General features: G+C 35.7%; 1 pseudogene across 1 annotated transcript; it reads left to right on the top strand.

The window, feature by feature from the left end:
* Positions 1-31,658: 31,658 nt before the first annotated feature.
* Positions 31,659-39,049, top strand: LOC149533353 (pentatricopeptide repeat-containing protein At1g15510, chloroplastic pseudogene; annotated as a pseudogene). Its single transcript, XR_016357221.1, has 3 exons — positions 31,659-34,626; positions 34,971-35,635; positions 38,023-39,049. The product of XR_016357221.1 is annotated as a pentatricopeptide repeat-containing protein At1g15510, chloroplastic pseudogene (transcript).
* The last annotated feature ends 33,040 nt before the right edge of the window (positions 39,050-72,089 follow it).

Below are 72,089 nucleotides of genomic sequence, written 5' to 3'. Positions count from 1 at the left end.
TTTGTCTTTCGAGTTTTGGGAGTATACTCTTAACTAGAGAGAAGAAGAGGCAAAAACCAAGTTGATCAACACTTTAAACAACCTAAGCAAAGAAGGGGGAGTGACTCACAAAATGCAATCTATTATAGACTAGATGCAAGAAATGGAAACATGCATAACTAACTAAAACAATAGGAAGAAAGGAAGAGATGGTGAAAGTAGTAATTCCTATATTATATAGTTTAGCTAATATTTTGACAATAAATGGATTTTCTATCCCTCAGCTACTCCAAACACTAGTTTCCAACTTCCTTATGCAATTAACTAAACTAAACACACATACCACTACAACAATAGGGAAGACGAAAGATATGCTTATGTTGAAGATAGTAAGATATACAATCTATTGAATGAAGGAAATAAAGCCAAGTTCATTCACATTCATTCAACTCACAACATTAACACATTCATTCCATATACTCAACTTTAAACGAAATGAACAGAAAAACTTAAAATGAACTCAAAGTCACACACAGCAATCCCAGCTATAGGGGTTTTCCCAAAGTAAATTTTGTTGATCTTATTAACTTCAATAAAGATTGCATTTGTAGGGCTTCTCAAAAAGGTCGATTATGTCGAATGATTGCTTCATAGAGCATCTCTAAAAAGAAAGACTAAAAATAGGGCAAGCTTGAATCATTGTCTATTACAAAGATTAGCAAAATGTCAAGAATGGCTAAAATTACAAAAGAAAAGAAGAAGAATGGTAGATGTCTGGAAAAGCATTAGAACATCATATCTTCTTAGAAGTAACTTATTTAGATCTATATGATTTCATGGATTTGGTTACTTTATCTAGTTCTTTGACACACCTAGAATGAGGATATTGTTGGCTTGGATCATCCAGTAGTCATGCATTTTTATCAGTTCATCAATTCTGGCTACTCTTGATTGGAACTTCTCCATTTCTCTCCTTATGACTACATCTATTGCTAAGAGTTCCTAGATCCTGGAACTTGGAAGTTGAAGGGGTCAACGGCTTCATCAAAAAATGCCAAGAACTTGGACGTCACTCTCTCAATGTTCATGAGCTTGCCATTGGTAGACATGAAGGACTTTGTGTGCAAGATCTTCAAATATTGAAACAACTTTTCAATGATCTTTGCACCAGGTCATGCACATCCTTGAGTTCATTTGTAGATCTCATAGAGCTTTCTATGACAAACTCCAAGGATTGCTTCTAGTGGAATATTGACTCTTTCCCAGTCTTCATAATCCCATGAGAAATGGCCACATTAGTCTTCATGTCTATCACTTCCTATAGAATGGTCAATTTCTCTATCAACTTTTCTTCTTCCTTCTGTATGGTTTTTTAATGATCTAAAGTTGCCTCTTTGAGCTTGTGAGCATCCAACACTAGGCTTCCTGAGTTTTCAACCAATAAGGGACCTTGAGCCTTGATTTGATCTACCCATGCTTGGCCTACCTGCCCACATTGTCTTTCTTGTTGCAGCTTGAGGAGTAAGTTCTTGTTCTCCTCTACATTTGGGTCAAATTGACTAGAAGAAGTACTTTTGAGTGTAGACTTAATGTAATCCACTAGCTCTCTATTTGAGGCCTTTAATATCTCATTCTCTACTCTAACATCTTCCAACTTATCCTCAATTTTCTCATTAGTTAACTTGCGCATGTTCACCATGGAGTCATGAATTGGAATTCCAAGATCCAATGTCTTGATTTGGAAGTTGTCCTTTCAGAGCTCATGAAATCTTCCTTCTTTTTGAGGCTTATCAATCTCAACTAGCATGTGGCTAGTCATTGAGTCTGTAGCCAATGCAACAATTGTCTTCTACTTCTTGGTTTTCTTTGATGGCTAGGAGGAGCTAACTTGTGTGATCAATTCATTTGATGGGGCTACATCCTCATATCTCTTCTTCTTCCTATCAATGGTCTCTTCAAGCCAAGACTCTATAGAGAGTGCATTGATAGCACATTGCAATGTAGAGGGGTTGAACAACTTCCTCAAAATAAATGGAGTTGGCTTGCTTTTGGAAGCAAAAGGGAAGACAACTACTTTGGTTATCAAAAGAGCTAGATTATACCCTTGCTATGATGCTTCTAATTCTTGGCCACCCATGGGGTTAGTATTGTCATCCAAATTGATGACTTGAATAGGGGAAGATGGCTTAGCCACTATTTTTTCCTATTCCTTCCCCTTATCCTTGTTATCTTCCTTCTCTCTACTCTTCCCAATGTTTGGGAGAGGGCTAGTTCTGCATGTGGTAGTGAGTGGCACATTATTTTCTAGAGGCTGGCATCCTCATTGGCCAATGGAATGTGGTGACCCTTCAAATGTTAATGTAGTGGTTATTTTTTGTTTTCTTGATTATACCCTACATCAAAACCTCCATGGTGTCAATGATTGGGTTTGCAGGTGGGATAGAAAAGATTGGTGTGCCCTTGATCTTTTCATAAGATGTGAGGTGTATGTAGGCTCCATCATTTGTAAGGTTAGAGACATCAACATAATCATTATATAATTTTATTTCATCAATGGTTAACTGCGACCAAAATCTCTCCCAATTTTGGTACTCATTAAGACACTTGGACCGAAAATCTTCAATATCTGAGACATGCCTGTGGGCATATCCCAACTTCAAATAATCCCTTACAAAATTAATTGAATCCTATTGAGGTCTAAGCACCTCATAATCTAATAATTTAATCTTTCTCTCAAATCTCTTTACCAAATTTTGAGCATCTAAGCTAGAGGCACATGAATATTGGCCTACCACTATAGGGAATGGAATCTTGACAATATTCTTCACATTTGAATGCATTGTTTTCACTTCTAGAATTAGTCAACATAGCTCGACTAGAACTACCTTGTCCTTTGGATATTTGGGCAATCTCTTGGGAAATCCATCATAGGCTCCTATTCACAAATAGGAGAAACTCAAAAACTAGATGAATGAGAATTTGAACTGGCTTATAGCCATAATTCCCTCTGGTGAGAATCTACTCTCAAGGAACCCTTGCAATTCTCTGCACAACCTCATTGACAGCTATGTACTCCTCATAGCTTCTTTGTAGCTACATATGCAGGTAGAATTCATAAACCTTGGTGCACTCATCATAATTTGGGAAGCTTAGGAGACCAGGGCACAAGTGGTGTGTTACCAAAGCATAAATCAAATAAGAGGACATGTAGAATTGCTTGAATCATCTAGCAGAATTCAACCATGAAGTGAGCTCATCATAGATAATCTATGCCTACTCAATCTGCATATCCTTAGTACATATCACTTATACTAGGAAAAATTGGTGCTCAATGAATTTCAAAATCTCCTCTTTTCCTTTGAGTCTGAGGAGGAGTGCAAGGATATCCACGATCTCTCACTTTAGGTTGTGCCAAATAGAGTTTTCAGCATTTTTCTCTTCTTTGAGTGAGTAGTTAGGAACTAGGTCCTTTGCATATCTTCCCATCTAAGGGTCTTTTCCTCATTGAACATGGATGTCGAGAACCCAAACTTGACATCAAAATATTGCTCTTTTATAGGAATGGAAAATGTTGACGGCATCAAGGCCTTGTTAATTTATATGAGAATAGATTGATCTAGAAACAAAATCTATGTAGTTTTAAGATTGTATCTCTCTATACATTCCTTTACTAATTTTTGCGCATGAATTTCCATGGGAAACCCAACTGCTTCTACTAGCCTGCTCTCCTTAAGCTTCTAAATGATTGGGTGTATGGGTTGAGTGTTAAGTCTCTTGTGAAGATCACCTACATCGTAGAGTTTGAAGGATGTATTTGTAAGATCTTTTAAATCGTTCTCCAAGCCAATCAACTTATTGTAACTAGTGGCTCTAATTTCTATTCACTATTATTGCACATGATGTAGTTCTCGATAAATAGTCATTTAAATATACTTGAGGAACCCAAGGACAAACAATTCGAATGAAATAGATTTGGGAATTTGAACATTAGCGCCACATGAACAAAATTAAGTCCGGCCAATGATTATAATGGAAGGATTTGTATTTAATTCCATGAGTAATGGCTATTTAAACTTTTTTTTTTATTTTCCCATAAAATACTAAGTTCCTGAAAGCACTCTTACTTTACTTAAAGTAAAGTGATATGACTAAGATTCATTAAACAATAAAAATGCTTAGCTTTGTGGGAAGTGCTTCACTTTGCTTCAAAATCCAAAATATAGATATCCTTAATAATATTAACATGTACAAGAGAGGGAGAAACACTTAGCATTTTTACAAACCAATTTTTCTTTTATTCAAAATCACAGCACAGGGAGTAATCCTTTAGGTATCTTGCACACTCTATTCTTCGACTTTCCACCTAAGGCTTTTAACATTATTTTTCCCTCATAACGGTTCACATCTCCAACACGTACTTCTTTGGAAGTATCCTCTAAGCATCTTTGAAGGATATTCATATCTTAGGATAACTTGGCTTTATATTCTCAAAGCCCCCAAGTAATTAGCCCTGTTCATTGCCTTGGGGCAGAAAATTCCTTTCTCAACAACATTTTTTGCACTGAGGCACAACAAACAACATTCAACCTTTAACTTCAATCTAATGGCCTCAAAACTAGATCTCAAGCATGTCTTACTAGTTATGAGCCTTTAAATAGTTCTTTCAACTTTATGCTCATGTTATTGATCATTTGAACTGAGATTTGGCTCAAGTTCATACAACCTAAGAAATAGAACAAATGACTTCATTTCCATGAATATGTAGTAGCAAAATCATAAACCTATATTCCCTAGTAGTACTTGATCTTATCTCCAAAAATATGAATGAGACTCACCTTGGCATCTATCCATAGCTTTGTAGGCCTTTGGGTATTGACACAATCATATTCATAGCCTTTTAAACATTGTCATGGCTTCATCCACTAGATTTGCACTTGACATAGTTCACACAAGAGGAAAGTCATCTAGAAAGCTTGAAATCTGTTGGATATGAAATGTTAGGGCAAGATAACAAAAAATAAAATACAAAACACTTACTTTTTATCGGGAGGACACTAGATCACACCATAATCATGCTTAGTTCACCTAAATCCCGTGTGCACCAAAAAAATAGGAAACTCGCAGTGAAAGATTAGGTAAAGGTAATGCAAAGGGAAACTTGGAAAAGTAAAGAAAGTATAGCACTCAGGAAAGATGAGAAGTAAGTGACCTAAATAGACCTAGACACAACTCTCTCTAAACACACTCACCTCTATCAATGACTTCAAGCTTTAAAAGGGGTAAGACTAAAAATTGGCAACAACTAGCTCTAAATGGGGACTTAGACATTGCAAATGTCTAAGAAGGGACCCAACATCTCTAGTTTCACATAGCCAAAACAAAAAACTATGATAGGTAACTAAACTAAGCACGCAACAAAAAGTAAACTAAACTAGGAAAGTAGGAAAATAAAGCACAAAAAGAAAAGAAACCTACCTATGCTAACATTAACTATAGGGATTACTTGCATTGCAATTGTGAACTTAATATAACTTCAGATCCTAGCCATTATAAGAAAATAGCACAAACTCTCAAGAAGGATATGCTAGAATGAAGGAATTTTTCTAGTTTACTTGCATAATCTTGAAAGGGCCCTTCTAGATTGAGTCAAACTTGTGATGCATACCTTTGGGCTCATGCCTTCTATCCCATAATAGGACCAAGTTTCCTTCCATGAACTTCCTTGCTCTAACCTTCTTATCAAAGAATGTCTTCACACACTTTTGATGTTCTATAATATGTTCAACCATCCTTTTGTGTTCTTCTTCTAGCTTGGTTAAATACATAATGTGCTTCTCCAATCCAATTTGGAATTCTTGATCCTTGATTACTTGATGTAGTCTATAAATGGATAGTTCTAGTGAGAGAGGAAGACTAGCTTCAACTCTATAAGCCAGCTCAAATGGGGAAATCCTGATTGCCTTCTTAGGTGTTTTTTTGTTTACCCATAGCACATCATACAATTTCTTGTGCCAGTTCTTTTGGTTCTCAAAGACCAATTTCTTCATGATATCAATCAAGTTTTTATTACTTGATTCTACTTGACCATTTCCCTAAGGGAAGTAGTTTTATGAATGACTTAAATGTATACGATTGTCATATCAAAATTTTGTAATTTTTACAAAATAAAAATAGGAAGTATTATCCGTGACAAGCTTTGTTGGCACTCCAAACCTTATTAAAACATTCTCCTTGATGAACTCACAGACTAGCTCAGAAGTAGTCTTCTTAGTTGGCTTGGCCTCCACCCACTTGGTGAAGTAATATGTAATAGTGATGACATATAAATGACCAATAGATGAGGGCAGATTTATTGGTCCAATGAAATCAATTCCCCACTGTTGAAAGTGGCCTTCAATCACAACTAGATTTAGAGGCAAAGCAGCTAATTGAGGCTTGCTAGAGAACATTCTACACTTATCACACTTGGTCACCCACTTATGAGCATCCTTGAACATGACAAGATATTAATAGCATTGCCTTAAAAATTTGTATGATGTTATCGTTGACAAAAAATGACCACCACAATCCTCATTGTGGAAACTACGAAGCAACCTCTCTTGTTGAGTTTTATCCACACATCTCAAGAAGGTTATATCTATTGCTCTTTTATATAGTTGGTTATCATATATGACATACTTAGCTGATTTGATTATGAGGTCTCATTTATACTTGTATGTCATTGCATCAAGGAAATCTTCGTAAGTTGGAAAGTAGGCAATGTTTGAGAACTAAGGATTTTGGAGACTGACCATTAGTGCCCTTGAAGATTCATTGTCTTGGCTCAAGTCTTGATTTTCTACAATTACCTTGCACAAGCCATTTCCTCTAATCAATTTGGTTAGCTTCAAGTCTATATCATACTCTTGAACCTTAGCTATCCATGCACCTCTAGTGTTGCAACCTATCTCTTGTTAAGTCAATATACTTTTGATAGTTGAAGCTAGTACAAACACAACAGAATGAGAGTGCAATACATAGAATCTAAAATTTTTGAGAGTTGTTACCACTGCATACACATGCTTTTCCATTTGAGAATATCTCATCTCATGCTCCTTAAGGGGGGTACTCATGAAAGAAATTGGTGCTTGGATTCCTTCCTTCTTCTGTTGCATGATTATTGTAGAGAGCATATGGGTTGAGGCATAGAAATACAATATGAACTCCTTGGTGTAATCTAGATGTACTAGCACAAGTTCTTTGGCTATTACATCCTTAATTTGATTGAAAGCCACTCTTCTAGAGTTGTTCCATTTGAAACCTTGACTTCCTATCATCATATCAATAATGCACTTGGTGATTTCAAAAAAATCATGGACGAGGTGTCTCAGAAAGTTTACCTATCTAAAGAGCAATTTGATTCTAGATTTTCTTCCCAAAAATTCAACTGTTGGATGGCTCTAACATGCTCTTGGTCAATCTGGATACCTTCCTGGAAGACTATGTGACCCAGAAGTTTACCTTCTATAACACAGAAGACTAATTTCTTAGGATTGAGTGAAATCTCGTGCTCCCTATATGTTTTCAGTACCTTCTCCAAGTCCCTTAGATGATTCTCTCTTTTCTAGGAGAAGACTATTAGATCATCCAAGTAGATAATGATGATCTTATCCTTCATATTAGTAAAGGAGGAATTCATAGCCTATTGAAAGGTGATACCAACATTTATGAGCCCAAAGGGCATTCTATTATATGTAAACATTCCCCAAGGAGTGGTGAACGCAGTCTTGAATTGATCTTTTGGATTTACCTCAATTTGGTTGAAACCCAAGAATCCATCTAGCATGGACATCATTTCAGAGCCTGCAACTATTTGCAGTAGATGGTCCATGTTAAGTAAGGTGTAATTTTCCTTTCCTTTAGAGATGCATGATTCAAATTCTTGAAATCCACACAAATTCTAATCTCCCTACTCTTTTTTTGGAGTGGGACAATGTTGTTTATCCACATTGAACAATGCATGGGGTAGATAATTCTAGCTTTGAGCATCTTGTGAACTTCCCTAAATATGGCATCTAAGACCATAGGGTTGTAGTTATGTTGATTTTTCCTAAAAGGAGTAGCTTTAGGCTTGAGGGGAATTTTGTGCTTGAACTCATCATTCCTAGAGGTCTTTAAGTCCTCATATCCCCAAGAAAACACATCTTGGTATTTTGTCAACAGTCCTTTTTCTTTTTCCCTTTCCTCTTTTGAGAAACTTCTACCAATATTAACCATTTTAGCATTATATTCAGTACCAATACTCATCCCTTCATGTTCTCCAAAAGTTCCACCTTTTCTCCCTTTTTCCCTTCAAATAAATGCATCATGACTATCAAAAAGTTTCTAAAGGGAAATAAGGTGACGAGGGATCTTGTTAACTTTGAGTTATTTAGCTCCAAGCTCCAACTCCTTCTTGGTGTCAAGGTAGAAATCCTTGAAAAAGTTTTCACTCCCTTCAAAGTACTATTCACTAAAGGGCTAGACCCTTCTAAGAAAGACTAGATTTTCTTGTCATCTTTGAACACTTTCCAAGTTTCAACATTGTCAGGAATGTTAGGCCTAAACAAGACTTCAACCTTGTATTGATTGTCTATGAAATCTAGATGCAGGAGTAGCAATAAAGAGGATGTAGCTAATAAGTCTACCCTAACATTATTTTCCTTTGGAAAAACTTGTATTGAAAGGCATCTAGATGTTCAATCTCATCCCAGACCTTGTTTTTGTAGTCCTTGAGCCTTGCATTCTTTACAGTGTACTAAGCTTGAACTTGTTTTACTATAAGCTCAATGTCTCCTTGAGCTCTTAGAACTTTGATTCCTCTTTGCTTTGTGATAGTGATACTTAAAAGAAAGGCTTCATATTTTGTTGTGTTGTTGGTGTTCTTGAATTGCAAGTTGTATGCAAGCTGAGTTACCCGATAGTTACGAAATTTCCATTGAACTCCAGGGTCCAAATCCCTATATTACAAGGAGTATTTGGTTTTTCTTCTAAATAATTAGAGTTATAGAACATCATGTAATCCCTAAACTCCCTTTCTTGATATAGAATTTGCACCTTAGAATCATCAAACTTTAAAACTGTAAATTTATATTTTTCCTCAAGTTCTAGCTTGCTTTTCTTATTCCCCACGGGAATAATGGCATGAAACCAATCCACCTTGATTTTTCCTCCCATGTCTCTACAAAAGATTCTACTCAAAAGCATCTTGTAGCTGGCAAGAATATCTGCTACAAGGATAGTCAATTTCATTCTCATTGTTGGGTGGGAAACCAATGCTACTTGTGCATGTTTCACTTGACCTATTAGAGAGACTTGCTTTGCATCCATGGAATAACAATGTCCAAAATTTTTGGTAAGGTTCAAACCAATGGCACAAGCAACAAAAGAAGGAATGATGTTATCATAGGCACCAAAATCAATAATGTAGTTACTAAGCTTATGGCCATTTACATATAAGGACACATAGAATGGGTTCAACTTTTGACCATGGGAGGTAGCCAAAAGTGATGCTTCCTCTTCCTTAAAGAGCATAGGAAAAACAACCTCTTCATTAGCTATTGGGACACTATCCAACTAAGGTTGATCATTACTAATGGTAGAGTTGACATTAGGCTAGGTTTTGGCATTAGCATCACTTTTATAATAATCTACTAGATTTTTTAATTCAGAAAGATGAGTTTTGAGATACTCAAGAGGAGACACCTAGATAGGAGCATCCTTACAATATTGTATAATATCAAATGAGGAATGAGGCTTGCTACTTGGTTTGAACTTTGTTTTCTTTTTCCTCCAAGATGAGGAAGTAGATGCTCCAACTACAGCTAGTGAAGGGTTAGTGGTTGTGTTCTAGGAAGAAACAAAATTCATCAGATTCTTCTCTCTCTGACTTCTCGTAGCCATAGTCATCTGAATTCCATTTAAGGTGGTGAAGCAGTCACCTCCAACTTTTAAATCTAATTCATACTCCAAAAAGAATGTTCTAGAGTTGTCATGGGGAGCAGAATCATCTTCACTTTCAGGGTACTCAATGGTTATCTCATTAGAAGTAGTGAGATGCTTATATCTATTCATTTATGGATAGGAATCACCATCATGATCCACTCATAGATGAAAAATGCACATGTTTTACTTCTTGGCAAGTGCCTCAATAGCAAGCTTTTATTGAGTAGATAGCAATTGCAATGGTCTACCTTTGTGTTACCTTAGAGAAATGTCATGATATGGTTATTGGAGTGAAGGGTCAAGTTTTCCTATTTGTCTCTTCATGGAAATCATTTCATCGAAGAGCTTCTAAAGCATTACTTCAGTATTGTTAGTTACACTAGGAATAGAGCTTGTAGATGCTTCACTCTAAGTCTCTCTATTCCATTTTTTGGCTACTATTAGACCACCTGCCAACTCAATTTCTAGGTTCTAAGAAGCCAACAAATTAGCTACATATACACATCTAATTTGAACTTTTATGTCAAGGGGCATGGAGTAATGAAGAACATCTTTTGGTTATCAACAATAGGCCTACTTGCAATAGGGATCCTATTGACTAGCTTATTAAATTTAGCAATGAAGTCCCTCATAGGAACACATGGATCCTTCTTGATCTAGGTAGGTTGAGACAAGAGAGTATGCTCATCCTTCTTACTCTTATAGTGCTCTTCAAATTGGGGTTGCATGCCATCTGAGGTTGTGATACATCCTATTGGAAGGTGCTAAAACTAGTCAGCTACATTGTCAACCAAGGTCTCCACAAACATCCTTACTACTACATCCTCATGTTGAGGATAAACAACACTGCATGCAACAAATAAAGTTGTGATGTGCTCATCAGCAAAGATCTTTCCATAAATTCTTTCTAGAAGCTCTAGGAAGGTCATTGTTTCTAGCAAGATGCAAAGGGCCAATGGCATTACCCCAGGGAACAATCATTGAGGTAGGGAGGATAATTGGTATAGGCTGAAAAGTGATAGCAATCAAGGTAAATACTCCATGAAGAGTGAGGGCATTGCAAAGTAATGAGATTTGAGTGCAGAAAATAGGAGGTGAAGATGAATAGCTATGTATTTAGGCAATACGGTGAGGAGGCAAAAACAAAGCACCATAGATACCTTGATAAACTAGATCCTAAGAGCATGTTCTCCCTCTTCCTATAGGATCTTCCAATATAGGGAAATCAACTTTCTACAATTCATCAAACATAAGGTCAACTTTCCCTTCACCATGAGCGGTGCGAGTATATGTAGAATCCAGGGTGAACTTTCTTAGCTCACAATAGGCACACTTCCCTTAATATTCTTTCTTGTAAGAGTCCTTCCCAATATTCAACATTGGTTTCCTCTCTTTTGAGGGTGAAGCTTACTCTTCTATATTGGTCAAGGGACTTTCGACTTTTCTAGGCAAGGGTATTTAACTGATTTATGATATCCTCTTACTCGTCTTGGAAATTGAGATTAGGTTTCACTATTGGGACTTGTCCTCTATGAGGGAACACCATTTCTCTTTAAGAGTTGTTATACATGACTCAACTTTTGAGTGCCACAGAGAATTTCTAAGTTTCTCATTAAAGCCATAGACAAACTTTCATAAGAAAACTTAGAACATATGAGTAACTCCACAATAGAGTTGACAAAATCTATTGGTTAATAGTTTGTCTTCCTTGATATATTGGTTTATACCTTGACTCTTTGACCACCCAATGGCTTATGGAAAACAAAGAAGCTAACAATAGAATGGGTCAGTGTAGTAATCTATCAAAGACCCCTAAACTGAAAGGTACAACTCCCTTATGAATGCAAAATATGCAATGAATTTGTCTTTAAATTTTTGGGTGTGTGTTCTTAAACAGAGAGAAGAAGAGGAAAAAACCAAGTTGCTCAACACTTTAAACAACCTAGGAAAAGAGGGGGAGTGACTCACAAAATGCAATCTATTACAGACTAGATGCATAAAATGGAAATATGCATAACCACAAAATGCAATCTATTACAGACTAGATGCATAAAATGGAAATATGCATAACTAACTACAACAATAGGAAGAAAGGAAGAGATGGTGAAAGCAGTAATTCTCGGAGTACACAGTTTAGCTAATATTTTGACAATACATGGATTGTCTATCCCTCAACTACTCCACACACTAGTTTCCAAATTCCTTATGAAATGAACTAAACTAAACACACAGACCACTACAATAGAAGAGAAGACATAAGACATACTTATGTTGAAGATAATCAGATATACAATCTATCGAATGAAGGAAATACAACCAAATTGATTCACATTCATTCAAATCTCAACATTAACACATCCATTCCATATACTCAACTTTAAACTAAAAGAACAAAAAAAATTAAAATTAACTCAGAGTCACACATAATAGTCCTAGCTATAGGTCAGGTTTGCCCAAAGTAAATTTTGTCAATCTTATTAACTTCAATAAAGATTACATTTATAGGTCTTCTCAAAATGGCTGGTTATATTGAATAATTTCTTTGTAGAGCATCTTTGAATAAAAAGACTAAAAATATGACAATCTTGAATCATTGTCTATTATAGAGATTAGAAAAATGCCAAGAATGGCTAAAATTAGAAAATAGAAGAAGAAGAATGGCAGATGTTTGGAAAAGCATCATAACATCATGTCTTCTTAGAAGTAACTAATTTAGCTCTATAAGCTTTCATGGCTTTAGTTACGTTATCCAGTTCTTCAACCCCTGGAATAAGGATATTATTGGCTTGAATCATCAAGTAATCATGCATTTTTGTTAGTTCATAAATTTTGACCACCCTTGATTGGAACTTCTCTATTTCTCTCCTTATGACTGCATCTGCTACTAAGAGTTCCTAGATCTTGGACACTTGGATGTTGAGGGGATCAATGGCTTCGTCGATAAATGCCAGAACTTGGACTTCATTCTCTTAATGTCCATGAGCTTTCCATTAGTAGAAATGAAGGACTCTATGTGCAAGATCTTCAAATATTGAAACAATTTTTCAGTGATCTTTTGCACTAGGTCATGCACATCCTTGAGTTCATTTGCAGATCTCACAAATCTTTCTATGAAAAACTCTAAGGATTGCTTCCAATGGAATAGTGACTCTATGCTAGTCTTCAAAATCCCATGAGCAATGGCCACATTAGTCTTCATGTAGAAGGGTCACTTGCTTTGTTAACTTGTCTATTGCCTTTTGTATGGTTGTTTGATGCTCTAAAGCTACCTCTCTGAGCTTGTGAGTGCCCAACACTAGATTTCCCAAGTTTTAAACTAATGGGGGACCTTGAGCCTTGATTTGATCTCCCATACCTGACCTACCTACTTGAACCGTCTTTCTTGTTGTAGCTTGAGGAGTAAGTTCTTGTTATCCTCTACATTTGGCTTGAATTGATTGGAAGAATACTTCTGAGTGTAGACTTTATGTAATCCACTAGCTCTCTATTTGAGGCCTTCAATATCTCCTTCTCCGCTCTAAGCTCTTCCAAGTTATCATCAATTTTCTCATTGGATGACTTCCACATGTTCACAATGGAGTCATGAACTGGAATGACAAGATCTAATATCCTGATTTGGAATTAATCCTTTGAGATCTTATGAAATCTTCCTTCTTTATGAGGCTCAACAATCTCAACTAGCATGTGGCCAGTCATTGAATCTATAGCTAGTGCAGAAATTGTCTTCTACTTCTTGGTTTTCTTTGATGGTTGGGAGGAGGTGACTTGTTTGATCAAGTCCTTTGATGAGGTTGCATCTTCATATCTCCTCTTCTTCCTATCAATGGTCTCTTTGAGCCAAGACTATGTAGAGAGCACATTGATAGTGGATGGTAATATAGACAGGTTGAACATCTTCCTCAGAATCAATGTAGTTGGATTGCTTTGGGAAGCAAGAGGGAAGGCAACTACTCTGGTTACTAAAAGGGCTAGAGCATCCCCTTGCTAAAATGTTTCCTATTCTCAGCCATCCATGGGATTAGTATCGCAATCCAAATTGATGACTTGAATAGGGGAAGATGGCTTAGCCACTAATTTTTCTTGTTTCTTCCTCTTATCCTTTTCATCTTCCTTCTCTCTAGTCTTTCCTTGCTAAGATGCTTCCTATTCTCAACCATCCATGGGGTTAGTATCACCATCCAAATTGATGACTTGAATAGGGGAAGATGGCTTAACCACTAATTTTTCTTGTCTCTTCCCCTTATCCTTGTCATCTTCTTTCTCTCTAGTCTTCTTAATATTCCGAAGAGGGCCAGCTCTGCATGTGGGAGTGAGTGGCACATTCTTTTCCAGAGACTAGTCTCCTCCTTGGCCAATAGATTATGATGGCTCTGCAGATGTTGATGAAGTGGTTGTAGTAGTGGTTGCTAGGACTAATTAGGTAATTCTAGCAAATACTCCACCCATAGAACTAGTGCTTATAGTCCTTTTCTTCCTTTGTCAGGTCCACTCCATCCATTTGTCCATTCTCTTGATTATACCTTGCACTAGAACCTCCATGGTTTTGATGATTGCGTTTGCAAGTGGGATAGACAAGATTGGTGTGCCCTTGATCTTTTCATAAGATGTGGGATGCATGTAGGCACTATCATCTACAACATCAGAGACATGAACATAAATTTTATATAATTTTATTTCATCAATGGTTAGCCATGACCAAAATCTCTCCTAATTTTGGTACTCATTAAGACACCTAGACCAAAAATATTCAATATCTAAGACATGCCTGTAGGCATATCCCAACTTCAAATGATCCATTACAAAATTAACTAGATCATATTGAGGTCTAAGGACCTCATAATCTAACAATTTAATCTTTCTCTTAAAGCTCTTTAACCAATTTCAAGCATCTAATTTGGAAGTACATGAATACGGGCCTACCACTATAGGGAATGGAATCCCAACAATCTTCTTCACATTTGAACATAGGTGTTCACTTCTAGGATTTTTTAACACAGATCAACTAGAACTGCCTTGTCTTCTAGATATCTGGGAAACCTCTTGGGAAATTCATCATAGGATCCTATTTGCAAATAGGAGAAAGTTGGAAACTAGATGAATGAGCATCTAAACTACCTTATATTCAAAATTTCCTCTAGTGAGAATCTCCTCTCAGGGAACCCTTGCAATTCTCAACATAACCTCATTGTAAAAGCACCATTGATAGCTACATACTCCACATAGCTTCTTTGCAGTTGCAGATGTGGGTAGAATTCATAGACCTTGGTGTGCTCACTGTAATTTGGGATGCTTGGGAGACTAGGCCACAAGTATTGCATTGCCAAAGAATAAATCAAATAAGAGGACATATAGAATTACTCAAATCCTCTAGTAGAATTCAACCATGAAGCGAGCTCATCGCATATGATCTATGTCCAATCGATTAGCATATCCTCAACACAAATTGATTGTACTAGGAAAAAGTGGTGCCTGATGAACTCCAAAATCTCCTCCTTTCCTTTGAGTTTGATGAGGAGTGTGAGGATATCCACGATCTCTCACTTTAGATTTGTGCCAAACAAAGTTTTTGGTATTTTTCTCTTCTTTGAGCAAAGAGTCTGGAACTAGGTCCTCTATATATCTTCCCATCTAAGGGTCTTTTTCTCATTAGACATGGATGAGGAGGAGGTGAAATTGACATCACAATATTTCTCTTTCATATGAATTCCAAATGGTGACTACATCAGGATATTGTCAATTGATATGAGAATGGACTAATCCAAAAACAAAATCTACTTAGTTTCTAGATTGTATCTCTCTATACATTCCTTTACTAATTTTGGTGCATGAACTACCATTGGAAACCCAACCGCTTCTACTAGTCTACTCTCCTTAAGCTTCTGAGTGATTGGGTGTATTGATTGAGTGTTAAGTCTCCTGCAAAGATCACCCATATCATAGAATTTGAACAATGTATCTATAAGCTCTTTTAAATCACTCTCCAAGCCAATCAACTTATTATAACAAGTTCTTCTAATTTCCATTCGCAATGATTGCACAAGATGTAGTTCTCCACAAATAGTCATTTAAATGTACTTGAGGAACCCAATTACACATAATTCTGATGAAATAGTTTTAAGAAATAGAACATTGGCAACACATGAATGAAATTAAGTTCAACCAATGATTATAACAACAGGATTTACATTTAATTCCATGAGTAACAACAATTTAAACTTTTCATTTATTTTCACATAAAATTCTAAGTTCTCAAAAGCACTCTTACTTTACTTAAAGTAAAGTGATATGACTAAGAGTCATTAAACAATACAAATGCTTAGCTTTGTGAGAAGTGCTTCACTTTGCTTTAGAATCTAGAATATAGATATCTTAATAATATTAACATGTGCAGGAGAGAGAGAAAATCTTAGCATTTTTGCAAACCAATTTTCCTTTTATTCAAAATCGCAACACAAGAAGTAATCCTATATCTAGCTTATGCAGTTCGTTCTTCAACTTTCTGCCTAAGGATTTTAACATTGCTTTTCACTCATAATGGGTTCACATATCCAATAGTTACTTCTCTAGAAGTATCCTCTGAGCATCTTCAAAGGATATTCATATCTTAGGATAACATGTCTTTCTATTCTCAAATACCCCAAGGAAGTAGCCCTTTTCATTTCCTTAGGGTGCAAAACTCCTTTCTTAACAACATTTTCTAGACTAAGGCACAAAAAACAACATTCAAACTTTAACTTCAATTTGATGGCCTCGAAATAAAATCTCAAGAATGTCTTACTGGTTATGAGCCTTTAAATAGTTCTTTCAATATTATGCTCATGTTATTTGATCATTTGAACTAAGATTTGTCTCAAGTTCATACAACCTCAAAAATGAAACAAAACGTCTTCATTTCCATGAATATGCAACAGTAAAACCATAAACTCATATTTCCTAGTAGTACTTGATCTTATCTTCACATATCTAAATGAGACTCACCCTGACATCTATCTACAGCTCCATAGGCCTTTAGGTGTTGATAAAATCATATTCAAAGCCTTTTAAACACTTTCATGGCTTCTTTCATCAAATTCACACTTGATGTAGTTTGCACAAAGAGAAAGTCAGCTCGGAATCCATGGGATATGAAATTCTATGGCAAGACAACAGAAAATAAAATGTAGAACATTCACTTCTCATCAAGAGGACACTAGATCACACCCCAACCATGCCTAGTTCACCTAAATCCCATGCGCACTGGAAAAATAAGAATCCTGCATCGAAAGATTAGGTAAAGGTAATGCAAAGGGACACCTAGAAAAGTAAAGAAAGTATAGCACTCAGGAAAGATGAGAAGTAAGTGACCTAAACAGACCTAGATACAACTCTTTCCCAACACACTCACCTCTATCAATGACTTCAAGCTTTAAAAGGGGTAAGACTAAAACTTGGCAACAATATCTAAGCTAAACAGGCAATGGTAGGGAGTGGTAAATTGTGTAGATTCTAACTACCAATTAACTATGACACCCCCCCTTAACCACATCAGACATGTCAAACAAAAAAGTAAAATAGGCATGCACACCATACACATGTAAGTATGGGGTATGTATTATAATAAATTATGAGTCAAATCATTGAATTCTCAAATATAACAATGCATCATTATGAATATAAAATAATCATCACTTGGAGACCTATCATATGACATCATCATGAGAGTAATCACATTTAGTAACTAAGAATTAGAATCATTAAATCATCATTGATGCACTAGTAATCATAATCATCAATCAACATGTGAAATACAATCAACTAAGTAATTATCTCTAATATATATGTAATCAAAGTCACAATTGATGTCATGTAACTTTAAATCAAATATCTCTAAAACTAACACATGCATGGAATAGACTTAAAAGAGTTTGGCAAATAGAATAGAAAAGAAAACTACAGGTAGGCATTACATGTTTTGTCTTTGAATGTAAAGCATATTTCTTGGCAAGATGAATGGCACTTTGGCTATCTATAAAAAAATAATTTTTTTAATGTGGATTTCCAAACTCTTCCATGAAAAAATGAACCAATATCATCTCCTTGGTTGCCTTTATAGTAGCAATAGATTTAGCTTTTGCAGTGGATAAAATATTCACCTTCTCTAGCTGAGAAATCCAACTTGATGTTGTCCCACCAAGAGTATATACATATCCTATAGAAATCCTCATGGTATCTAGATCCTTTACCAAATCTAAGCCAACATAACCTTGTAAAATAGTAGTAAATCCCTCATCATTCCATCAAAAGGGACTCATCCTCAAGGGAACACCATACAAATGAGTCAACATAAAGATGAATTGAATGGTCTAGCAAGTGTGTGTGGTGTGCTAGTCAATCCATTGAAAGGGTTTCATCCTTAATGGAACACCATGTCCCAAAAAATAAGAATTAAAAATATGACCCATGCATAAGGATGTGTGTATCTTTAAGTGATAAAAAATGTGATCATGCTTCCTAGACTAACAATAGTCAAAAGAATGATTAAACAAAGATCAAGCCTCCTAGACTACTAGAAGTCCAAAGATAGATCAAGAGAATAGATCAAGCCTCCTAGACTATCAGTAATCCAAAGATATATCCATGAGAACAAAAAAAATCCCCCATGAATTGTCACTAGTTCGATGGAGGAAAGAAAAATGTCAAAGTGTGTGTAGACAAAAAGTGAGCGAAGTGTATGACCTTAGATTAAAGAGATTTAAAATGCATTAATGGGAGAAATAGATTTAAAAAAAGGTTTACATGCATTAGGTTTGATGTCAATGAATGCCTCTTCAAGGTTTTTGTCATCTACAAGTGAATGGGGACATCACTTTTGGATGTAGATAGTTGTCCCAGGGGCTTCAACCTGAAATTGAGTTTCTATATTTTGGTCATACAACATATCTCTAAAAGCTTCTACTATGATCATGTCCTTTAATTTTTTTACCTCATTTTTTTGGGGATTATAAGGTACAATAAACTCCCTCTTAATACTAGAATTCATATAGAATTTCTTAAAATGTCTGAAATATATCCCCTCCCATTATCTATCCTTAATATTTTGATTTTCTTCCCTGACTTTTTTCCTACAAGAGATTTGAATTCCTTGAGCATCATAAGGAGATTTTTAGACTCTTTGCATTTAAGAAAAATTATCTAGGTTTTCCAAGAGAAATCATCTACAAAAATATATAGTACAAGAATCCTCGTATAGAGGTTACAAACATGAGTCTACATAAATTAGAATAAATTAATTTTAATACATTTTTAGATTGTACATTGTTAGGAGTAATTGGAAAAAAATAAAAATTACAATTAAAATATAACTATTATCACAAAGGAATAAAGCACACATAAATGAATAGAAGACACAAGTATTTAATGTGGTTCACTCAATCCCTAGGCTACACATATAGAACAATGAGTCCAATATTATCATCTAATAACTTCAACTTGTTATAATATTTAATATCCCTTACAAATCAATAATGTTGAAAGAAGCTATATATTTACATTAGGAAAAAACCTAAACCTAAGCCAATATTACATGACTATGTTGTCTTAACAAATTAACCCTAAACATACTTGATGAGTTAACCCAAAAACAAATGGGATGATGCCCTTAACCCCACAACTTATGAAAATTTTATAGTACCTTCTTAATTTTTCCCCACAAATAAAAAATATCCCACTTTGGGACTGGTTAGGCTCCACACTAAACCACTTCCCACTTGGATACTAGTCCTACAGCCATACTATTACTCTTGAAGCTCCCACTGAATTAATGAACCCAAGAATTTGCTAAAATTTTATTATGTTCACTCTAGAAGACCAACCAAAGCTAAAGATGATTTCAACTTCTCTATTGACACCATATTTCTAAATATATCTTCTGGATTTTCATTTGTTTGTATCTATTTGAGCTTTAACTATCCATTATCTAAAATTGATCAAATGAAATAGTACCACAGTTGTATGTGTTTTTTCTTTGAATTTAAAGCAAAATTCTTGGCAAGATGAATAATACTTTGGCTATCTATATACAAATAAATTTTTGTATGTGGAAGTCCCAACTCTTCCATGAAAAAAATGAAGTAATATCATCTCCTTGGCTTCCTCTATAATAGGAATGTACTCTGCCTCTGTAGTGGATAAAATATTCAACTTATGTAACTGAGAAATCTAACTCATTGTTATCCCACCAACAATAAATACATATTCTATATTAATCCTCCTAATATCTGGATCCCTGTCCAAATCTAAGTCAACATAAGCTTGTAAACCAATAGTAGAGTCCCCATCAATCCACTGAAAGGGGTTCATCCTCAAGGAACACCATAAAGATGAATTGAATGGTCTAACAAGTGTGTGTTGCATGCTAGTTAATGCATGAAAAGTGATTCTTTCTCAAGAGAACTCCATGTCCTAAAAATAAGATTAAATAAGATGACCCATGCATAGGGATGTGTATCCTTAAGGGGTCAAAAACATGATCATGCTTCCTATATTGTCAATAGAAAAAAAGAGGTAAAATTAGAAGAATGTAAGATTTGTTTGATTATTTTATCTTGTACAAATGGAACAACAAGAATCATCCAAAGAAATCTAAACAAAACATATAACATAGATGAAAACATGGGGAAAATACAACATGGGCACACAAAGACTACCATGCTAAAGAAGTCAACATCAAATGTGTTTTGTGACCCCCTGCCCCCCGCCCCCCTCAAAAACCCTCACTCCACATCTATAAAATTACGGAAAGGTGGATGACTCACAAAAGGAACAACATTCAACATAGTAGGAACCAACATCAAATACAAGGACTCTAGTGGGAGTCACTATGTTGTTCACTAGAAGTGGATGCTAGTAGCATATAAAGAATATTAGGAAAATCATTTAATCCATATCAATAGTTTCATATTCATCATCACTAAAATGCGCATTAGAATCATCATCAAGTGTATCTTCCATATCAAGATTAATATAATTTAAAATATGAACATAATCATCATGTTTTTTTCATTTGCATAGTATTATTATTAACTTCCTCTGCATGCTCAAGTATGGGTTGATCAAAGGAGAAAATATTGAGATGAAGAAGCAATTTGACAAGTAATAAGACAAGCCTTGCACTTATCTTGACAGTTCTTACAATATTGATGATCATGTTGGTTACGAATGGTTCTTACCCCCTATTCTATAAGAAGTCAACTTTGTGGACCTATTCTAGGGTTGGCCCATAGGGATTCATCCCCAAGGTCTTGGAGGCTACATTGGTGAAATTGGAAAATAAGGGGCAAAATAAGAGAAAAACGTGATTAAGCATGAATCTATCCATGGTCTGTAAGGTCAATAAAGGAAGGAAGCTCAAAGGTCTTAAATAATGAGTGCATCCATTTTAAGATAGTATAATGTGTATCATCACAATCTGAGGTGAAGTTAAAGATATTTTCTCATTTTACATTATGTAATAAAATTCCATCTAACCACTTATAAGTGGTCTATCGATCTTGTATAATACATCATTGTTTTGGTAAAGAAAATACATAGTATACCTCTTTGAGGATTGTATACATCCTCCAAAAAACTTTGGGAAAATTATAGGTGCCTTCAACTTCCCCTATTCAATAAGTTGTTTATCAACAATAATGTCTTGGGAGGTGATACCTTTCCTTTCCCATGCTTTAGCTAAGTGACCTTGGAGAAGGCTAACAATTTACCCTTTTGAGAGAGATTCCACTTTGGGGCATTTCTCTACATATATTTCTATTTGTTGTAATGAAATTATTATGGGAGATAACTCTCATCATTTTCCAACTTTCCCAAATGGACTTAAGGACACTAGACCCAAGAGTTTGGAATGGGAAGGTACCAACCACCAAATCAAGAAAACTAAGATCTTTCCATTAGGGGGACTTATTATGGGACAACATTTCTAATGCTATGTTTCATAATATTTTCTAAGAATCCTCACTAACCATGACTTTGAAGATCCATGTGGTATCTAATGTTATGGCTTAGGTTCTTGGGAAGTATAACTATCATATAATGGTATATATAAATAATATCAAAGCTACAAGAATATTCAAATATTATTCTATAAGAAATATATTTAATTAAAATTTGATATAATTAAAATATTCAATTTCAACTAATTTTGTTAATATTATAATCTATTAGTTATAATTTTATTTTTGCCACTCCTTTTTACAAAAAAATATTTTTATCATTATAAAAGTGGTAGGAAAATGACTATTTTGTTCGTCACAATTAAATTGATTTACACAATTTTTAAATTGTTCATGCAATGCTAATAGAAGCATTTGCTATCTGAAACCCAAATTAAGAATGAATTAAAAAAATAGCACATGGAAAGCCTGCTCAGAATGAGAGAAATGAAAAACTTAGCTAGGCTCATAATTGCCTATTCTTATTGTTTAGATAAACCAAACAAAAAAATTTTAAAAGAAAATTTAACAGTCAATTTTTTCTCCTTACTATTTCCAATAATAACCAATAAATAGTCAAATAAATGATATTTTACCATCATTAAATAGAAAATTAACTACAACTCTGAGAGAGAGGGGGGGATATTTCAACATGTCAAAGGACAATCTATTCTATCTATCAATTTTATCGACAAGATTAGTGATCATTAATCTTTCTACTAAGATCTGAGAGATAAAGTATTTTAAGTTATGACCATATAAACTTGAGAATCAAAATGGAAAGACCTTTTCTCAAGGAGCCATTCCAAACCTGGTCAATATAACATGATATTGTTAAGATGATGTTGCATGATGCCCATGAAAGCCTGTATGTCAATCATTTTTCAAAGATTTGTTTGTTTGCACTTCACACACAGTATGCCATTCTGTCAAACCATGGCCAATACACCTTTTATCTATTTTTGCAATTGACTTTTATACCATATCAAGAGTTTGAAAGTTTGAAACATTTTTTAACGATGTAATTAGAAACCTAAATCATTCCTATTAGTATTAACTACTAGATAACTTATATCAAATGTTAACTATGAATCTGAATTATGTATATTTTTTATTATTATACTAAAGTTTTTGCAGTCACTACTACCAAGATTAAGTTAATTTCTATTATACTAGTGTTATGATATTTTATTGTTTTTATTATAGTGCTACCATGATATATTATTGTTTTTATTTAGTGTCATAAATGATTTTATCCAAAAACACATATTAAATATTTTATTGGTAGTTGGGGACATTTGGGTGGTCCTTGCAATGTTTCCTATCTATAGAATGCATTTTTGGGAATGTGTTCAAGAATTGAAGTACTTTGGGGACTCATAGGGGATACCCCTTGTTGTCCCACCATATCCAAAATGTCACTTGGGATTGTGATGATGGTTTGAGGGTTAAGGATGCATTCTCACTGAACATAATTTTTAATCACATTCTATTTTTGTTTCTCTTAGTGTGTTAAAGCATACTCTTTGCATGCATTATTTTGAAAAAGGTTGTGATGTGATGTTATTGATCAGTACTTCTCTTAATAGAGAATCTATATGTTGTGCTTGGTCTAATCACTCTCAAGGGAAACCAAAATTCTATCCACTCGTGGAATGTTATACATTTTAAAAGAAAAAAAGTGGCAAGGAATAATGGCTAGCTAGATTGTAAATATGGGTCAGATTTAAAAAGTTATATTAGCAATTTAATTAAAACTTTCTTATTAGTATTTGAACATATAAGTATCTCTAATTCCTACTTGAATAGTGTCTAATCTTGAGATTCAAACATAGCCAATCTATTACAAATATTTGTAGCAGTATCTTAGGGGCCCACATTTAATTGCCTACTACTTCTTAAAGGAAAGTCAAGGTTATGTTTTATTGAATTTGCAAGTTGTCCAATTGTGAATTTATTTATCCATTTAATTTTTACAGCACTTATTTGTTATAGTAATTTTCTTTTTTTCTTGAACTAGAAGATGGTCGCCTTTTATTAGAAAATACTTTAAAATAGCCAACTTTTATGAAACATTCATATATTGTCACCAAAATAAACATCATAATAATGTGGAATGAGACACTTGTCAAGGACTATTTATTGTTAAAAGGTTGGGTTTCTTTAAAAAGTAGTGACTATGCCTTAAAATTATTTCAATTATGTAGCTCATTTCCTTTTCTTTTTAACAAACTCGTTATGAAGGATGACTAGATATTGACACATTTTTACCTTTATTTTTTCTCTGCTTATAGATTGTACTAGTTTTAAATACAATTTCATTTGTTGTCATTAATGAGAGCAATGTGGATATTTATGTGCTATTATTTTATATAGAGAGAGTTTGGGGTACAAAGTTGGGTGTAGCATTTTTCCATAATGCATTTGATGTCAATAGTTTTCTTTATTGTTTGCACTAGCATGAAACATGATTTATTATTTCTAGGACATGTGTTCAATTCTCAAATCACTTGAAATGAATTTATTCTCTCTATTTGAGTTTCCTACTTGTCTTGTAGGTTCAGTATTAAAAAAGAATTGTTAGGGTTTGGCTCAATAAGTTATGAAACCCTTTTTGCCTCCATATCTAGCTACTGTTGGGGATTTTATAAAGCTCCCAACCCCAAAAGAAAACATTAAAGAAAAAATTTTGGTCATGGAATTGCTTAAGGTAGTGTGTAATCTAACTCAATGATTGGCCATGATGTTTCTTTACTATTCACCCAATAAAAGGGTATTCAAATATATAGTGTGCGTGGATACAATTACACCCACGTTGGACAATTATGAAATCTATTGGTATTTATTAATTTATTAAATAGTAATAGACATTTGCAACTTTTGACTCAAGACGTAGAGCAAGGTTTTTCCCCATTTGTGTTAAGAAACCATAGTAACATGAACAAATGTCCAAAAAAATGAAGTATGGGGCAAACACAAAAGTTGAAAAAATTTCAAAAATGACTTGAAAAAAAAATGGAATAGGTTTAGAAAAGAAATCAAACAAAATTGTAATGTCTACAAACTTTAGGTCAAAAGTTAGTTAGGGTTAGAATTAGACAAATTAGATATTTTCCCCATTACATACCCACAATTTGAAAAGGAAGAAATTATAGTGAACATAGAGATCAAAGTAGAAATCACACCCCTTCTTTTGTATTCTCTCCATCAAGTTGAAGCTAAAAATAAATCTACATTCTTGAATAAATCAAATTTAGCAACATGACAAGATGAAACAAAAATCTTCTCACAACCAAACAAAAAACAACTAGAAATGTGAATTCAACACAATTTCAACCAAAGAACTCCTCAAAAACAAAAGAATAATGTATGTAGCGCTTCTTAAGGTTTGAGATGTTCTTGAAAATTTTACAAAACTAGTATGAAAATGCCTAGGGAAAAATGGGGGTGCGAGATTAGGAGACAAAAATTAGAATAACAATTTGAATTTCAAAAAAGAAATAATTGTTAATAAACACATTACCTCCCAACATTTCAACTTCTGAAATCCACATTTGAATGATCAACATTCTTGGGTCAATTGAAACCCTCAAATCTATGACTTGTTTAATGTCTTTGACAAAGACATACTAAATTTTTCTAGATTAAGCTCCTATGCTTCAAAAATAATATATTGATGCTTAATATTATATTAAACTTATACTATCATTGTTAATTTTTTAACCAAAATTTTCAAAATTTATTCTTACATTTTTACCTATAGCATATGGATTACTAGCTTTTATAGATTTTTAAAAATGTAAAAAGTTAAAAACTATAAGACAAAAATATATTTGAAATTTTCTAAAGTACTATTAATCAAAATGAACAACAATCCATTCTTCTTTTTTCCCTTTTGCTAGTTTGGCAGGAACCTCTTTAGGCGAGGGTTTAACCCTAGGCATAGCCACAAGGCAATCCCTAATCTTGTGTTCCGCTAATTGGCACCTATAGCAGGTGTTAGGTAGGTTCAAATAAAGCACCTTCTACGAAAAGATTTGAGCCCCAATCTGTATTTCCATAGAATCCTTAAGATCCTTGGAAAGATCAACCACAACGCAAACGTGTTTTTGAGGGCGAGCGTTGAAAAATTTCTCATGTTCCTTTGTGATAACTCTGCCAAGAGTATTAACAATGGACTCAATAAAAGGCCAACATAGCAAGGGTAACCTGGGAACTCTACCCACACAAGAGCCCTAAGATTTTTTTTGTTAGAGACAATGAAATCTCTCAACAATCTTTGAAAAACAAGCAAGAGGAACACATAGACTACAGACCATTTCTAAAAACCGTGTCTGCCTACGACAGGTTGGCGAAGCGAAATAGAAAAACCCTTGGTAAGGTCTTGCAAAATGTCAAGGCAGACTCCATAAAGAGTCCAACTCTTGTTAACCCATTCTTGGATCATAGCTTCAGGAGGTGTCCTACCCACAAAATGCCCTAGCAAGGTATGTTGTTCTAACCAATCACAAGCAGCATCAAATTCTTGCAAAGGAAGGATAATATCAAGATTACCTCATGAAAAAACTTCGGGATGAATTTGCGAGGATGTTTGTTCAATGGAGGCACCATGGCTTTCCAAAGTAGCAACATGAACACCAGTATCAACAACTAGGTCACCACTAGCCATGGCCAGTATAAACTAGCCTAAAAACTCATGTAGTAAATGCGGTTTGACAAGTGGAAACAATAGAAGGAAAGCTCAGACAGAGAACTGTATGTAAGAAAACTCAAAGATCACATGAAACCCTAGCAGATCCCAAAACCCTTGAGTCAAAAAAAATGCTCAAGGGCAAGGCTCCCTTGGCTCCTAAACAGTCATATGTGGTAGTTGTTTCGGTTCCTCCTATTTCAACAGGAGCACAAACCCCAATCAGTTGAGGAAGACAAGCAATTTTTTGGGAACCAAACCCTGGTGATTCATAGGTTTAAACCCTGGTGTTCCACAGGGGATTAAGGTGATCACTAGGGCTAATGCCTTGGTTTTGATTCATAGCCCTCTTGCTACTTCTTCCATAGTGAATCAAGATGTGCGACATTCTCAAAATCCTCCCGGACATGCTGAGAAACTAGAGGAGAAATGACAAGCCATCAATCCAAAGGATTTTCCTTCTAGCTTTAACCCGGTTTCTACTTTCTTATAGAATAGTTACTCCTCTCTCAAGGACGAGGAAGATATGGAAGAATTTTCATGAATTTTTTTATCATGGAATGTGCGAGGTCTCACAGACCTCTCTAGAAAGTACTATGTCAAGGATACCCATCATAGACTTGGAAATTTAGATTTTCTTTGTATGCAAGAAGTTAAGATCTCTAGTTTCATGCTTTCTTCTGCATGTCACATCATTTGGCCAGATGGCATTATGTTTTCCTCTCAACATGATGTTGGCAGAGGTGTAGTTACTCTCTTCTCAACTTGTCTTCATTTTGCTATTATTTCGCACGGTTCTGACCCCATGCACAAAATCATTTGGCTTTTGCTTTCCATTAACAATCATTCTTTTGGAGTCGTTAATGTTTATGCTCCCAATGATGATGTGTAAAGATCTCAATTATGGGGCTAGTTGGATAACAACTTGCCTCCAGCTACTTGGGTTATGTGTGGTGACTTCAATATGGTTGAGTTGGCCTCTGACAAAGATGGCATTTTTCCTTTTCACTGGACAGTTAGGGAAAGGGAAGCCTAGTACTACGTGCACAATAACTTGGGCCTTTTTGATCCCAATACTAACCGCTGCCAACATAGTGGAGTTTGGCACACTTGGTCCAACTTTCGAGCTGGCTCTTACCACATTTTAAAGCGTCTTGATCGTGTCATGATTACTGCACAATCTTTTTTCTCCTTTTCTGAGGATCAAGATTTATGTGTCATTACCTTGCCAGGTGTGATGTTTTTTTACCACTATCCCATTTATTTTTCCATTTCATGGCAAACAACTATCCAGAAAGCTGTCAAGTCACAGTTCTTCCTCAACACGTCTATGCTGATGCATGCTTCCACTATTGCTCATATCCTACATGTCTGGAATCTAGAGCCACATCCACATTCCCAGACAGGGTGGATTCAATGGTGGAATGGTGCCATTATCAGAACCACTCATTTTATGCACATCTATGGATGATAGTTGGCGATTTTTAGAAGGTGATCTTATGAATCCACTACTTCTGTGCCCAAAAAAGCTTCTGAGGCTCTCACCCTTAATCCTTTTGATGTTGATTTGCAAATTCAACTTGCCAAACTTTGCCATGACAAATAGGTTGTGGATAATTATGTCGCTTGGGGGGCCCAAATCAAAGCTCGCCTCCATTGGTTGGAGGTTGGTGATAAAGCTCCGAAGAAGTCCTTCTAGGCTCTTTGAGCCTATCATACCAATTTCGGGATTAAAAAAATCAAACAAGGCACTTTTGTTCTCTCCAGTCTCCTTGGCATCTTGCAAGCATTTTTTCATCACTATGAGAACATTTTTGCTTCGTAAGGAAATTCAGTTGCTTAGGAGGAAGCTCTCAAAAAGTGTATTTATGTTACTCGAAACTGCCTAGCAGTTGACCAATGTGCTTTCTATGAGCAATTTCTTACCCTCTGAGACCTTAAAGAGGCAATTTTCTCCATGGAAAATGATAAGTACGTTAGGTGTGATGGGTTCCCTTGTGAATTTTACAAACACCCTAGGAATATATTGGTCCTGATCAACACAAAGTTTATCTTGAAGCCTATCGTTCTAAAAGTCTAGGAGCTATTATCAACAAAGGAATCATTAAATTCATACCTAAAGCTGGAGATCCATAGGATATTTGCAATTGGTAGCCCATTACCCTTCTGAATGTGTCATATAAGATTATTGCTAAGGCAATTTCTCTCAAAATTTGCCACCTCCTGCCTTTAATTATGCGGCCTGAGCAAACTGGCTTTATCAAGTCTAGATATATTCTTAACAACATTATTGTTGTCTGGGAAGGAATGGAGTGGGCTCACAAGTCCAAGTAGCTGGCTATTTTTTTGAAAATAGATTTTGCAAAAGCCTATGACCAAATTGAATGGCCTTTCATTTTGGCTATGCTCCGAGCTCTTGGTTTTGGTCCCAATTTTCTCCAGTCTGTGGAGATGCTCTTTGGAGATGTTAATGCTTGCATTACCATCAATAACTCACAATTTGATGCCTTTGGGCTTTTTGATTCCATCAGGCAAGGTTGCCCTTTGGCTTCAGCGCTTTATGTTCTTCTTGCTGAAGGGTTTGGCTATTTGCTAGCCCACTTTGTGTCTTCAAGTTTGGTTTGTGGCAATTCTTTGCCAGAATCCTCTTCCTAGTTGGTCATTGGTCATTTTGCCGATGATTCCTTTCTCACTCTTTTGGAGGATGAAGAAAACATCAATAATGCCTTGACACTTTTTGTCAAGCCTTTGCCTCTGCTATTCAATGGCATAGAACGTTCTATTACCATTAGTCTTTTTTGCCAGCCCCACCTTGGTTGAACCAATTTGAATGGAAATGGATCACTCATGGGGAGATCTTCCACTTTCTAGGCATTCGTTTTGCCTTTCAAGTATCGCCAATGGATCTATGTAACGTAGTGCTTACCAAGATTAGTAAGAAGCTAGGTTATTAGCTTATGAAACTGCTTTCCTCTTGCAGGCAAATTCCAGATTTTCTTGAAAGTCCTTGCAGCTACGCGTGTCTACTATTCTTCTTGTTGGGCTCCTTCAAAAACCTCCTATCAAAAATTAGAGAGATTGCTCCATGATTTTCTCTAGGCCTCTGGCTCTAATCATCATGGCTTTCACAAAGTTGCTTGGGATTTGTGTTGTCTCCCAAAAGAGTTTGGAGGCCTTGGCCTTCTCTCCACATAGAAGCAAGGCCTTGCTCTGTGTGCCAAATGGATTATGCATGCCATCATTGGAGATGAAGCCTGGAAGATTTTGGTTCAGCATTGTATTTCTTCTAGATTTCTCGTCAATAGGCCTGCATGGAAGGGGATTGTCTTTCACACCCTTCTCATCATGTGAGAACCCGTGCTCATACGGGGCTCTTTTGTTATCAAGAGCACATGGAAAGCTTGGAAGCTATCAAGCCTTGGCTTCATTGGTTTGGTGATGAGTTTCATGATGGGCTCTCTTTGAACCAACATAACATTTGGTGGTCTCCCCTGTTTGCCATCTAGGGTATTCCCCTTTCCAAGACTCAAGGTGTTAGTGCTTTGCATTTTTTCAAATGAGGCATCAAGACTCCTAAAGATCTTTTCTCTAGGGTTTCCATGAGTTTTAGATCTTGGGAAGATATGCAAGTCCAACACTGTCTTACCTATTCAGATCGACAGACTTTTGACTTATTGCTTTTTGCAATTTCAGGGCACTTAATTCATAAAGTGGGTATTTAGTCTGTTAGACCTTGGTGGACTGATTGGAAGTGGTATCCTGCCACTCCTTTCACTAGTTATGAACCAAGTCTAGGTTATAAATGGCTTTCTCCCCATCTGCCAATGGTGGATACACTCAATCAAGGATGGCATTTGCAATCTTCTCTTTCTCAATGGAGAAAGCGCTTTGACACTATTTGGAGTGCTATTACAGAACTCAAGATTGCCCATTTTGCTTAGTGCCTGGCTTTTCAAGGTCTTTCCCTTGGGCCTCGGCTCAAGCATATTGGGGTTCTAGGTACTAGGTGTCCATTCTATCGCCAACTAGAGTCCTTCCTACATATTTTTTGGTTTTGTAGACGTGCTCAAAATTATTGGCACTGGATTCATGATTTTTTTAAGCCGTTTCGACCTGAACCCTTTTCTTGGCACATGACTATTTTGGGTGATTCCCTCAAGATCCCTCAAAAATTTACCCAGATTTGGCATAACTTCAAGATGGAGATTTTGTTCACTTTGTGGAAAGATAGAAATGTTGTTTTTTTCACTCACAATTTTCTTGATATTAATATTGCTATGTACACTAAAGCATGCATTTGTAATAATGTAATGATGCAAATTCAAGTGCAAGCAAACAAGGTGGCCTTAGAGGTGTCCCACCTTCAAGAGCTTCTCAATCACTGGGGCAATGCAACTTGTACTGTTGCAAGGGTACCTCCATATGCCTTGGTTGATACCTCAATGCCTAGAGGTCACCGCCAGAGGTGCAACTCTTCAAGTCGTCGCTTGCACACTCCGCGTTCCTAGGCTTCCCGCCACCACTCTCCGAGCAGTGGTGATGATGGATGGAGGAGCCGCTTGGTTTCCCTGCCCCGTGGTGGCACTTGCTAGTCCCTGGCTCCTCCTCCTGGCACTCGGTGAGTGGTTTCTAGGAAATGACATTTTCACCTGGAACTGGCTATTTCACCTCCACGGCCTAATATGAAGGATGTTGACCAAGCCACTAATGTTGTTGATGTTATTGTTGATGGCTAGATTGTTCCCAGTCCGCCTCCCAATCCCAGGGATGATTGAGGATTTCATGATAGAGATGGGCCACCTCCTTTAGCAGGCACTGCTTAAGCCCCCTGAGGGTGGCTTTATATGTTTTTTTTAATGAATAGTTAATGTTTTCGGCTTCGGCTGTGTGATCTCTCGTGGGGTGATCTTGTATCCTCCGACCCTTTTTTGTGTATTATAATCTTAGTATATTATTTTTTAATAAAAAAAGACTATTCATCAAAAAAAAAATTAAAAAAATAATAATATGCATTAAATACATGCATAAATATACCTACCATTTATCATGTGGCCAAACTACGAATACACCGAATACGCATGTGGAGAGTAGTCGTACAAAATTGAGATTGTCTGCTTTCATGTTTAAGGAGGTTTTGCTCAGTCTGCTTGTCATCATTGAGTAGCAAACCTCTGCCATAGCAAAGGTATGATGACAATTTTCTTTCAATGAATTTTTCAGGAGTATTCATCCATGTGATTTTTCTTATCTTGCACGATTAGCATCAATAAATTTTAAGGCATGGAGTTTTGACAATAATCAAAACGTTGCCATCCTCCTTTATGTATGTTGGATGCTCTCAACTGTTTGTTTAGTTGTGAATGCTGGCACTTCTTGACAGATTACCTTCGAAGGTTTTCATTAACCAGAAACGTGCTTCAAATGCTCCACTCACAATCATAAAATGCCATTGACATCCACTACAGAAAGTCAGCTGAAGGTAGTGCTGCACAATCTGCTTACTACACACAACCCCCCTGAAGACTACTCTACATACCTTCAATTATTGAAGACATGTATTGTCAAGAATGCGCTTGCACAAGGGAAAAAAGTCCACTCTTTCATCGCTCACAGACGATTTGCATTTTCTACAAGCGCAGCTTTTTTTCACAAGCTTATTTACATGTATGTCAAATGCGGAAGTTTGGTTGATGCCCGTAAAGTGTTTGATCACATGAAAGAACGAGACCTCGTCGCATGGAATACAATTATTGCAGCGTACAGAAGACATGGATATGTTGAAGAGGCAGTCACACTCTTTCATCATATGGAACAAACGGGACTTAAAGCAGATCGGTACACATTTGCCAGTGTACTTCCAGCCTGTGCCAAAATGGGAGCTTTGGAACAGGGTATCAACATCCATAGAAGCATAAAGGATAGAGGACTTCTGTCAGATGTTGTTGTTGCAACTGCCCTTGTAGACATGTATGCAAAATGCGGCAGCATAGAAAAGGCACGTGAACTGTTTGACAGTATGCCTGTTAGAGATATGTTATCATGGACAGCAATGATTGCAGGATATGCACAGAATGGTGGAAACATAGACAAGGCACGCGAACTGTTCGACAGAATGCCTCAAAGAGACGTGTTCTCGTGGACAGCAATGATAACATGCTATACACAGAATGGATTTGTTGAAAAGGCTTTAGAAACTTTTCACCAAATGCAATTGGCAGGTGTAAAACCAGACTCCACAACCATTGCCAGCATCCTTCCTGCCTATGCCAAAATGGGAGCTTTGGAACAGGGTGTGGACATCCATCGAAGTATTAAGGGTGGAGGAATTTCGTTAGATATTGTTGTTGCAACTTCCCTAGTAGACATGTATGCAAAATGTGGAAGCATAGACAAGGCACGTGAGCTGTTTGATAGAATGCCTCAAAAAGATGTGTTTTTATGGACTGCAATGATTGCAGGCTATTTGCAAAATGGATTTGTTAAAAAGGTGCTAGAAACTTTCAAGCAAATGCAGTCGGCAGGGTTAAAGCCAAATGCCATTACCTTTGTCAGCGTCCTCCCCGCCTGTGCCAAAATGGGAGCTTTGGAACAGGGTATCAACATCCATCGAAGTATAATGGAAAATGGATTTTTGCAAAATCGAATAATTGGAAATGCTCTGGTAAACATGTATGCAAAATGTGGCAGCATAGACAAAGCATGTGCAGTTTTTGACAGAATGTCTCAAAGAGATGTTATCTCATGGAATGTAATGATTGCAGGATATGCACAAAATGGATATGTTAAAAAGGCTTTAGAAAGTTTCAAACAAATGCAATTGGTAGCTGTAAAGCCAAATTCCACTACCTTTGCCAGCATCCTTCCTGCCTGTGCGAAAATGGGAGCTTTAGAACAGGGCATGGACATCCATAGAAGCATAATGGAAGGGGGGTTTTCCTTGGATATTATAGTTGGGAATGCTCTGGTTGACATGTATGCAAAATGCGGAAGCATAAATAATGCATGTAAACTGTTTGACATAATGCCTCAAAGGGATGTCATCTCATGGACTGCAATGGTTGCAGGACATGCACAAAATGGATTTGTTGAAAAGGCTTTAGAGACCTTTGAACAAATGCAAATGGCAGGCATAAAGCCAAATTCCACAACCTTTGCTTGTGTTCTATCTGCATGTAGCCATGCAGGTTTAGTGGATGAGGGCTGTACCTACTTCAATCATATAAGTAACACTTATTGCATTACACCTAACATTGATTATTATACATGCATGGTTGACCTTCTTGCCCGTGCTGGCTATCTTGAGGACACCCTAAACTTTATTATAAAGATGCCATTTAAACCTGTGGCAGCTGTGTGGATGTGTTTTCTTGGTGCCTGTAGATTAAATATGAATGTAGGCTTAGGTGTATTTACGGCGATGCTGCTTTTTTATTTGGATCCTGAAAATTCTGCGACTTATGTTCTTCTCTCAAACATCTATGCTGAAGTGGGTAGGTGGGGTGAGGCTCAAATGGTAAGGCAATTGATGAAAGATAGTGGAATTAAGAAGATCCCTGGATGTAGTTGGATTGAAGGACAAGAAATGGTGCATGCTTTTTGTGTGGGAGATATATCACATCCCCAAACATGTGAGATTTATCCAAAATCGGAGAAAGTGCCTTTGGAGATGAAGACAGCCGGGCATTTTTCTGATTCAAGACATGTACTCGATAATGTGGAAGAGAGGCAAAAAGAATTTTCTCTTCTGCCATAGTGTAAAGTTGGCAATTGCATTTGGTTTGCTAAATGCATTCCCAGGAACAACTATTATTAGAGGAGTTAAGAACATTATGGTATGTATCTGTTAATTGCTACACTGCAAGGAAATTTGTCTCATGAATATTGGGGGTTTCTTGCAAGAGATTCAAAACATTTCCATCATTTTAAGCAAGGAGAATGATCTTTCGTGGATTATTGGAAAATGCTAAATGAATCAATCTGAAGAATAGGTTCGCACCATAATATGTGACGTGTCAGAGCTGCAGAGAAGTATGTTCAGTTGCTAGATTTTTTTTGTTTTATTTTGTTGTAAGTATTTGACGATGTAGAGCTTGCTGCTGCTGTCATAAAATTGAAGGGATGAAATGCAATGTAGATCACTGTTTATAAACACCATAGGGTATCTGTTAAAGATTTATTTTATAATAACTTTAAGCATTTTATATAAAATTACACGTTCTAGATTCAATATGTATTTTTTATAAATGAATGGAAATCTTGTCTTATTAGATAATATTATTTCGCATCTCCTTGCTTGGTGAGATAACAAATAGATTTGTGAATCACAGATCTTTTTAATTTAATCTAACTATAATCTCTTTGTTTTCAATTAGAAATGAACTATTATAATCTATATACAAACAAGTGGGACATGACGTGTCTAGTGGTCGAAAAGAATAATCTATCATGTAGATATAGCAAGGCTTCCTCCATACCTGCCAGTGGTGGTGAAAGAGAGTTTTCTATTCGATGGGGTCTCTCCTATCATGAGCTCATCTGTGCACGGAGAGCGTGGATATAGCAGGTGGGATGCATAATTCAGCAGGAACTGTAGCTATGGTTAACATCTGGTCCATCACTTACTACCCAGAGATTTGGACGTTGCCTCATGAAATCCAGCCAGAGAGATTTCTTGAAGAGAAAGTATATATTTTCAGTAATGACTGAGGAAAGTAAATGATCCCATGCTGATATTACCATTCCCCAGTATCATTCCAAAGATAGAATTCAATAAATTGATATACCTTTTCAAGAGGAACACAGTGGTTGTTTCACTGCCACTGTAACAATGTAAATTTCTTAACATTTCATCTATAATGCCAATATCAGTTCCATCCCTGACTAATCTTAATCTGTCTCAATCTGACAGTATTATGCAGAGAGGGCCAGTTGAAGGAGGTGCTGCACATTCTGCCTACAATCCACAGTCCTCCTGTGGACTTTTATGTGTATCTTCAACTATTGCAAATCCCCATTGCCAAGAATCTGCTTTCACAAGGTAAACAAATCCACTCTTTTATCAATCACAAGGGATGTGTATTTAGTACAGGCTTTTTCTTGATATGAACCTTATGAACATGTCTGTCAAATCCAGTAGTTTGGGTTATGCCCGTGAAGTGTTTGAGAAAATGGAAGAAAAGATGTTTCCTCGTGGAATACCATAAGTTCAGCTTACTGAAGATATGGGTACCCTCATGAAGTATTGTCACTGTTTCATCAAATGTAACAAACAGGCATCCAACCCAATTGGTTCATCTTTGCCAGTATACTGTCAGCTCATGCCAAAATAAGATCTCTTCTGGGACACGGTATGGACATCCATTAAAAGACAAGGGAAAAAGGTTTATTGTCAGATGTAGTTTCAAGAGGCCTGGTAAATATGTATCCAAAGTGCAGAAGCATACAAAAGGCATGTTACCTGTTTGATTAAATGCCTCAGAGATATGCTTTCGTGGGTGCAATGATCACAGGATGTGCACAAAATGGTGTGCTTGGCGAGGCTTTGAGGCTTACCTGATATCACCTTGTGGAATACCATTGTTGCAGGATAAGCACAAAATGGTTTTTGTTGACAAGGGCTTGGAGACATTTAAGAAAATGTATTTCGCAGGTGTAAGGCCAAATTCTGCAACTTTTGTTAGCATCCTTCCTTGCTATGCTAAAATGGGAGCTTTAAAGCAGGGTAGGCATATCCATCAAAGTATTGTTGAAAGTGGCTTTTTGTCAGATTTTGTAGTTACAAGTGCCCTGGTAGACATGTATGCCAAAGGTGGAAGCATCCACAAGGTGCATGAACTGTTTGACAAAATACCTCAGAGATACACTCTCATCAAATGTTATGATTGCAGGATATGTACAAAATGAATTTTCTGAAAAGGCTTTGTAGGTTTTTAAACAAATGCAATTGGCATATGCAAAGCCAAACTACACGACCTTTGCCAGTGTCCTCCTAGCCTGTATGCGAATGGGATCTCTAGAGAACAGTATTAATATCCGTCAAACCATAATTGAAAGTGTTTTTTTGTCAGATGTAGTTGCAAGTGCCCAGGTAGATATGTATGCAAAATGTGGAGGCATAAAGAAGGCAAATGGGTTTTGTGAACAAATTTCTCAAAAAGATGTGGTTTAATGGGTTGAAATAATTGCAGGATATAAACAAAATGAGCTTGATGTAAAGGCGTTAGAAACTTTTAGAAATGCATTTAGCTTGTCAAAGCCTGATTCTACAAACTTTTTTAGCATCCTTTCTGCCTGTGCCAAAATGGGAGCTTTAAAACATGGCATGGAAATCCATCAAAGAAGAGTCAAAAGTGGATTATCATCTGATGTTCTATTTGCAAGTGCCCTTGTAGGCAAATGCAAAATGTGGAAGCATAGATAAAGCATCAGAGTTGTTTGAGAAAATGTCTCAAAGAGATGTGTGTTCATGAACTTCAATGATTGCAGGATACACACAAAATAATTTTGTTAAAAAGGTTATTGAAACATTTAGGAAATTGCAAATGGCAGACGTAAAACTGAACTCAACAACTTTTGACAACATCCTCCTATCCTGTACCAAACTGGGAGGTTCAGAGTAAGGTATGAACATTCATCAAAGCATTATTGATTATGGATTTTTGTCACAGGTTGCAGTTGCAAGTTCCCTAGTAGACTTGTATGCAAAATGTGGAAGCATACAGAAGGCATGTGGAGTGTTTAAAAACATACCTCAAAGAGATGGGATCTTGTGGATGGCAGTGATTGCGGGATATGCACAAAATGGGTTTGTTGAGAAGGCCTTGGAAACCTTTAAGAAAATGCAATCAGCAAGTGTAAAGCTAGGCTCCACAACCTTTGTCAACATCCTCCCTGCCTGAGCTAAAATGGGAGCTTTGGATCATGGCGTGAATATCAAAATGTGGAAACATATATGAGGGACATGAACTGTTTGACAAAATACCCCAACAAGATGTCATCTCATGGAATGCCGTGATTGCAGCCACAGGATATGCACAAAATGGATTTTGAGAGGATGCTGTCATACTCTTGAACTAATAAAAAACTCTGGGACATACTGTGACCATGTGAGGTTCACTTGTGTTTTCTTTGCATTCAGCCATGCCAGTTTAGTATATGGCGGCTTTAAAAACTTCAATGGCATGACCAACTCTTATTGCATTATGTCAACAACTGATGCATGCATGGTTGACTTTCTTGGTCATGATGGACACTTTGAGGAAACTCTAAAATTTATCATAAAATGCTGATTAAACCGCCAGTAGCTCTGAGAACATGTTTTCTTGGTGCCTGCAAATCACATAGGAATATTTATAGCCACTTTCCTCTTTTAGCTGGATACTGAGAATGCTGTGACTTATGTTCTTTTGTCAAACATGTATGCAGAAGTTGCAGGCAGGCTGAGGTTCAAATGCAAAGAAGAGTGATGGAAGATAGAGGAATAAAAAAGTTACTTGGATACAGCTGGATTGAAGGAAATAAAATGGTGCAGTCTTTTTGTGCAGGAGATGGATCACATCAACAGACATGGGAAATCTATGTAAAGTTGGAGAATTTGTCTTGGGAGATGAAGGCAGCAGGTATTTTGCAGATTCAAAAAATGTACTTAATGATGCGGAAAAGAATGAGAAAGATTTATTCCTCTGCCACCACAGTGAGAAGTTAGCAATTGTATTTGGTTTATTAAACACACTTCCTGGAACAACCATTAAAGTTTTCAAGTACCTTCGAGTGGGTGTTGAGTGCGAACTAAGTTTATCTCGAAGATTGTTGGAAGAAAAACTGTTGTGGGACATGTAAACTGGTTCCATCATTTCAAGAAAGGACAATGTTCACTTGTAGATTATTGGTGATGCTTAGACATAGATGTACTGTAACAAGGTGCACCATGTCAAACCCACATTGATAGAAAGGGATCAGGCTTTATTTTTCAGTTCCTAAAAATTGGTTTCCTCTAAGGTTGGAGGTATTGACCATGTTGTTGACTTCATTATGCAACATGAATCAATGCTTATAGATACTGATGGGTTATTTTGAAGCTCATTTTTGCTATACCATGGTGGTGGTGCAACATTGATTTGTTCCTCAGGAATTCTGTTGATCTCTGAAGAGGAAAAAGCAAAAGAAGGGGAATCATCTCAAGAAACAAGAAGACAATTCTTTGACAGGAACGTGGGATAGGAATTGGAATCAATACAGTTCTTGGAGATGATGGGAATGGCATCTCTTCATGATAAAATATGCAATAATGCTGTTTTTAATTGCTGATAAGTTGTGAACTTGTCGTCTTGAAATCAGCTGTAAACTGATTATTTATTGGCCCCAATTGCCTGATAGGGACTGACAGCAAAACAAAATTCATTTTGTAAGTTCTACTTGAGCAAAAAAAAAAGAAGCTTTCAAGGTTTTGGAATTTGATTTGCTAGGGCCAAGAGCGATTTTTAGTGGATCTGAAGAGTTTTTTGAAGCAAAATAGATTCACAGGTAAGTTGTCACTATTTTAATTTTAATTTTTTTATCAATTTGTCTTCTCGTTCTTAAATCTAGGTTCTTAAAAACTCTATAACAACACTTCATAAGTGCTCTAAATTATTTTAGAGCATAATAAACAATATTATCGCCAAATTTTAACATTTATTCAGATTTTCTTATAATTTTGTCAAGAATCTCATATCTTCCTATGTTACCCAAAGTTTCCAGGATGGGGGAACGAGGAAACAAGTTTCCAAGATAGTTTTTTTGCCAAAGCACGAGACAATTGTGTGTGTGTGTGTGTTTGTGTGTGTGTGTGTGTGTGTGTGTAAATATGAAATTTCAAATATATTCATGAATTTCAGAAATACGCAACATTGTAACATTCATCATAGCAACATAATTATCAATATCATCATAGAATAGGAAGATATGATTACATTGACATCAAATGAATCAAATGAGAGTTTAAATTTCATTTTCATGTATTCATACAAATCATTAAAACAATGAAAAGTGTCACAGATGTGTGTGTGTGTGTGTAAATATGAAATTTCAAATATATTAATGAATTTCAGAAATACGTAACTTTGTAACATTCATCATAGCAACATAATTATCAATATCATCATAGAATAGGAAGATATGATTACATTGACATCAAATGAATCAAATGAAAGTTTAAATTTCATTTTCATGTATTCATACAAATCATTAAAACAATGAAAAGTGTCATAGATTCGTATCATGTATCAAAATGTGCAAAGGCTAGATTCAATTATCATTGCATTAATGTACTATGTAATGTCAAAAGACTCAAAGTCTCAAACATCAAACGAAAACGAAAACAAAGATAGTATGAAAACTATCTCTAATCTTGATCGATATTAATGTCACTGTTACTATCAACCCGAGACTCAAAGGTTGCATTATCCAGTAGAACACTAAGCAATCCTAGCAATGTGTCGACCTCATCAACTTGGAGGACGTCTTCAAGATGAATATCCCAACATAAAGTTGGGGTTTGTCAACACTATATAGTCTTATGATTTTGCAAGTCATAGAGCACTATGCACTACTAACCTCAATGCTCGTTTAGAGGTAAGCATATTCCTCCTTACATAGTGGATGAAGCTATATGTAGGCCAATTCCTCTTTGTAGAAGAGGAACTAGCAACCTATGAGAGGAGATGAATTGCAAGTATCTTCAACTGTGATGCATCTGCCCTATGTAGTTGCCACTATCCAATGGGGCTTTTATGTGCCATTACTGTTTTATCCATCTTCGTCTCTAGTGTGCTAAAGTTTGGACCATCAAGGTTGGTGAAGGTGACCCATTGCTCAATGTACCATCCTAAAAGTTAGCACCCATTGATTTGGAAGTTCAAAGACATATTAGGCCCATTTTAGTCATCTCCTAGAACATGGATGCATTTATGCTTAATTTTTTGCATTTTCCTTTCAATTTTTCTCAATCCACTTACACACTCAAGATCTTGGGGGCTTGACTTGCAATTAGAACCTCTTGGTATAGGTCCCAAAAATGCCACCATACTAGTATACGCCTAGGTCAACCTATACTCGAGGAATTGATTTTGAAGGATTTCAAGACATATTTCAATATTTTTCACTTTTTTCTGCCTAATGCACTCAACCCTCTTGTTTTGGTGCCCAAAATTGCTATAAAAAGAGGCCTTCTTCCCTCATTTGATCATCCTTCAATCATGTTATCAATCTATCAACTTCACGAGCATCCTCAAGTAAGCAATTAAGTTCAAGGTGCATTCAAGGAATTCAAACAAGGAAAGCAAGGATTCATTTAAGGAATCATTCCATTCAATCAAGCATGCATTTCCTTCCATGGATCTACTTTATTTATTCATTGAAGATAGATGAGTTGGCCATCAAGGGAAGAGTTCTACATACATCACCATTCATCCTTATTAAAGCATATGAATTATATTTGCATCCATGGTCTATGAGGTGGTGATTGTAGGTCCATTACATTTACGAACACATCCTACACTTCTACATATATATATACAAGCATTTATACATCTTTGAGGATAAAAAATCTAAATCCATCCATAGAGGTTTGTAAGCAAGGTGAATGCTAAAATTTGTCTTACTTTATATGCTTTATTCATCTCAATTCAAGCTTATATCCCAAACAACTTCTTGACTAAGGCAAGCCCCTTCCCCCAAACAAGTTCCCTTTTTCTTATGTGTATGAATAGATCAATAGTTTTCGGATTTTTAGGATAGGAATTAAGAGATGTAGAGTTATAGTATCCATTAGACATTTGAAATTCAAGTTTTAGGTCTATTAGGTATAGATCGACCTCAACCTATACCCCTAGTTGACCTATTCTAGGGAAGTCAACCTATACCTGAAACCTAAAGAGTTTCACAATTTTACAGTTTCCTGCTTCTAGATATTAGTCCCAACCATGTTCTAGTTTCTAATACAACCCGACAACTAATTTTCAGATCTTATCTTGTGTCCTCTATCACCCCTCAAGGTGGTTTCATAGCACTTACTTTGGTATATTAGATTTGATCTTTCATTCGTCCCGACTCTACTTGCATTTCATCCTTCACATCGGACTTAATCAACAAAACACAAGACAAAAGGGAAAAGAAAGAGAGCCTTTTGAATTAACACCCCTTAAAGGACTCAAATTTTGCATTAACACCTCTACATCCATATTGTGTTGTGCTAATTTGATATGAGACTTTCAAAGGGTTACATTTGAGGGGATTATCTTCTTTTTCTACAATGTACATATAACTTGGTGGTTTATCACATTAGATTGACATTTTCTTATGTTACATTATAGCAAACCTAACTCTTTCATGCTTTCTATCTTTTGATTTGGTAGTTAGATCTAATTTATATCATCTCCCTAGTGCATGGTTCTTTGATATCTAGTTCTACTTTGAACTCTTTCTTGGTTACATAGTATGTATTTAGATCTTCTATTACATCTATGCTACTTTTATAGTTCACTACATATTGCATTTTATTATCCTTTCTTTGCATCTCTTTGTTTATGAGTTTTATCACTTTGAGCCCAACTTGTAAAATTCTAATTAGAAGAAGTCATAGATTTATGGGTTCTTTTGATCTCGAACCCCCCTTCTTTCTTAGGAGTTACAGTGAAACCAACATACTCCCTTGTGATCCTAATCCTCATGGAGAACAACTCTTCTCCTTCTTCCCATGATGAAGGTGAAGCTTTAAGAGTTATTTTTTCCCACTCACTCACAATTTTGAAAAACTGGAGCATTGGCTAGCTCAAGAGAACCATAGTCCTGGGACTATTTTTCCTTTAGAATCCTTAAGGAAACTCATTCATCATGATGAACATTGTCTTACCTCTTATGTAATATTTCCCACCTTATTAATTCTAATGTCAAACCTATTTTTGAATGTGCTCAAGAATTAGGTTATATTCCATCCACTACATGCAATGAAACCACTTTTCCTATTTCCACTTCTGTTCATAGTGTCTCTAGTTATGGTCCACCACTCATAACATCCTCAATTCAATACCCTAATCTTGTGCATGTGGGTCTCTCTAATCGTACTCTTCCTACAAGTGTTCCATGTGTTTCATTACCTACATCAATGCCTTTATATCACAATGTTCCCTTTTCATATCCAAATATCCCTTGTACCAATGATCCTAATTTGCTTCATGCTTCTTCAAACAAACCTTTTGTATCAAACAACAACTTTTCTAACATTTCCAACATTTCTCCTCCTATGAGTCTTTTCGCTAATCCCACCATTAATGACCTTTCTCAAAGCTTTTCTTCCTTGCAACAACAACTTGCTTCCTTGACTCGATCCAAATCTATTGTTCCTAAATGTGATGTTGTCAATCCTTTTTCCTTGGATATTATCTAAGTCATTATTCCTCAAAATATTTAGATTTATCATCTTGAGACTTATATTGGTAAGGGTGATCTTGTGACTCATGTTGAAACTTTTCAAACCATATATAGTGATTTTGCTCACGACTATAAGTCCATGACTAAGTTATTCATTAGGACCTTTTGAGCAAACTTTGCAATGATATTGTTCTTTGCCTCCTTATTCCATTGATTCCTTTCAAAAACTTGCTAATGCTTTTATTCAACCATTTCAATATAACACGTCCTAAAAATTCTTTGATTGATTTAATAACTTATAAACAAGGTGTTAAAGAAAAATTTAGTATTATAAATATTTCACACTCTGATTTATTATCCTATGCTTGATGTCAGTATACAACATATAGTTTTTTCTAATTTACAAAAGGACATTAGAGAAAAGATTCTCCTTATTGAATTTTCTTCCTTCTCCCAATTGTGGGCAATGCTTCATCATTATCAACTACAAGTGAGTCAATTTGAGAGTGACACTCCAATGACTCATGTTCTTGTTGATAAGAGTGATGTTGCATACAATTCTAACAAGTTTCATAAACCTAACAATTACATCTAGATCAACAAATCATCCAACTATATTGATGAGCAAGTGACAACAACATTTAAAGGTATTGCTCATTTTTCCATGATTTTTAGACTTCGTCATTTTACTCCATTGTCTAAATCTTTGCAGAATGTGATGATGAAGTTAATTAATGTCAACAATATTAACTTCATCCTATTAAACTAATTGACCCAACCAAACCTCTTCCTTGATCCTACAATCCTAAATCCTTTTGTCAATACCATTGTCAAACCAATCAAGATACCAAAAAATCCCTTTGCTTGAAAAATATGATCCAAGATCTTATTAATTTTAATGTTGTTTATGCAAATATTGTTAGAGTAATAAAGTATTTTCTTATTAATCAAATCATGTTGATTTAAGCAATAAGTCACTTATTATATTTTTTTTACTTAAGCTAAACTTTAGGCATATGATAATTGACTCTTTTATTAACTATTATCATGCAACCTAGGTTAGTTACTGTTGACACAAAAGTTTGCACCCTTTCTTGAGGTATGACCCTCAAGCAACCTTGTTCAAGATGGAAACAACCTCCAAGAGTGGGACTTGTGCTCTGAGCTTGAATCTCTAGAGAAGATCAACTTCCTCACTATCAGGGTGGACCTAAACTATTGCTTGAGAGGAAAAGGGAGAAGGAAATTGAAGGTAATTGTAGAAAGGGAAAGGGGGTGATGCACCGAGATAGAATTGTGGTTACAATTTCTACCTATGATTGCACAAAACATCAATGAAAACCCAAAATACACTAGGCTTGACTCTATTCTATCTCCAAGGAACCGCATGCAGGTTTGGAGCTAACTAAAGTGTTGAAAGAAAATATATTTCATTATGCAGTGATTGCTAGTAGACTTAACACAACATATGAATCAAGAAAAACAAAAAAGAAACACTCACTACAAGGCAATAAACATGCACAAGTTAATGAATGGAAAGATAGGTAAGAAACACATCTTTCATTAATGGAAGGCAAAAATTGCAAAGCATAATGCTATTGCAAAGTACAAACAGAGAAGATCCCCTAAGAAATATTTACAACCTACCTTTATAATTCAGGCATAACTCTAATGTTTATACTGAGTTCAAACCCTAACCAAGGTGGAGTCAAGTTGTAGAGGAGAGCAATAACTGAAAAGTCAGAATGAAATTTGATCTTGAAGTGCAATCTAATGCTGGAAGTGATAGGATAAGACCAAAAAAAGTGCACCTAGTTGCAAGAGATCAAATTACTGAAATCTGATCATTTCATGCATTAAGAGGCATGGAGGGTAGCCCAAGAAGTTGCTCAACATTGAAAAACTAGCTTTGTTGGCATGTCACGACTGTGCAAAGAAGATTCATGTTGCTAGCACAAAACTGTGAGAAGGGATAACATGACTTGTTATTTGCCTGCAACATGTAGGGCTGACCATGAGGAATAAATCTAATTTTCCCCAAAAAGATGATGACCTTCGATGAAGGTCTTCCCCTTGAAATAGATGGTCTAGATGTCACAGGAAATCTTTCCAATGACAGATTAAAACACAACTATCAATGTAGATTCTCCTTATCTCTAATGAATGACTGAGATGTGATAAAGTGATTCTTCCCAATGAAGGAAGGGGATAGTATGAAATGTGGGGACCTTGGCCACATGGTGAAATTTTGGGTTTTGTGGCCTTGCCGAAACATTGTAGCATGAAGAGACTCTAGAATGGAGATGTGTGCCAACATCTCACATTTTTACAAAATGAGAAGATCATCTCATGAAAACACACGGGCTATTGATGTAGATCTTTCCTATATTTCCAACGAATGGCTGAGATGTAATGAGGAGACCCCCAAGATGTGCTAGATCCAATGTTTGTTGCACAATTCTAGGCTTTGGAGCCTCGTAGAGACTCCACAATGTGAAGAAATGCTAGAATGGCAACGCATGGCACTGTGACCCAATTCTAGGCTTCAAAGCATTGAAGTAACAAGGCAGCATGAGGAAATGCTAGAATGGCAACACACGATAGCATCTTGTGCCTTACCATTTGACAGAATGAATGATGATCTTATAATCTTTCATTGAATCTCCATCGTCGATTTGCACAATGCATGTTGTATTAAAAACAAGCATCGAAGATGGGTTCCTCCGCCACGTGGTGAAATTCCAGATTTCGAAGCCTTGCAAAGACTATGCAACATGAAGAAATGTCATAATGGCAATGTGTGGTAGCATCTAGTTTGCATGCATATGAAACTCTAGACCCTACCAACTGCTGATATGGGAGCATGTAGACCAATCATAGACAACAAAACTCTACCACCCATGGAACCACAAAAGTTGAGCTAGTACACGTGGACGAATCAACATTGACATAACTCTGCTAACTGTGGACCCACAAAGCCAAACTCGTTTGGAGGACTTAGCATACATGGCGCAATTCCAAACCTCAAAACCTTGTGGAGACTCCGCAGTATGAAGAAATGTCAGAATGGTGATGCGTGGCAGCATTTCACACTTTTGGGAGGATGTGCAAATGTTTTGTGAAAAAATGAGAGTCGTCAAATCTTGTAGCCAGTCAGCCTAACTAAGAGAAATCTGAGCTAACTCGGTCAAAAGAAAAAATTGCAACTCATAAAAGGAACAAATCGAGTCAACTCGGTCAATGAAGGGACTGAGCTAACATGAAATGTTAGTTGCTAACCTTAGCGAGTTAATGCAAAACAAAGAATCCAACCCATTTAAGGTTTCTCTGATCGTATATCAGTGATGGGCTGAATGGAGGCAAAAATAAAAAACATTCTTGGCGACTCAGGGGGGATGCTTTCCTACTAAGCATGGATCAATGGCCTGAAGCAATCCATTGGGCATAGAGTCACCAAAAGAAGAACAAGATGCCATTCCACCTAAAAATTCACAAAAAACCTACCTCTGCAACCAACAAAACTACAAAATTTTCTATATCTAGGAGGGAATAACTGTGCACATGCACTTCTTGGAAAGATGAAAACTCCTACTCTACTATGTACAATTATTTACAAACAAAGCCATTGACTTGCTTGTTGAAGTAGATGCCCTTCCTCACTAGCTGATTTTTCCTCTCATGCATGTGGGCAACTAAAAATAGTAGCAAGCATGTTGTTGCATGGAGTTCCTTCAAAATGCTAGAAACAAAGAATCTCTCTAGCACTAGGACACCTTGATCTTGAGCAAGACAAACTTGCTCCTTCTTTTGGTCTTCAACCTCATGCTCTAGAATGAGCATGATCGGGGGAAACATGCATTTTTTTAGAGCTAGATGCCTTATGGGGCATCCTCATGATGGTGCTTGGTCCAATAAAATATACTTGACCATGTTTTTGTGCTCCACAACACACAAATCCCCATGGCCAACATGGGTTGGATTTGATGGTATGTTTGTTAATGCACTCTCCTCTTGTTGCTACTGAAGAACATGCTTTGCATATATAGGAGATGATGAATCAAGCTTTATGGAAGAGAAAATAGCATCAAACTCATCCAAAAGGTCATCCTAATCACCAATATCCTCCATTATAGTTGTAATAGTATGCATAGGTTGAGGGGAAATCTCATGCATATCAGCATGTTCCTCCTTAAGGATAGAGATATCCTTGGGATCCTCGTTTCCATTCTCCATATCATGAAGGATAGTCTGCTACAAAAAATGTTCCTTATATGGGAAAGATGACTTGTTAGATAGATATGAGACCTCAAGTTCATAGAAATCAATCTCCCCTATCCACTGTGTTGTCCCCATGTCACAAAAATGATGGCTTGAAGAAGAAAGAAACTCATCTTCTTGGATTATCTTTTGTATTGTGACATTGCATGCAAGCTGAGGAGCATCCTCAAGAACATTCATGTTTTCCTCCTCAAGGACATAGATTTCCTTGTGATGTTCTTCTTCCTCAACCCCTTGCTAAACACATGTTCTTCAATTAGTGGTTACTCTTTTGTTGTCTCCAATGTGGGCAAAGATATATCCACTTCTTCATTAACAACAAAGAAGGGATGATAGTCATTTTGGGGTTCACTATCATTGACTTGTGGAGGTATCTGAACTATAGGTTGAGGTTCAAGGTAGCTTGAAATAGAAATCTGAGGAGGGTTTCTTTGTTTGAAGCTAGCAAAAATCTTCCTCCTTGGAGGCTCTTCAACTTTAACCTATTGCATTTGGGAAAGCTTGAGTCTTGCCTCCTCAAATTACTTTAGTTTGAATTCTTCCTCCTATTGCAAATGGAGGAGATCCTCTTAAGCCTCTTTGAAAATACTAACTACCTCATACACCACATGACATGCATAAGGGTCATATATCCACATCTCCTTGTTGCTATACATCACTTCAATCCAAGAACTCATGAGGAGCACAACGAAGGAAAGTTCCCATTGTCTAAAAATTCATAAGGATTATGAACTTAATTAGAAATCCTTCCCAAGTTAGAAAAGCTGAGGCACAAGCCATCTATATGGTTGGAGAGCTCTTCTAACTTGGCCTTGGGATCATTATAAGGCTCTATGGGAAATTGAGTAGGCTAACCATTTGATGTTGCAGGGGAAGAAAAACTCAAGGAAGAGTCTATACATAGGCTTGATTTTTTTTCCTGTCTTGTTGCTCTTGGAACTCCTAGACTGTGATAAACTTGGAAGGGGGAAATTTTCACATATTCATGGCCATAGATGACATGATGGGTTGGAGTAAAATCAGCCTCCTAGTGATCTAGGTAATCATGCTAGTCATAACCAGGTTGTGGCTGAGATAGAGGATGAGAGGGATGAGGAACAGTATCTTCATGATATGGGGAAATGTGGGAGATATCTCTATGAAGGGGATCCATGATAAAGCATTTAAGAAAACATCTTCATAGAAATTTTGAACGAACATAAAAATATGAAATCATACTAGCACTTGGTCTATTGAAACCAAAAGATGCATAGAGTCACCATGGTGTTGAATGAATGCCTCCAAAGGCTGATTTCACTAAGAATAACACCCAAATTCTCAATGGATAGAGATCAATTAGCTAACTAGGGAACTTATGGAGCTGAAATCTGTGTCCCATTGGGCGTGCCAAAAACCATTGACACAAAAGTATGCACCCTTTCTTGAGGTATGACCCTCAAGTGACCTTGTGTAACATGGAAACAACCTTCAAGTGTGGGACTTGTGCTTTGAGGATGAATCTTCAGAGAAGGCCTACTTCCTCACTATTAGGGTGCACCTAAACTAGTGCTTGAGAGAAAAAGGGAGAAGGAAAGTGAAAGCAATTGCAGAACGGAAAAGTGGGGTGATGCACCAAGATTTTATTATGGTTACAATCTATGCCAATGACTCCATATAACATCAATGAAAACCCAAAATACACTAGTCTTGACTCTATTCTATCTCCAAGGAATCACATGTAGGTTTGGAGCTGATTGAAGTGTTGAAAGGAAAGATATTTCACTATGCAGAAATTACTAGTAGACTTAACACAACATATGAATCAAGAAAAATAGAAAAGAAACACTCACTAAAAGGCAATAAACATGCACAAGTTAATGAATGACAAGATAGGTAAGAAACATAGATTTCATTAATGGAAGGTAAAAATTGCAAAGCATAATGCTCCTACAAAATACGAACAAAGAAGAACCTCTAAGAAATATTTACAACCTATCTTTATAGATTAGGCATAACTCTGATGTTTACACCAAGTTCAAACCCTAACCAAGGTGGAGTCAAGTTGCAAAGGAGAGTAATAAATGAAAAGTTAGAATGAAATATGATCTTGAAGTGCAACTTGACACTACAACATTTGGGGTCAATTTGTGATGACAATGTGATATTTTTTGTGATTTTTATTTTTATTTTTGCAAGTGTCCCCAATGTCATCATTATACTGACGTTGACATCATAATTGTGATGGTTGCATGATTATAAACAAAAGGAAAAAAGAAAAAAAGACATTAATCATTCTCCATTTGATCGATTTTGGAGAGCTACATGCGAAAGAGTGTGGAGAGCTCTAAACGAGGGTGGAGATCAATTGCAAAAGAGTATGGAGATCAGTTGCAAAAGAGTGTGGATCTATGATTTCATTGTCTAGTCATTCCCTTGCTTTGCATTTTGTTGTCATGTCATGCCCTTGCTTTTTGATTTCATTATTGTATTGTGCCCTCCTACACAAAATATTGAGGAGTTTATAATCGGTAGGTGTCTTTGCATTCTCCCTACACAAAACATTAATAGTTTGCAAAACCATGCAATTCTAGAGTGAAGCTTTTAGGTTCGAGTGTAGATGTAATTTACGTACAATAAACAACACAATAATATGTGAGAGCATAATAATATTTTTGCTAGAGCTTTCTTTTACCAAATTTACATATACATTCTAATTGAACCCTAAGTTGAGAAAATAATATACTTAATGCAAGTCATTCCAAGATTTATTTTATTTTATCTAGCTTAGTGAATCGTGGCTAGATTCAGTGCATTTAAAAAATGTTACTTTCTTTTAGGCCAACCAGAGCCATAATGCCAAGTATTAGCTAGTACCTACTTTTATCTTTGATTCATGACAACAATCACTTAGTTATCTTGGAAATTAGCATAATAATACCTTGCATCCATTTTCAATTTGCTTGAATATTTAGCCCCAATATTTTGTTGCATTGAATGAATTGTTAGTATCGACCCCAAAAAATGTAAGACTGATTATGTAGAGCCAACTCCAAATATTTGAAAAGGGACAACGATTTGTTAAATCTATTTTAGGAATAATCCTTGTTTGAGCAATTTATCCTAAACCTTTCACAAACAAGCCATCCTTGAGCTTTGTTGAGCACCTCAATTAAGTTCACTTTTGTTTAGTTGGTAAGATTTTTTGAAGCCACTAATTTTTTATATGACACAACATATAGAAGGTGGAAGTCATGCTTTTTTTCTTTGTGTCTACATCAATATGTGTAAATTTAGGATTTGTGTGTGCGCGCGTGTTAAAAGTTTGTTGATTTAATTAAGGCAAGTTGTTGAGGTATTTTTTTTTCTATTTAGAACATGCATCAAAGAATGAGAAAGATGATACATACGTGACAACTAATGAAGCATGTCAGCTAGCTCATTTTTGTAGGTTATTAGTTAAGTCTTCTTAAACTTGATAGCAATCATTTGATTTATTTTTTAGTAGGGAAATGAGCTTGATTTAAAAAAAAAAACAAGCACATAATAAAAAAAAACACAAAAACAACAATAGGTCTTTAACCAACCACCAAAAAACCAATCGACTGATAAAAAACCAGAGTCTAGAAACACAACATAGCTAACTAGGACTAGAAAATAACACATAAGCATTTATTTAAATATAAGCATTTATTTAAATAGGCTTGTAGTTCCATCAAAAAAGAATAAAGTCTAGAGAAACACAACATAGCATAATCAAATCCTACTTGAACTATAAGAGTCTTTAGTAGACGACTTACAATAGGGCCATCATAAAACAACTAACAATGAAAAAACATTTGAAATTGAAATATTTTTCTTAGGAATAGAGATAATGTCCCAATTACTTGTTATCTCACCTATTGCCTCCTCCTAGCTAGCTACAACTATGTTGCTCAAACCATCACCTTTATTCTCTTTACTCTTTCCAATTTGCTACATCGACTTCTTGATTTTTGAGTACCCAACAATTGTAGCCATAATTGTCACCTTCATAATCCACTTGTGATCATGATGAGGGACATGATATCATTTTCTAGATCCCTAGTTTTATTTCTTTTGCAAACCTTGTCCATTTTTCTTTCCACCACATTTCATCCTTATATGAAGATCAACCATTTTAACTTTAAAGCTCTCTTCAATCACAACAATATTATAATTGTACTAGGTCTCAATATCATTTTCAATGGGGTACTCTATTTGTTGTGGTTGACTCATATATTATTCAAAAATTGTTCAATATTTGTCCATCCTTCCTATCTTTGTGGTTGACTTGTCTATTATTCAAAAATTGTTAAATTTTATTTTCTTGGACTTTGTAGAGCATTGCATCCTCCTAGGTCTATATGTTCTAGCGAGTGAAGTTGACAAAACGTGTTTGGCAGGCTCGATAAACTTGATACCGTTGAATCATGGAAATTGTCCATAAAGTCCCCATAAATCAACTTGTTCAAATAATCTAGAGGAATATCTCTAAGTAAGTATTCTGATTGGCTCGATAGGATCTTCACTCCCTAATCATGCTCATCCTACCTTAAAGATAATCTTTTCAAATGCTTGAGACAACTGATTGATCTAAGAGAAATTTGTAGTTTGGGGGTATCTTCAATTTGCAGTTCTCTCAATTGCAAATGAGTCTGTGCACAAGAAGGTTTTATTTTATTTGAATGCTTAGAGCTCAAAATATTTAAAAATAATAGAGGCATTCATTCTAATTTATAAATAGTAATGAAGGTTACTTACTTGTGCATCCTTCCACAATGTTTCCAAGCTTTTTGAATACTTAACATTTGTATTTCTAATGTTTTCCATTGAGAGCCAAGATGGAATAGATGTATACTCGAACCTATTGCACTCAAGGCACTACAAATCTCTTGATAACTTCATCCATTCCTTGGTAGTTTCACCCCAGAGAGGTTTGAATCCAACCCTACGATCTCCTATGTCCACTATGCCTCAAAATGACATTCCTTTCTAAGTTGACTAAAGAAACAACCACTTAATTATGATAAAACAAGAAGAAGAATAGAGAAACAAGGTTTTCATGCAATGATTAATGATAGGAAAGATTCAATCTCACCTCACACCAAGATCACAATAATGAGTGTGTCTTTTCAATTTATCTTCCCAAATGCTTGAGATGATCGTGCATCCAAATATGCTCTCCCTAGCCCAACTTAACAAGGCACTTGTTGTGAAGCATTCCTAGCTGCATTGATCGCTCCACCCAGATGCATCCCACACATCAATTACCATACTTCTTCTTTCACCAATAAAGAAGCATGCAATGTCCAAGAATATTTATTTCTCATCTTGATCGAGGGCATTGTAACAAGTAAGACAGTGTATATCTACAATAACATAGTGTTTGTGTTTACATCATCTCTAACAATTGTAATAGAAAAAAGGTGTAACCAACTGCATTTTCTTGTATATCAATTTACTAAGATTCATCAAATACCACCTCTTTGAATCATATAAAATAAAATACCTTAATGGAGAAAAAGATAATTATCTATCAAACGAATTTTTACCTAAGCCAACATATGATTTGCTTCATCAAAGACAAGTATACTGATGTATCTCATGCTCAAAAAATTTGTTTGTCATAAAATTTTTAAGTGTACTAGGTGTACCAATTATAACATGCTCAGTAAAAGGTTCACACCTTTTGACATAATTTGCAGCATCAATAGGCAACACATATTGAAGTTGTAAATGTATGCTTGTCCATTTTTAAAAGGACTTCTTGATTCTATATAATTTTTTTTTGAAAGGATGATTGTATCAGAAAAAAAGTCATTCATAGGATGACATTTCAAATTATTGAAAAATAAAATCTAGATAGAAACAATAACAACCTGTATTGCCAACTCTCTTGTTGGGCATACACAATGTTCATATGGTTCATTAATCTTTGGATTAACTTTGCTTAACATATCCATAACAAAAAAAGTAGTCTTACCCATTATGAGCATAAGTGATTGATGGGGTGATAAAATAATCATTGGAAGAGTTATTGCTTGGATTTTTCCTAGCTTCACAAATCCCATCTCTGAATAGAGACTGCTAAGCAGTTTAGATGAAAAGCTCAATTCATCAATTATTTTTTTGCTAAAGTATAAGGAGTGTCCCTAGCAGTAACTTGCTTTAACATTTTATCTAGCAAACATTATTTATACTTTCAAATAAAAATTGTCAAGTTGCATGCATTGGAAAGCACTCAATGACCATCTTCTCAATGAATAGAAGATATCCTCTACTATTTTGATAAAGGAAGCTTAATAGCTCATAGTATGTATTACTATTTATTAGTGATATGAAGGCTTCGTACATAACCCATCAGATATGCAAATCTTCCCATCTAGTCTATCACATGTTCTTCATTATTTTGACAAGGCTTTGGAATAGTTTGTATACCCCTTGACATTTTCTATTTGTCATTTTAGAAGCATCCTTGCTTGCTGCATATATTCATTTCATATATTGTCTAACCTTGAGCCACATGCCCTCTACCCCTTCTCTTGGCTCAACTTCAATTCCACCTATTATTTGGTATCCATCCTCTCAACATCTTGTGCAATAGTGGCATGGTATACATTATACTAAAATCCATACAATTTTAGAATATTGTGATTGATATATATATATATATATATTATATATATATATATATATATATATATATATATATATATATATATATATTTATATATATATATATATTTATATATATATATATATTTAAAATTATTAAATTCATTGAGAGTTCAAGTGAAACATTAATTTTGTTGAACAATTGTAAACTCTTAGAAAGTGCATTGTTGTTTTCTATTAGCATTGACGGGCTTCCCTTGAACAAAATCAAAATGAAGAGGCATAAATGAAACAAAAATTATGACATTTCCTTCATTGCACCCATATCTTCTCTTTATGTCCCTAAGCTAGACAATAATGTCTATTGGTTCTCATTAACAACTAAGATAATTAGTTCTCTTCCACTATCAAAACTTATCAATGGGAGAAAGATAGTCCAAATAAGTAATCAATATGAAATGGGAGTTGTGTTGATGCGGTAGATGGAGATATAAATGGAACATATTTATAGGGGTGATATGGTTCGATCATTGGGTACCAACAATAATACCACTCATCTCATGCATCTAATAATTGTCTTTCACCTCTTCTCTAACAATATGAAACTTTGACTCTAATATTGAATCATGGGGAGATAGAGCATGTAGAATATATTAAGTAGATAAAATATAAAGGGTGTTTCCTTCAAAATATTTTCATTGCACTTACTTCTCATTCATTGATAATATGTGGTTTGATACATAATAATTTGTCTTGGTCACTCACATGTTATGACAAAGGGTAACACCACCTTTACCAACTCATAACCAAAAACATAACAACATGGAGACAAAAAGAAGAGAAAATATTTTACAAAGCATGTATTAATACTTGAAAATCCATAAAAATTCTCTAAGATGAGAGAAATCTAACTTCTTACAATATGGTAAGGCTTCCAATATAAGATCTTAGTAAATGAAATGGCCCATTTCTCTTTTTTCCCCTTCCATTTTTCATCACTTTCTCTACATCATATTGTTACTCAACCTCTCTATGCATCTCCTACTTAGGCTTAAAATGACTAGATATAACTAATTTAGAAACAAAACATATTTTTTTCAGATACTAAAATCCCTCTAGTTAATCGTATTTAAATCTTACTATGATTCAGTCCTACAATCTCACAGGTGTATAACAAGATAAATTCATTACAAAAAATTCTATCCATCTAGACTTGTGACTCATCCTCTCTAGAAATTATTCATCAACATAGAGAGCACAATTGTTTACATCAAGAAATTAGGATTCCTCATAAATTCCAAGATCTCATTCTTAGAGCTTTTCCCTCCAAAAGATTGATGACTTGGAAGTTGGGATACTCCTGCATCACATAGACAATCATCCTACCATTTATTTTATTTCTCAAGTTTTTGAAGGTCATTTTTTAATGTGGAATGTTGGTTAAAGATATTCAAACATGAATTAGGACCTTCTCAAGAATGTCATGATTGCCCTTCTCTCAAGTTGTGGAGAATATGGAATGGATAAGCTTATGTAAATTGAAGTCAGATTGGTTTTTTAACAAATGCATATAAAGATTGAATTTTAGAAGGAAAGTAGAATATCATTTTTCTTTTATATTTTATAATAATCTTAGGGGATTTCAAAAATATGATTTAAAACTTAATTAAATTTAATTTAATATAAATACATACATGCATGCATGCATACACACATACATACATATATAGAATATATACATATATACGTACATATATATGCACACATGTATATTGTGTGTGTGTGTATGTATGTATGTATGAATATATATGTGTGTGTGCGCGCGCGCGTGTATCTATATGTGTGTGTGTGTGTGTGTGTGTGTATGTATAATATATAATATATACATACATACATATACATACACACATGTATATTTTGTGTATGTATGTATGTATGTATGTATGTATGTATGTATGTGTATATGTATGTATGTATTTATGTATGTATGTATGCATGCATGCATGTATACGTGTATGTATGCATGTATGTATTTATGGATGTATGTATGTATGTTAGGGTCCCTTCGCTCATAGGATTTTGTAGTAGTTATTCTCACTATTGGAAGAATAACTTCAGGGAAGAGTTGAGTGTAAGGAGTTGAAGAAGCAAGTTTTTCTTCTATGTAAATGCCATAATCACGAGGTGCATTCCCTCACAATAGCAACACCTATTTGTAAGTAGATTCCTCTTTCTCTCTCTCATTTTTCATGTGTTTATTTCACTTGAACTATTATTTCTTAGGGGGCATTTTGTAATATTGGATTCATTTTATGTAGGAGGTGATAAGGACATTCTTGGATGTACCCATGTTAGATGTATGGGAAAACTAAAGAATTGTGATCAATTGCTTGTGAGCAATGAATATGAACTTCCCCTGAGAATAGCCCAACTTTCAAGTACTTTAAAGATTGATCCTTTCTTAAGGGTTTTAGATGTTAATGAGGAATTTAGAGGTTGGGGGGGCGAGGGGGTGGCAAATGAGATTCCACCTTCACGTGGTTGGCCTTGATTAGTAGAGAATATTAAACTATCCTCGAAACCAAATGCAGCTCAACCTTAACCTATGATTGCATGACAACTAATTGTGTGAATCTCTTTTTTTTAGGCAATGTGGAAGGAGGTCATAGTTCAATATGAAAGCTCAATTCATATGCATACAAAATTAGGTGGAGTTGGAAAATGTAATAGGTTTTCATTTTTGTTAGAGGTCTTTAAATAGGTATTTTACATTATAGACCATCAAAAACATTATAACTTTGATTCATATAGGAAAGAGTAATGTCCTCAACATGTAAGCAAATCAAGACTTTTTATGTGTTGGCTTGTTGAGGACATTCTCTTGGCCATAAAAGCTATAGTTCTAATGTTCATGATGGTCTATAATTTTAAAAACTTAATAGACCTATTAAATAAATGTAAATGTGGTTCATTTTTTCAGCTCCACCTATTGTCCATGCATATAGAATGCAGCTACATGTGCACTCTTGATTCAAAGTGGCAGAATCTTATTTTGGATGCGACAAAAAAATGACATGCATCAAAAGATGGGAAAATGATGTCACTTTTGTAGGTTTGGAACCTTTTTTTGTTATATTTTGTCACATGTATCCACATGAATATGAATATTTTGTCACACAAATCATTTAAGAATATTATTTTCTTCATATTTTTGGTTGAAATAGGTATTTTTTCCATTGATAATCTTGTAGTCCCTAGATAGCTAAGATAGCCCACTTCATCAAAGGACATGTGATACAAGATGCATGTTCTAGAGTATTTTTTTTCATGTATGATGTAGGATCTTAGAGATGTATGCTCTAGAAGAACCAACTTATCAATGTTGTATTATTTGGTTTCTTTTTTCATGTATAATTTCATCATTTGATGTGATATGGGAAAGACAAACAATTTCTAAACACACATAATTTAATTTCATAATTTTAAAATGATTGTAGGCATAAAAAAGTAAATGGGTTCTATTAGAGAGAAGGTTCCATTTAAATGGTTGCCGAATGAATATTTATATGTAAGAAAAAGTGGGAGCTCTGAGGGACATGTTTTGATTAGCCAAATATATATTTATATGAAAGAAAATGTGGGAGTTTTGAGGGACCATCCATGGACTATCGATGGAAGATCATGGATCTACTCCTTTTTATGTTTTCAACCTCCTAATGAATATATTGTTTTTATCTTGGACTGTGTGATTTGTAAGAAGATGTGAAACTAATGAAGGACATGGTATAAGTTTGCCATATTCTAGTCACAGATATTACCATGGTAGCCAATTTTTTAACCCTTAACAAAAGTGACTAGCAATCAACAATGCCTTTCTTAAAAATATTTCTTATTTTTAGTGAGAATAGATGGCACTATCAAAGGTGGAATTAACAAAGTTGGAGTGGCCTACTACAACAACCTTATCAATGAACTCTTAAAACATGGTAAAAATTAATCACTTTTCTATTATGGACATAGAAATCTCTATAATGCTATGCAAGCCATTATCAAATCATGTTTGACAAGTTCTAACTTAAATTTGATCCTTGAGAAGTTTTTCTTGTCAATTAGCTTATTTATTTTTAATTTTGAACTAATTACATTTTTGGATTTTGAGTACAAGGAACACTTACAAACTTTTGGTTTCAATAACAAACAATGTTACTTACATTTTTGCTAGAAACATTCGTAGTCAATTGGATTTTTAGGTCCAGGACTAACACTTCTTGGTCTAAATGCTACTCAAAACCCAACTATTGTAGCAGTGTGGCTAACAATGACACTTAGTTTGAGTTTATTTAGCCAAGCTAGTTTTCTTCTAAATATGTACCTAGGTCTCTTGCCTTGATTAATATACTAGTGTATTCATTTTCAAACATATTATAGTTAGTCTTTGTAGCTTACTGAAGTATGTCATTATGCCATTGATTCAAAAGTCCTTCATTTGAAGTTAGTGTATGTCAATAGCTTTAAGAAACTTGAACAATGATATCATGATTATCTCTACTTAGAAAAATCACTTTTTGAATATTTGGATTCTTCTATTTTTGTTGTATAATCAGGATATAGCACCACATTATGCAGGAGTTCTTCATGGTATGATGATTGATCCCCTTTTTATCCTCAAGTTTCAAGGCAATGGATTGATTTCTTATTAATTGGATTCATTCATGACAACAATCTTATTCTTCATATATATACTGGCAGGTATCACAAATTCAATTGAGACATTTGCAACCATTGTGAGCACAATTGTAATAGGGTATTTTGTTTAGTGGTTGGGTTCATTCTAGCATTTATTAACACTTTCTGCCATTTTTTATTTTATTTCAACCATCTACTAGAATATGTATGCCACCAAAAAAAAGGTATTTGACTAATTTGATAAGGATATAGATTTTTATTGACAAACAGATTTGTTAGTTTGCTTCCATCTACACTAAATATCAATATAGTAATAGGCTAGCAAGAAGACATGCCCACATCCATCCAAATGATCTTCCTTTTCGGTATCCTAAAATAATGGGTTGACATCAGAAGGCCCAAGCTTCATCATATGATCATATGATTTTATTCCAAAGCATTCTAATAAGTGTATATTCACATGTTTGTAGGCCCTGAGAGTAATTATATATTTGATCTCAGGAATTCTATAAAGTATGGCTCAGAATTTTTGTCCTGAGTATTCTTAGATTTAAATCAAGGTCATACTTTCTAGAAGAGACATATTCTCATTCAACCCATTTAACCCATTTTCTATCATCTGTAATACCCTAGTCATTAGATCATTATGAATGCAAAAATCTGATCCTCTCTATAAGATGGTGTTTTCCATCCAAGTGGTTCCAATCTCATAGTACCTACCGCAACACTTTCTTGGATTCTATCAAGTGCTCCCATAATATCCTCTATGTTGTCTATTTTTTGTTTCTGCCATGCAGTCTCTTTCTAAAGTTTTTCCTTCTCCTTCTAGTATATTTCCACAAACTCTCTCTCATGTCTTAAATTTTGATGAAACTTCTAAATATCTATATCTACCATATCTAAAATTAACTTTAGATTGTATTGTAACTCTAGCATATGTGTTTGATCCTTGATAGCTTTCATTTCAGCATTTCAACATTCAAGTTTTCAAGTTTCATCTTCATGATATGTTTGGTTTATCAATGATTTCCTCTAGTTTGATTATGGTGCATCTCAACTAGCTACTCTAGTCATTCAATCACCCATCTATCTCTAGATTGTGTAAGAACTTATTGTTTTATAGAATCTAGATAGATACTAAGAGTTCCAAAGACATAAATCTAAAAACCATCATGTGTGCATCCCACTTTAGGGAAAAATTGGATGTCATGTTCTTGTGCATATGTTTCAATCATCTCCGTCAAATTCAACTAAGGTGCACCCATGTAATTATTCAGGGGAATCCCACTACCCATGGAAGTTGAGGCTTGTTGTTGAGCATATGTTTCTATTGTTGAAGTGCCTCAAATTGGTGTTGCTCCATCACCCTAAGATAGGTTACATTCTCTCTAACCCAAGGTTATTCTATAGTCATACCCTCTATAGCTTGATTCATCATTTCAAGGGCTACATTTAGCTTACTTCTTATCCTCTCATTAGTAAGAATCTTAGGGAAAAATAGTCCTTTCCACCCTAAAAATCACTATGTTAATTCATTAAAATGGGGGTTTGAACAAAGTCAATGATACAAAACCTTTGCCACTTTGGAAAAAAATGTTACCTCCAACATTGGAACCATATGATAAATGGGAATAGCAGATGCCCAAGCCATAACCCACTTAAATTGGTCTAGTTTCTGATTAGTTGGGTTGAATACAAATTCCTGTACAAGTGTCATTAGATTAGGTACAATAAAATGAACAATCAATTGTTCCCAGCTAGCATGATCAAATATAGTTTTCCAAGGTGATAAATTGCATATGTAGATGCATCACTTGCATGTTAGGCATGAAGCACATTCCCCAACTTATAATGAATGGTTGGATCTAAAGGATCTATACTTTGGCCCAACAATGGAAGCCAAGGATGTAACCATGTATGTATTGGCACTCTCACCCTACAAGAATCCTAAGTATCTATTGCTGCTCTTAATTTGTAAATCATTATATGATCCAGAATGTTATGAAGTACTGAAGCTAGCAGTAACTTCTCCCATGTCTCTAGAAAATGTAGCATAGGTTTAAGGTCCCTTGGCTCTCAGGAATTTGTAGTAGCTATGCTCACTGTTGGAAGAATAACTTTACTAAAGAGTTGGGTGTAAGGAGTTAAAGAAGCAAGTTTTGCTTCTGTGTAAGTTCCATAATCATGAGGCTCATTCCCTTGTAGAATCCTCTTCCACAATGAAATTACCCCTAAACCATGCAAAGGATGTTGAAGTGGTTCCCAACCTTGAAACACTCTTATAAGCAATAAAAAATAAAATGCAGATGCAATACATGACAAATTACACAACTTATAGTCCTCTCGATATTTAGACTATAAATTCTCAAAGACATTTGCAAGTGATTCCAATGTCATAGTACCTATTGCAATAATTCCTGGATTCTATCCAATGCTCCCATAATATCCTCTATGTTGTCTAGTTGTTGTTTTAGACGTGTAGTCTCTTTCTAAAGCTGCTCCTTCTCCTTCTGGTATATTGCCATAGACTCTCTCTTGTGCATTAAATTATGATCAAAATTTTGAATATCTGCCTCTACCATATCTAAAATCAAATTCACATTGTTTTGTAACTCTGGAATAAGTTTTTTATCCTTGATAGATTTCATTTCATCATTTCAAAATTCAAGTTTTCTCTTCATTATATGTTTGGTTTATCAATGATTTCCTCCAGTTTGACTATGGTGCATCTCAACTAGCTGCTCCAATGATGCAATCACCCATATATCTCCAAATTGTGCAAGCACTTGTTGTTTTATAAAATCTAGATAGATATTGATAGTTCCAAATCCATAAACCTGAAGACCATCATGTGTGTGTCCCACTTTACATAAAAATTGGATTTCATGTTCTTCTCCATATGTTTCAATCACTTCCTTCAAACTCAATTGAGGTGCACCCATGGAATTATTCAAGTGAATCCCACTACCCATGGAAGCTGAGGCTTGTTGTTGAGCATACATTGTTGCTACTAAGGTACCTTAAATTGGCATTGCTCCATCACCCTAAGATAGGTTACATTCTCTCTAGCCCCAAGTTGTTTCATAGTCATGCCCTCTACAACTTGATTGATGATTTCAAGTGCTACATTTAGCTAGCTTCTTATTCTCTCATTAGCAAGAGGCTCAGGGAAAAATAGTACTTTCCACCCTAAAAACCACTATGTTAGTTCATTAAAATTAGGACTTGAACAAAGCCAATGACACAAAACCTACTACCACTTTGAAAAAAAAATTTGCCTCCAACATTGCAACCATATGATAAATGGGAATAGCAGAAGCCTAAGTCGTAACCCAATTAAACTGGTCTAGTTGTTGATTAGTTGGGTTGATTACAAATTCATTTAGAACTATCATTAGATTAGGTATGATAAAATGAACAATCAATTGGTCCCAGCTAGCAGGATCAAATACAGTTTTCCAAGGTGATAAAATTGCATATGAAAATGCATCACATGCATGCCAGGCACAAAGTGCATTCCCAAACTTATAATGAATGGTTGGTTATAAAGGATCCATATGCTAGCCCAACAATGGAAATAAATCATAAATAACATTAAAAGAACACAAGCTTTCCCATGCAGCAACTATGATCTAAAAGCAATTTTAAAAAAAAATCATTTTCTAAGCTGTCGCAATTGCGATGGTTCTTTCCAACAGCTAGCCTTTCCTTGCATATCATAGCTATTGCAAAAATATCATAACTATGATAGAAAGATCTGATGGATAACTGTCACTTATGCAACGCTGCTATTGCATACACATAAAAAATGTGATGACTGATTGGAAATTAAAATCGTTGTAATTACGATGGTGTACTATCACAATTGTGAGATTGTCAACATAAACTCTTGTCCCTCCCTTCTTTCAAGTTACAATAGTGTCAGTCTTCTCTATTACAACTATTGTCCTTGCCATCATAATTTGTGATAGCAAAAGTCTAATGGTCATCCGTTGGGAACCAATTTATGGTTTTGTCGCTAGGGCGATGGGTAGACATCATAATTGTGATGGCCTACCATCGTAAAATGGGTCCAAATATAGTAGTGTGATGGAAGTAATAGGATGAGACCAAAACAAGTGCACCCAACATCAAGAGATCAAATTACTAAAATCTTATTATTTCATGCATTAAGAGGCATGGAGGGCAGCCCAAGAAGTTGCTTGGCATTGAAGAATTGGCTCTATTGGTGTCATGGCTAGGCGAAGCTGATTCATGCCATTAGTAGAAAACCATGGGAAGGGATAAATGACATGTTATCTACCTGCAACATGCAGGGTTGACTATAGGGAATAAATCTGATTTGCCCCCAAAAGATGTTGGTCGTCAATGAAGGTCTTCCTCTTGAAAAAAAGGGTCTAGATGCTGCAAGAAATCATCCCAATGACAGATTAAAATGAAGTCATCAATGTAGATTCTCCTTATTTCCAATGAATGACTGAGATGCGACAAAGAAATTTGATGTAGAGAGCATAACTAAGAAGCTTCAAATGGGCTTCCCACTCTTGAAATCAACCAACTGGCTATCAAATATTCAACCTTATCAAAAGGTTTTAAAACACTCCAATCCTCTAATGGATAAAAGAAACACACTCTCCAACTTCACCAGGAATCCAAGGACAAACAACAACACTTGCCCACTTTCTGGTTTTTGCATCAATCTCCCACAACTAGGTCAATACTAGGAAAACACCCTAGAAGTTTTTCCCAAGGGTTCTAAGATGTTAAATGATCTTAGGGCACCTATTTACCACAAACTACACCATTGGTTTGAATCATACACTTGCACAAAGCCTCAAACCCCAATTTGGTGTAGTAGCCCTGTGAGTCCCTTTTAGCCCTCCTGAAATTGCTTTTTGGATCTAATTTCACAAAGTTTCAAAAAAGACCAAAAAAAAATTAGGTTTTTGAATACACTTTTCAAAGTTACTTCAAAACCCAAAGCACCAAGTTCTAGCCCCACTCCAGCATTCCCTTTCCTTCACAAAGCAACATAGACCAAAGTGATCAAGTTAGGCTTGGTTTACAAAGCAACCAGTAGGAAATGGGGTCATGGAAATGAACTCAATACTTAGGAATGACCAAAAACACTAAAATAACTTATTTCCAAACACTCAACCCTTCACCAAGTCCCAAACTCCTACCATTTACAAATTAGCTCTCTACAAGAGGTCAAATCCTTCATGGTACTTGACCTAGGGCTTGATTGGAAAAATCACAAAAAAAATCCTCCAATTTTGGAACCCTATAATATTTACGAGGACCCTAATAACTACCATTTCCCAAGTGGCCATGAAATTCCAAACAAGGAAATTGCAGTTATAGGCCCATCTTTGTTGTATCCACCAAAATGTTGTCTTAAAAACCTAGTTTCACTAAAAATGCAATAACTTGAGAAAGAAAACACTCAGAATGATGAGACCAAAAGAAAATGAAAGCTGATTCAAAAATCTATCTCAAAAATTCATCAGATCTAATCTGCCAGTCAATGTAATTTGTGCAACACGTAAACAACAACAAAAATGACTCCAAATCTAAATTTTCTTCTTCCAATCCATACATTAATGCCCTCCAAACCTCAAAAATGAGGTGTATACATCTCTTCTATTTATATTTGAATAATTACAACCAAGATTTTAATAGTTATAACCCTTTTCCCACTAAGTTCCAATTTTGAGCAACTTTTACAACTTTCAACAATGCCACTTTGCACAAAAAGTGCAATTTTTACATTTTTCACTTGATTCTACTTCTAGGACTTGGAAAAGGTTCCAAAATACCTATAAAAAAAAAATCACCTAATCCTAGGCTTTATTGACCAAAAACATTAAACTACCCAAATTTTCTTAATGAACAACTTTTGCTTATAAATTGCATAAAGTGCCTTAAGCATACAAAATTGTGTCTTGCTTTGACAACCATGGAATTTTCATCCAAGGTTTGTTTATTCAAGCCTAAGTAGGTGAAAAAAACACAAAAAAAAAATCTAAACCAAGTGCCTTGGTGCTCTGCACCATACTCCCCAGGTGAAAAGAAACTCAAGTCTCTTGAGTTGGGATGTCTTCAAGTCTACTCCTAAGCTTGATGATATCTTTCTCTGAAAGCCAACTTGCATCCTCTATTGGTTTATTTTCCCACTTGACCAAGTATTCATAATATCCTTTCCTCCTTGTATATTGGGTTTTCCTTTTTCCCAAAATGGCTTCAATGGTAGGTTTAGGCACTTGTGGTAGTTCTTGTAGTAAATCTAATTCTTGTTGTTGTTGCACTGCCTCAACTTCCTCATTATCTTTTGGACCCTTGAATGCATAGATATTTTCCAAATCAAAGATAGGATAGAACTAGTAGGAAATTCAATGTGATAGGCATTGTTGCCACATTTCTTCAGAATTTTGAATGGTCCTCTCTTCTTCATCATTAACTTAGTATACTTCTCCCTTGGAATTCTCTCCTTCCTTAGGTGAATCATTACTAGATCCCTTACCTAAAAATGTAAGTCCTTTCTCTTTTAATTAGCATCTGCTTTGTACTTTCTTGCTGAAAGGTCTAACTTATCCTTAACTTTCTGATGAATGTCCTTCATAACCTCAGCAAAATCTTCAGCTTGTGCACTCCTCTTGTGACTATCTCCCAAGTCTCTCAATTCCAAGACTCCTCTTGGATGGTCTCCATATATGATCTAAAGTGGAGTTAAACTTGTACTTCTATTCATTGAATCATTATATGAAAATTCATCCTTTGGAAGAAAAACATCCCAAGAAACTCCATGTTCTTTGGTTAGGCATCTCAGTAGGTTACCCAATGATCTATTGATAACTTCAGCTTGGCCATCTAATTGGGGATGGTATGTTGAAGAAAATGATAGTTGTGTGCCTAGCCTCTTCCATAAAGTTCTCCAAAAATGTCTAAGAAATTTAGAATCCCTATCTAACACAATGTTTAATGGTAATTCATGGAGTCTAACAACTTCCTTAAAGAAGATACCAGCTATGTGAGAAGCATCATGAGATTATTTACAAGAAAAAAAGTGAGCCATCTTAGAGAACTTGTTAACAACAAAAAATATGCTATCAAATCCATTCTTATTCCTAGGCAACCCCATGACAAAGTCCATGTTAATGGAGTCCCATGGCTTAGTGGGTGTAGGTAAAGGAGTATATAGTCCAACATTTGATGATCTCCTTTTGGCCTTTTGACAAATAATGCGACATTCTACAAAATTCCTAATATCTATTGCATCTTTTGCCAATAGAAAAATATCCTAACCTACTCTAAAGTCTTATCAATGCCAAGTGTCCTACAAGACTCCCATAATCTTTTTCTTTGACAATTTTCTCCCTAACTAATCCTTTAGGTACACAAAGCTAATTACCTTTAAATAATAATCCATCTTGTAATATAAACTCATAGAAATTAGTATGATACCTTTCATTCATTGTTTGACACACCTCATATACCTCCTTGAAGTCTTCATCTACTGCATACATGTTCTTTGTGGCTTCAATATCAATACTTCTCACTTGAATTTCTTTTATTGTCAAATTCCTCTTGCTAAGGGTGTTTGCAACTTTTTTTGTTGTCCCCTTCTTGCATTTTATGGAGAAAGTATAAGCTTGGATTAATTCCATCCACTTCATGTGCCTATGGTTCAGTTTTTCCTATCTATTCAAGAAGCTAAGAGCTTGATTATCAATAAAATCAATAAATTCTTTGGGCAAGACATAATGCCTCCACTTTCTTAAGGACTAAATCAAAGCATAAATTTCTAAATCATAAGTTGAATACTTTTTTCTATCTTCATTTAGCTTTCCACTAAAGAAGGCTACAGGCCTCCCTTCTTGGCTTAATACTCCTCCTATTGCCTTGTTACTAGCATTACATTCCACTGTGAACACCTTGTGGAAATCACATAATGCTAAGATTGGTTGCTCTACAAGTCTCCTCTTATGATACTCAAATGACTTATCTGCCTCATTATTCCATACAAATTTACATTTTCTTCCCCCTTTTATAGTATCAATCATAGGGGCACAAACACCACTAAAGTTCTTCACAAATTTTCTATAAAAACTTGCAAGACTGTGAATTTTTTTAACCTCAGTGGCTTTCCTAGGTGTAGGCCAATTCAAAATTGCTACTACCTTGGATAGATCCATCTTTAATTGATTTTTGGAAATGACAAACCCAAGGAACACCAACTCTTCCTACAAAACTGAACACTCATGCAAATTTATCTTCAATTACTCCTTATGTAACCTTTCAAGGACTAAATCCAGATGCTTTAGGTGCTCATGCCTTCTCCTACTGAAAATAAGAATGTCATCTAGATAAACAACACAAAGTTTGTTAATAAAAGGCTTTAAGACTTCATTCATAAGTCTCATAAATGTGCTATGTACATTAGATAGGCCAAAAGGCATCACAAGCCATTCATATAGTTCCTCATTTTTCTTGAAGGTTGTTTTTCATTCATCACCTTCCCTTATCCTGATTTGATGGTAACCACTCTTTAAGTCCATCTTTGAATAGTGACTTGCACCTGCTAGACAATCTAAAAGATCTTCAATTCTTGGCATGGTGAACCTATATTTGATAGTTATCTTGTTAATGGATCTAGAATCCGTACATAGCCTCCATGTACCTTCCTTTTAGGATCTAGTATGGTAGGTACAACAAAAGGACTAACACTCTTCCTTATGAAGCCCTTGGCCAACAATTCTTCATCTTGTCTTGCTAATTCTACATTTTGTTCAGGGGTAAGCTTATAGGCTACCTTATTAGGTAATGCAGCACCTGGTATCAATTCTATGCAATGGCTTATCTCCCTTTATGGTGGTAAAAATTTTGGTTCCCTACCTACAACAACACTCTTATATTGTTCTGACAACTCCCTAACCTTTCTAGGTCCTACTTGATGTTCCATACTCTTTACTTGGGGCATAACTTTGACTTCCCTCTTAAGTCTAACTATGATGGAAAAATATGGTGTTTTCTCCTCCTTAATGGTTTGCAAAAATTATTTACCTCTTACCATCATCACACTAGTCACCCTATGGCTTCCATCATCAGGGGAGTGGCCTCATAGTGTAGGTTTCTCCACACTTGGTTATGCTATAAATTTTTTGTTTGCCATCATGCCTAGCATCTACATCATATTTCCAAGGCATCCCTAAAAGTAAATGGCAAGCATCCATTTTAGTCACATCACATAGCATTTTATCTTTATACTCCCTAATCTAAAATTCTACCAATACTTGTTCACTAATCAAGGCATGAGGTATTTTTTGTAATCCTAACTTGTCTACCATCTCTTTAGAAGCCAAATTATCAGTTGAACTAGAATCAACAATAACTTTACAAACTTTACCACTTACCTTGCATATGGTTCTAATAATGACCTTCTTTGTAGTGGCTTCTTATCAGTGGGTACCTTCAAGAGAGTTCTTTTCAGTATAGTGCACTCTCTTGTCTCTAGATCTATTTTCTTGGCATGAGAACTTGTACATTGTATACCCTCATCTTGCAAAAAATTAATTCTTCTTTCACTTGGGCTACTCACTGATCCTTGTTCTTTGGACACCTAAAAGATTGGTGACCCATTTGATTGCAATTGTAACACCTTCCTATGAAAAAACTTTTTTCCCTTCCACCAAATCTGCCTCTTTGATTAGGTCTCATTCCTCTAAAGGAAACTTTGTTGCTACTATCATTATCAACCCCTTGGCTGCTGCTAGCTTCCCCTTGGTTTCTTGGGTAGTTTCCTCTTCCTTGAAATCTACCTCTTCCTCTAAAAGAGCTCCCTCTTCCTCTACTATTTTGTTCACCTTTTCTTTTTTGTTTCTCCTCAATCCTGAGAGCAAGCTAATAACATTTGTGGATTGATTCTACTATCACCAAGGTTAGTTCATCTTGAATATTATATCTAAGCCCACTAATATACTGTGCAAGCTTTTGCTTTTCATTTTCATACAACTTAACTTTAAGAGTCAAAGTATGAAATTCTTGAGTATAAGCACTTACATCCATGTCCTTTTTCTTGAGGTTATGTAGTGTAAGAATTTACCTAAGGGAAAAATTCACCCAAGAACTAAGAACTCAAACACAAGCACAACTGTAGACCAAAAATGGAGAGAGTATGATCAGAATAACAATGTATTCAATAACTTGCTTCACAGAGTACACTAGGAATGCCTGAATATAAAGGCCTCAAGAGAGCTTCTAGAATGCATAGAAGTTAGCACCATGAAGTGTCATACAACCTAACACATTCCACCAGATATGGATTATCCTCCATTAAGCACGAAAGTAAGTGCAGTGATGAGAGGATAAGCCTACAAGGGTGGGACACGCAAAACAGTGTTGTAGACACCATGTGCTTAAATAAAGTTGCATACTCCTGTGTTGTCAACATGACAACTCACAAGGTGTCCAAACTTCTAAGTGTCTCACAAATAAAAATAATAAAATAATGCAATATAATTAAATAATGCATTAACCTAAGTAAACTTAAGTAAGTGTAAATAGTAAAGTACGTATTTACACTAACACCCCCCCTTAAGCTTACAAAACTAGGATGAAGATGCATAATGGGTCCCGACTACTAGGCCATGTAAGGTACCCATGTACATAATGAAAATTCAATCTCCCATAAAGTGGGGAAAGAGGAAAAACCTCATGGGAAAAACCCTCCCCCAAAAAAAAAGATAAAGAAGGATGCATCGATGGATGGAGTAATCAAGACCCCCCCATTATGACATACATCCAATATATACAAAAGAAAATAAGAGAAGGAAGAGAGACAGAATAGGCTCCCCCCCCAAAAGAAGAATGCCAACAAGTGAAAACTCCTTCGATGAAGAAGTTGGTCCAAGAATGCAGAAAGGTGTTCCTCCCCTTAGGAAGAAACAATGCCCAAGGTACAGTCCTGAAGATGTACGGTGGCCCTAAAACCTACTCAAGTATCCCTGTACTGATGCTGAAGTTCACCCCTTCCAACCGTGCTGAAAAGAATGAATGCAAATCTGGCAAGGATGTCTACTGAACCTGTTCCCCTGAACCATTTGTCTCCTCTACTGACAAAGAGACCTCCACTAATTGCTGTTCATAAGGATCCACAATCACACCAACCTGTGTAGATTGATCATGTAGAGAATGGACATGAGGGTCAGAGTGAGCCCTCGCAACAACTGTAGAAGAATCATCATCAATGAGAAGATGTAAGTCCTCAAGTCTGTCTCCCAAGTCAACTGAAGCAGGAGCTGGAAGACAAGATGTACCATGTTGTGATGGACCTTTCACTATGGCAATATAAGCACATGGAGTGGACTGATGTGACCTCTCACTGCAACTATTGATAGAACTCCACATGTATGAACTTGTTGAAGCACTATCGTTGGTGTCATTATCAGTTTCCACTGTGTATGATGTGTGGAGAGGAGAAGAGGACAAGCTTGGAGAACTTTCCTCAAAGTGAACTTCCTTCTCCACAAAAATCTCATGTGTCTCTAGATCCATAAGTCTGTAAGCCTTGACATTGTCTTCATAACTGATAAAGGTACAAGGCCTAGATGTTGGTGCCTTGCAACTTCTGGAAGATAGGTTTGCCCATGCTGGACAACCGAAGACTCTAAGGTGACTCACAACTAGTTTTATGCCGCACCATGCCTCAATAGGAGTCTTGCCATCTAAGGCTGGATGAGGAGACCTGTTAACTATGTGAGTAGCACTACTAATGGCTCCAACATCAAGTGTAGGATCAAGAGACTTGGCCTTTATCATGCAACTTGCCATGGTCTTGAGAGTCCTAATCCTCATTGCTGCACCATTAGTCTTGTGCGGACTGAATGCTGGTGAGTTTTGAAGATCAATGCCCTCAATTCTGAAAAATTTCTTGAGTCTTCTATCAACATATCTATTCTCATTGTCCACTCTTAATACTTTGATGGCTTTCCTTGACTTGTGTTCAACATGAGCCTTGAATTCTTGAAGCTTATGAACTACTTCATTCTTATGATGAAGGAAGAAGACCCAAGTGAATCTTGAAAAGTCATCAACAAATGTGAGTATGTAGCAGCCTTGGCTGACTGAAGTCACTGCAAATGGTCCTACTAATACCATGTGAACTAGTTGAAGAACAACTAGAGCTCAAGAAGACTTCCCTTTATCATACTTCTCCTTGAGACTCATATCCACTGAACAAGATGAACACTCCCCCTTAGAAAAATTGATATTAGGTAGACCTTTGACCATGTGTTTTGAGCAAAGTTGCCGAAGAGAGCGAAAGTCAAGGTGACCAAACCACTCATGCCATAAGTTGTTTGGATTGGAGTGAGTTAACAAGGCTTGAGAAGAACTCTTAGGCACAAAGTGGGAGAAGGAATAAAGCCTCCTATCATCATTGACTTTCCCCACTGCTACCAATGAATCATCTTTGAGACTTCACACCATCACTAAATCTGGAAGGAACTCAACCTTATGACCATCTCCAAGGTGAGTGATTTGGTAAACTGATAGGAGATTGGAGCTTAGATTGGGAACATAGAGAACATCTTTGAATTCCCCATCTTCCATTTCTACATGTCCTTTCCCTTCAACTTCAATTTTGGCATCATCTCCCACGAAGATGTGTGGTACCTGTGACTGCTTCAATGAAGAAAAATCTTGCTTTGAAGAACCCATGTGGTAGGAGGCACCTGAGTCAAGTATCCATTCCGAAGAAGAATTTGAGTTTGCCATAAGTGCTTGACCTTTACCCGTTGAAGAGGTAGGAGTTGAATCCTTGGAAGTACCTAGCACTTGAATCTTGTTCTTCTTGAGTAGATTTTCTAAGTCATCAATTCTTTTTGTCTTGCAATGATGCTCTTCATGATTTTTCTTTTTCTAGTATGCACAAAAGAGTTTGTCCTTCTTTTCATTACTTCCCTTCTTGTTTGAAGAAGAACTGCCTTATTGAGAGGAGTCATGTTGTGTCTCAGATTGTGTTTTCTGCTTCCACTGCTTCTTCTTGTTGTTGCTTTTTCCCCCTTGACTAGATATATGATCATCACGAACTACTAAGGCTTTGGTCTTAGATGACTTGAGAAGGCCAAAATCCACCAAGTGAGATTGTTCAACAATCAACATGTCTGCAAATCCATCAAAGGAAGGCTTTTGGTAAGTAGATCCCATGGTCAACTTGTGAGTATTAAAACTTGAAACAAAGTTAGCGTACTCAAAAGGTAGCTTCTTTAGGATGTGATGTATGAACCTATCATTCTTTATGGGATTTCCACAATCTTTTAGAAGTGCCCTATACTCATTGACTTTGATGATGTAATCTTGAATTGTGTCATAATTCTTAGGATCCAAGAGAAGTAGATCATCCTCAATCTGAAATCCCTTTTCTTCATCCACTTTACCATACAACTATTCAAGTTTATCTCAAGCTTCCTTAGATTCTGAAAAAAATTTAATGTGAAAGAGAAGACCCC

Source organism: Cupressus sempervirens, chromosome 10 (genome assembly GCF_028749045.1).
Source record: "Cupressus sempervirens isolate cs-2001-9-10 chromosome 10, ASM2874904v1, whole genome shotgun sequence".
Lineage (NCBI taxonomy): Eukaryota > Viridiplantae > Streptophyta > Pinopsida > Cupressales > Cupressaceae > Cupressus > Cupressus sempervirens.
Note: the sequence above shows the minus strand (reverse complement) of the source record. Positions and strands in the feature narration are given on the sequence as shown.